This window comes from Papaver somniferum, chromosome 6 (assembly GCF_003573695.1).
Source record: "Papaver somniferum cultivar HN1 chromosome 6, ASM357369v1, whole genome shotgun sequence".
NCBI lineage: Eukaryota > Viridiplantae > Streptophyta > Magnoliopsida > Ranunculales > Papaveraceae > Papaver > Papaver somniferum.
In genome coordinates, this window is record NC_039363.1 from 125,393,167 (window position 1) to 125,465,255 (window position 72,089).

Here is a 72,089-nt window from a genome sequence, read left to right on the forward strand (position 1 = left end):
CAATTAGTGGATGCAACTGATGGAATTTTCAGACGACCACATCCGCGCATGTTGAACCCTCACATATTCCCCCCATCCTCATCTGATGGTTGGTTTATCTGTCCTTAGGCGGATGTGTCCCCGGTAACCGCCTTAGAGGAGGTATCTCGCCTAGCAGCTCACAGGGAAACTATGTTTTTCCGACAATCGCAATTTGCTCGTCTGCTGAATCTCTAACCGCTTGGGAATCTTGGGTGGATTACATATACTCCAACCCCGATCATGAGGGAAATGATCCGTTATTGGGGCATACATGACGCCATAGCATCCTCTCGGTATAGAGTTGTCCACTGAGATCATGACAATTTGGTGCGTTTATTTGCTCGTTGGATGATTGATCCTTACATGTTTTATTTGCTCGGGGGGGAGGCGACTTCAGTGCTGGAAGACGTGGTCGCGCTTAATGGTTTTCCCATTCATGGAAACACATGCTATTCTGAGTCTTGTATATTCAAAGCTATGAATAAGAGTGATAAGGATCTTCGAGATCATTTGGTTTTATCCAAGGATAAGTCGATAAACTTCCAACTTTTAGACAAAGTTAAAGTCGAGGCTCCGGAGGAATGGGAGGAGCTAAGAGCTTCTTCCTGATGACAAACCTCATCAGAAGGTTATTAGACTTTGCCTCCCTTTTCCGGATCAAAGAAGATGAGGCGTCTTTCCGCGCTGAAGCAGTTGGCATCCGCTATAAAAGTTGGTAAAATACGATGAATAGTTTATATCCATAATTCCGAGTCCCCAGGACTATCATTCAGATGAATGTTTGTCATGTTCCAATAATAATCCACTAAGGTTATTGTATGTCATTAATGGGTTTCTCATTTGGATCCTAGTAGGCGCAATGTATTATTAGCATAATATGTGATAAAGGTGCGGGAGATAAAGAAGGTATTGACATTTTATAATGCAGTCCCCGAGTGCCACAACAAACAGATTTTGAATCATATATGGCGGGTAAACTATGCTTTACGTACTTTAATATGTAGCTATTCCAAATGAGACGCAAGTATATGAGAGTCACGATGTATGAAAAGGCGGCTTACAGATAGTGGTTTTATTTACAACATCTAAGTAGTTACATATCGATCGGCTAGCTTAAGCGGATATATATTCTTACAGAGAATAGGTGCGCTTAAATGTAAGTGCTTCATTGTTTCATGAAAATGGTAAGTTGTTCGTTTAGTAGGCATGTTTGTGATTAGTTATCTCTCACATGACCAATAGACTTGTAGATCAGTGTATATATCGACTCTTACTCTTTAGGATATGCTAAGGCGGATGAATCCTCTCTTTGGGTAAGTGTTGAAGTTTCATTAATTTGTCGCTTTCACGCTCTTTCTCTCTTTTGAAAACTGTAGGGTGGATGAATGCTCAGTATGAGAGTTTTATTTAAGTGTTCAAATGGAATGGCGGATGAGTGCAGCCTGCGATCCTCCTATAATACATGTACACGTAAAGGGCGGATGAGTGCAATATATGCGCCTCCTAGAATAAGTGTACGAGTGAAGGGAGGATGAGTGCAACCTGCGCGCCTCCTATAATAAGTGTTCAAGTGAAGGGCGGATGAGTGCAACCTACGCGCCTCTTAAGCATATGATTCTGAAATTTTATTTAAGTATTCAAGTGGAAGGCGGATGAGTGCAGCATGCGCGCCTCCTAGAATAAGTGTGCAAGTGAAGGGCTTCTTGAAGCAATTATGTCCAGATGTATCCGCTTCATAGGAATTTGAGGATTCATTCTAAACAGGCCAAGTGTTGTATTTGCAGGGTATGAATCTGTGTGCGGATGTTTTAGGCGCTCAACATGCTCCCTTATCAAGCGAGAGAAATGACATTTGCGCGCAGATATTGAAATCATTTATCAACGATCTAGATAAGATGGACTATTATAAGCGTGAACTAGCATATGTGTATGTACATTTAAGTTCCGCCTTAGTTTCTGTTGGCGGCCGTCGTGGCCTTATCTAAACACATATGATGTATTTTGAAGTTGTCAAAGGCGCATTGAGGGCCTTGCGCTCAATGTACTTTGAAACGTATTAAATGAAAGTAGCATTACATAGTACATTCCGGACCACTCTTTTGTTTCCCACTCTTTTGTCTTTAGTGGATGTGTCGTGTATGTCTTGCTCGCTTTCCTTTTAGTGTTTTTCAATGAAATAAGGCGCATTGGTAGCTTAGTGCTAGCCATCCATCTCAAATCTTTTTTTTTCCCAGTCTAGCCATCCATCTCAAATCTTTTTTTTTTTTTCGGTCTAGCCATCCATGCTTTATTATCTAATGATCCTACTCCGTCTCGCATGTGATCATTTTGATAGTGAAAATTCGCTTTGACATTCCCGATTGATAGACGTCGATCGGCTTATGATGGAAGTTTACAGGAGCTGAGTGATACCTTCTCCTTTGTTTCTTAAGCGGCGTTATTATTATTGAGAGCAGCGACTACTTACATTTTTTACCATTCGAGCATATGTAGGCGGACTTGGTGTTCTACCTGTATGCACGAGTATGTATAGTCGATTGGTTGGATGGTATGGGGGATTACTATACGCGCCTAAGTTGGTGAAGTTGGCGGACGAGTGTATGGTATTTAACTTGCTCGCCTCCCGTGCAGGGATTCAAGGAGTAATGATAGATTTCTGGAAGTAAGTCCCCTCATACCCTTTTATTTTTTTATTTCTTTCATATTAATTTTCTCTTTAAATACGCTCGAGACGTGGTAGATAACTATGAGCATGAATTAGCGCTTGCGTCTTTGGAGTCGAGTATGACATGCCCTACTTTAGTTTCTTTCAGTCAGCGCCACTATGATTTTCGACTATTGTGGAGGCCTATGCAATTATCCTTTCGAGGTTTACGTTTGTCACATAGCATGGATTATCTCATAGCCCTTATTCATGACCGGATTGTGTCATCGCTCAGCGTCGGTACGAGTTAACTCATGGCACATTCGAGCTATCTATCTATTTTTAATATTCCATTTTTCATGGTACATTCCGGTCCACTCTTTTGTTTCTCGCGCCGCATTCAGGTCCGGCTTTTTTATTTCTCATCACTCAGCCGTTCTCGTGGCTATTTTCGGTTCATGGTGCATTCAAGGCCATCATTCAAGAGCCATCTTATATCATTGCTCGGCTATTCCTATACCGCTGCAGAATTTCTTTATTAGAGGCTGGAGTTCCATTCACGGATGGTTATGAGGTTGTGTGTTGTTCTTTGAGAGTTCAGATCGTACTCGTTGCGAATTGACAACATTTAGTATGTATTGCGTCAGAGAACTGGCTTTGCCATGATTCCCTTTGAGCTTTTACTGCTGCAGTTGGGGCTAGAGCTCGCCTATTTACATTAGTCCCTCGATCTTACAAATTCGAAGTTGCCTGGACTGTCTCAATAGGTTCAGACTTTGCGGATTCTTCACCAGTTGAATCTGTTCACATCATAATGCTCCATGCAAATGCACAATCCTATTCACCCAGATATGTCGTTTAAGCAGTAGGAGTTCCCTTTTAAGCGGTGGAGTTCATACTAGGTTCATTCAAGAGACCTTTGTTATATATTATGGAAACAGGGGGTAAGATTTTCTTAGTTAGTCATCACAATTCAAAGATTGAATACCATATTATCTTATTTTAGCCAAGACTTGAAGTAATTTTTAGTTGAGATTATCAGAATAATTAGTATAGGCACAAGTGCAAATCAAATGAAGGACCAAAAGTAAATCAAATGCAATATAATGAATCACAGGGTGATAAAGATTAATAATAAATCAGAAGTTTGATTTTAAATCAACCCTAAGAATTGAGATCTATCAAATTTCAGTTGTAAACCCAATATATTTCTGATGATTTCTCTCTGAAAATTCTATGAAGTTTTGCACTGAAACGAAAATAGGGGAAAGATAAACGCGAATCTGAATTAAATTAATAAGGAGGCTGTTTAGAAATCAAAATATTCAGTGTTTTAACTACAAAATCACCTAATATAATCAAATTAGAAGATTAAGAAAAGAGAATACTTATCTTCTTAGACGTTCTCCATTTACTAATTTCATCTTTGACGTGTTCTTGTCGCTTAGATGAAGTGACGTTGATATACTTTTGGATAAATGGAAAATTGGGATGGATCGGAGATGGTATAGTGAAGCGCTGACATTTGATTCCTCTCTGGATCGGATTGGTACTTAATTTACAATAGTATGCAAGCGATGAAGAGGAGGCAATGTAGCTCGATGCAATCGGAGGGGATGAAGTGAGCGGAGAGAACGAAGCTGCTCAGAAGATTAGAAGATCACCCGGGTTGATCTTGGTGTAGATTCTCCGGATTCAAGGCGGTAATGGTTGTGACTGCTCCTGTAGCTTTCTATTGATGATGGGTGACGACAATTTTTTGCTAAGATTTGGTCGTGTTGGCGGAGCTGTGAAGATTATTGGTGTAGATTCTCCGGATTCAAGGCGGTAATGGTTGTGACTGCTCCTGAAGCTTTCTATTGATGATGGGTGATGATGATTTGTTGCTAAGATTTGGTCGTGTTGGCAGAGCTGTGAAGATTATTGCAGATGGATGTGGATGAGAGAAGAACCAAGAAACTCCGGATGGTGCAGTCTCGAGATGTACTGGTACTACAGATGATACACATAGGTGCAATTGTCGGCTGGGAGGGATGAAGCGGATTGTGGAGAATAAAAAAGAAACATATCGTGAGAATTGAGCGGATGGGTCTTGCTGGGCGAGAAACTCAACTTCTCTCACTGTTGTCGCAATGTTGATAGGGTAAAAGTGGGAAAAAGAAGCAAGTCCAAGCCACAACAAGCCCATCCCCTTATAGGTGAAGAGAGATAATAGATCAACCAAGAATGTCTTTCTAAATATCCTTCTTTCCTTTTATAATAATCTCTCCTCCTCCTCTTATGAAGAAGCACTCATAAGATCAATATATTACAAAACTACCATTTTCTTTCCTTTAAGTTATTAGTAAACCCTAAGAGGCTTTCCTTCTTCCTTGGATTAAGGCCCAACTAAACCAACATGCTCTCTTATGGGCTAAAGCTATCCCAACCTTGTGGGTTAGGTCTAGTCCCCAGGTTTCTCTATCCTAAAAGGAATCTTTAATATGTTAAGGGGATTCCTTTTCTAAGTATAATTATTTTCGTGTATCAACACTATACGACTTAGTCTCATTAGAAGATAGAATAGACTTCTGAGTGATAGATAAGTTTTAGTCTCCACATACCTTTTGTTGATAAAGTTCCTCCAAGCTGATCAGTAGATCTTCTTCTTCAATTGGTGAACGTCGTGAAGTCTAAAGCTCAATTACACACTTATATCCTAATCCGAGACATAACTATAAGTAGACTAGAAATCAAGTATATAGTTTTGATCAAACTTGACAAACAAGCTTGAGATAGCAATGCTTGCGAGTTCGACCGAGCAGTGCTCTGACAATAATGAATTAAACAAAAGAGTGTTATAACTAGAAAACTGATGTGTTTATAATATAGTAATGAAAGAATTCGATTCTCAGACTGTGAAAGTTTATTTTATACTTAATTTTTTAAACTAAAAATAACGAAACTCAAACAAAGGTGATATCAAAATTTACAGAATATTGAGGCTAAGATTCCACTATTTCCCAATTCTCAAAATGATTTTAATTCAATAATTATAATTATGATATTCACACATTCAATTTGATTCTAAAATATTGCAAAAGTAGATTTTCAGGATAATAATTGTAAATCGAAAGAATGGGACACCAAACCCCTAGGCTAAGCATGCTCCGTCAATATAAATCACAATTTCTTAACAAAAATCATTAATATCAATCTAAGGAAATAATTATAAGAAAGAATTGCACAAATTAAATAAAAAAGAAATACCACTTTCATTGGAGAAATAGCTTCCTCAGTCGTCTCAGCAATAAGGTTTAGCTCCTCATGTTGGGAACACGCTCAAAATATGTAGTCATTAGGTGAAAATATAATAAAACAAAGATTCCCAACGCTTTATAGGCGTTACAAAATACACCATTACAATTAGTGTCTCAAAATGAAGATAAACGTTATAGTTTCAGTGTTACAGAACTTTTGAAATAAACGACTCCTCTGTGCAGCCTTTTGTTCTTCGTGCTCTTGGTTTAACAGCAGTAACAAGAATTTTTGTAACTCACTATTCTTCACTCTGTTTCCTCCCCTATCACTCTGTATCACTTCTCTACTTCCTTAACTTCCTGTATATACTCGACTTCCCCATAAAATCTCTGTAATGTCTCGCAATCAATTCATTATTCTTCACGGGAATAATTTCCTTTTTTATCTCCCTCTCGCGTCTACAACAACCCAATTCTCTTTATTTATCTCCTTCATGCTCCAAATAGTTTCCTAAGTCTTTTAAACACGTACATGTAGTGCACGTTTAAACACTCTGTAACTCACGCAATCCCGTGAAAATCTAAACATCACCCGAGTTTACCTCCTCTTCTCTGTTTTATCCAAATTCGACGTATCTTCCTATTTTTTTCGAATCTATTGCTTATACCAATCTTGTTTTATCCTAACAGACAATTCCAATTCCAAAAAGAAACCAAAGAAAATCTCGACCAAATCTTCTCTAGAAATTTACGCAATGATGATTCATTTTCCCGCAAAAAAAATAATACTTAAACCATGAAGAAAATGGGCTCCCCTATCCAGAGTAGGGGTGCCTTTAGTAGTGGGGTGCCCGTAGTAAATACCTTGGGTGCATTTATCACTTTTTTGAGTTCATTTATAACTTTTTTGGGGTGCCTCCAACACATTTCCTGGGTCCCTTTAACACTTTTCATGGGTGCTTTTAACACTTTTATGGGGTATTTTTAACATTTTTCTCCGAGGATGCAAATATCACCTTTCGGGCAACTTTTTCTACAAGAGTTTATTTATCCTAAAACATCTACAAAGACATAACAAACCATGATAAATACAAAATCGAGTACCAACAGTACATAGAATTGAGATCAAATCAGATATAAAAATGTGTCTAACAAGAACACATACCAGCTTTTAGTTAAGACGACTTCACCAAGAAACTCGGCATCTTCATCAAAGAGATATATATAGGTACAAGCATCTCCTACAATTTCTACACCCGCTCTCCCCACAAATATATGATGTTTAAGCATAAGTTCAAAACAACTCTTCCCCATTTGATGTCATTCCCGAAAGAACAACATGAACGACGTTTACTCTAATAGTCGTTAAAAGCACCTCTGAAAAGTGTGATTTTAATAGTAGACTCTTTAACACTTTAACATGTACTCTAATAGTCATTGGAATACATGTGATTTTATTTGCAACGTATCTTTTGAAACTACCAAATCTTTAATAGTCGAGCAAGTGGATTACATTCCACGGAACATTCAAATTTGGGGAGAAAATATCAAGTACGCAATAATGGTGCTCAGGTACTTCTAAACCCCAAATAAATACACTGGAATCGAGTTGGCACAACCAATTGAACAAAAGACACTATTCAACTATAGCCAATATCATATTCATGATAACACAATAACATTAAAACCAAAATTCTTAATGATCGATATGACAATCATAATTTAAGTTGATCGTTTATATGATGTGGATTTATCTTAAGAAAAAAAAAACCCAGCAAGTATTCAATGTAAAAACCCACATTAGTTAGATACCTCGGACTTTGGTTCCCGTTGTATATACGTAAACCAGAACAATCTTGGTCGCGCACACCCAAAACTGGGATGGAACAGGACGGATCGAACCGGGTTGGACCTGAACGGGATGGCTTTTCCTTCTCCTCTTTTCCCATATCGGAACACGATCCTTCTCCTCTTTTCCCAGATCGCGGACTGTTATGACATAAATAATTGCAACACAAACATACACATATATTATAAAATGCAATCGCTCAATTGATTATGGGATTTGCATAGATATAGCTTGTATAAGACAAGTTATGTGAACACGCATAGTACGGTCGAATCAATTTTTTACCACGGATTTGTACATACAGAGTCACGATTATATCGGATTTGCCGAAATCAAAAACGGGGAAAAGAAGAAAAAAAATAGAAAAAAGTAGATCCAACTTAGCTGATTTGATTCCAGTGATTTTAACATTAACCTGATGATAATTGCATAACTGCTTTTATATAAATTGTCCATGTAGAAAAAAATAAATACATCAAGCGGTCCAATCTAGCTCTGAGGTATAGCTTTGTGCATGATGACGCGATTAAGGAGAATCAGAGGTGAAGGAAGGACATGTACATACAAGAAGGAGAATCATCTTATATAGAGAGATTAGTAGTTGTAATACATAGGTTCCTTTATATACATATAAAAGGAAAACTCTAGGTAACTAGATGGGCCGCATATCCATGAGCCGTAGGCCCTGTAACAAATAATTAATTAAAATAGAAATATACCACTTTTATTGGAACACTGGCTTCCTTTGTCTCCTCAGCAATGGGGTTTAGCTCCTCATGTTGAAAATATACTCAAAATATGTATTCATAGCTCCAAAGTGTTTCTATAAATGATGAAAAATAAGAGAAAATAATTAAAACAGAGTTTTTCCAACACTTTATAGAAGTTACACAATCTCTATTACAAAGTATGCTTTGCAAATTCAAAATAACTGTTGAAAATGAATTATTACATGTATTGTTGAAGAACGACAATTTTCTGCGACTGTCTTCAATAGGTTTTGTTCTCCGTGTTCTTTCTATTGCAGCAACATAAAAATAACTCTACAACTCGATTTTCTTTACTCTGTGACTCTCTAAAATTCCTCAAACTCTCTATATCCCCTCTATGACTTCTCAACACCTCCTTTATACCCAACGACACCTCCAAATCTCGACAATAACTCCAGTTAATTCTTATTCATTTTCCAACCAGTCATGAAGATTTTATTCCTTTTTCATCTGTTCACGCATTAAGTCGTAGTTGTCATACTTCATACATGATGAAACACGTTTTCAGATGAAGTTAAACTCCCTACATCCACACGCCTCTTCCAAAAATAGAGCAAAATCCCGAGAATATCTTCTCCAATATGTTTTACTTTAACTCGATGATTCAACCCAAGTTAATCCAATCAAACACCTATACCTGGCCTGTTGAGGCCTAACAAGTCCAGCCCAATCGAAATCAGCGTTTGAATCTCACTACAATTCCTCCAAATCCAATACAGGATACTCGGAGGTGAAAGAAGCCAGTTTCCCGCAAAATTAAATTTAAACGAGGAAGGAGACAGAATGCCCCTATACAAACCGGGGTCCCTTTAGCAGTTTCCCTGGGGTGCCTTCAGTAATTTTGGGTTGCTTTTATAACTTTCTTGGGTGCCTTTAACACTTTTCTCGGGTGCCTTTAATAATTTTCTCCGGGGGGTGCCAATATCACTTTTCGATCCAATTTTTCCACAAGAGTTTATTTCTCCAAAAACACCTACCCACATATAAAACACCTAAATAAGTACAAAATCGAGTACCAACAAACAATGGAGAAAATTGAAAACAATTCAGACAAAAAAAATGTGTGTATCAACAGATTCCTAGAGAACATCTTACAGATTCATGTAGTAGCATATTCACAAACTATAATTGTTGAGAGATCAATACTGCAATTCTCAAAATAGTTTACTCTTCTTATAACAAGAGTTAAGAGCTTAACCTATGAGAACATAAGTGATATCTGTTTTAATCACCAGAAATATGATAGTAAAGAACAAATTTCAAAAAATAAGCAATACATATATAAAATCCATGAAGATTAGGTATTTCCAGTCATCTTCCAAAATAAAATTTGATTAAATAAAATTTTACCATGCAAGATGATAATATTTGGAATAGCTAATGTAACACATAAAAACTACTCCAAAACCTATTGTTCCTGCTTAAACAATAAGAATACAATTCGTACTAGGATTTAACTAGTAAAAATACCCTTGAAGAATTCTCCATCATTCCCGAACTCGTTGTCAACAAACTGTCATCGGAACATAAGGTTTATGAATAACATTATAACTCCTTCAAACCGATTTGGTTGTTGTTTGACAAGTACTTCTTGAATCTCAAGAGATTTTTGTAGAATGTCCTTGAAGCCCTGCACTTCCATCTTGGTCTTCTTAAGTTCTTAAAGAATATTTGCAAAGGTTTGTTGATTTAAGAAATTTGCTCTAGGTTTCTTCATGTTCTTCCTTTTTCTCTTAAAGAGTGAATTTTTTTCCTTAGGATAAGATTTCTCTATTTCTGTAGTTGTGAGATTATCAACAACCATGATGTGTTCGTTGTTGTCCGTATGTTTTTGGATTCTCCGGGTCTTCAGAGTAATACTTGAATGTCTCAACATTTCTAGACTTTCTTTCCAAACCCAAGGAAGTTGACTCCAGTACTCTAATTAAGCGACCTTGAGTTTTGAAACTAAAATATGATAACCAACCTTGACATACGTGGCACGTTCAACCGATCAATGCTCTTCTACAACATTTCAGGTTTGTCGATCCTGGTTCAGGATCATTACACTGCTTTCAGGGTGTAGATGGGGAAAAACGGTTTGCTGGTTTTCTAGGAAAGTGGAGAGTCAAGCGTGCTGTCGAGACTCCTCAACCGAGCGAACTGCTGAAATTCACACAGACGCACCGCTGCAAAGGGGGTGCTTAGATTCGGGAAATCAATCTGCATAACTCCAGCCTAAACCAAGACAATGGCCGTTCCAGAGTCAATTCGATCGCAAAGAGGGACATGGGTTGATCTGTAGGAGGGAAGCTGAGAGTTGTGTGGGATCAGTGCTGATCAAGGATTGTGGGTGTGTTAAAGGTTTCTGCAATATTGCTAAACTGCTGAAGTTGAGTTCTGTGAATAAGTTTATATCGAGTTGTTGACGGGTAATGATGATAATCGATGATTGATGATATTTTGATGTCCTTGATTTAGACTTATTTATATTGCAAGAATGATGTACCACTGATCCATGTAAGTGTGACGGTTTCTTGAGTGAAAGAGTGAGAAAGTGGAGATCGTGGTAAAGTCAGTTCCATATCGTGCGGAGACTTGATTGATCGTGCACCCACTACTTTGCTAACTCCTTCAACCGTTTACACGACTTATGCACATTTGTCGTTGTGGATGAATCCACGTGCCGTAGATCGCGAAACCAAAACCCTAAGTGATATCCCCCATTTGTGACGTGATTGATATTTCATGAATCATGGAGTCTGCAAGGTAGACGTGTATTAGTTAGTCAGTTGTTGACTGATTTAGACTGTGAGTCTAATTTTGTTGAATCGAGCATAATTGGTGAATGCTCAGTGATTCATGGATTGAACATGTAGATCTCTGAGATGTCAATGAATTACTGACTAGAGCGACTGAGCAAGTATTTCTCAGCTCGACGAATTGCTGAATATTGATAGTTTGTCGAGCAATTGAGCAAGTATTGCTCAATTCGACGAATTTGATAATTTTGGTGTGCAACTGAGAAAGTGTTGCTTTATTCAAAAAAATACTGAATTTTGATAATTTGACGTGCAATTGAGCAAGTGTTTCTCAATTCGACAAACTACTGATGAATTACTGAACATTGATTGTTGGATTAATATTCGAGCAACTGAGCAAGTAATGCTCAATTCGACGAATTATTTACTGTTGTCGTGACCCAATAAAATATTAATCAAAAAATATTGGTGAATTACCGAATATTATTAATTTGGATGTTGATTGCTGAATCAACATTATTTTGTGTTTGAACTTGCTCAGAATGGTGATTCGTGGAGCATTTGTTCGAAACCCTAATTTTATCAATCCTTCATCAATTGGTGAATTGCTGAAAATTGGTCATGAGTGAGGAGGGGCCGACCACATGGAATGATGAGCGTCCATGGGTGCCCAGTACTCGAGTGAGCACGCACCAGGGTTCTCAGTTTGAGAGTTCGTGAAAAACGATGATTAAATGCAGGATTTATTATTTATTGAAATATTGCTGGATTCAACATTAGGTGATAAAACCTAGGTATGAGAGATGAGGACCGATCGAGAGAGCATGGGACCGGCTCTTGGTGGTCACGGGACCAGTTGTTGGTCATTTGGAGAATCCCCCAGTTGGTAGGAGAGAGTTCGGGCCCAGTATGAGCAATTGAGCAAATTAGGTCAGAATTATGAAAATGTGTGGGACCGGCCTTGTGCAAGCCCTAGGAATGACCCTGGTCGGTCATGAAGGCGTGCACGTGTTGCCGTGGTGTCCGTGTTTCCATATTGAGGGTTTCAGTATTTTCTGATGCGCGTTCGAGCAATATCGTGAATTTTCAGAAGAGTTTCATCTTGACTGAGAATTCTCGATATTTTTTGGAATGAGCATGTATGCTCAATTCATCAATATTATGAATATATTAAAATAAAAGTGTTTTAATATTTAAAATTGCCGTGAGAGGCTAGCCAGTCGTGTGACTATGTTGGCTTTTTGTTTTTCGTGATTTGAGCAATATTTGAGAAAATATGGAGAAATCATGAATTTTGCTCAAACCCAGGAGTTTCATGAATTGAGGAAAATAATAATTATGCAAGATTAGGGATTGCAAGGTGCAGGACCGACCATGGCTAGGGAATGACCGGTCGGCTAGGTTGTCCGGTCCCACACACCTTTCCCTATTTTATTATTTTTCATGAATCCTTGAAGTTATGGAGAATCCATGAGTTTTTGTTGAAACGGAGGAGTTTCGTGAGAATAGGGAATAATAATTATGAAAGCTAAGGATTGTGAGGTGTGGGACCTACCACGGCTCGGGCATGGCCGGCCGGCTGGGTTGCCCGGTCCAGCACACCTCTCCTTATTTTATAATATTATTTCGTGAATCCAAGAAGTTATGGAGAATTCACGGGTTTTGCAAAAATAAGGAAAGTTGCTAAAACCAAGGAGTTTTCGTGAGTTCCCGAAACAACAAAAAATAAGAAAAATAATGGGAGAGGCATGGACCGACCATGGCTAGGGCATGGCCGGCCGGCTGGTGGGCCCGGCCTTTGGCGCCTCTTATTATTTTATTAATATTTATTGTTTTCTCCTGTTTTGCGAAGGATTCCTCATTATTACATATTTTTGGACACTCGTTCGTGCATCCGGGTGCTCAGTCGTGCATCATTGTCGAGTACACTCGCACCATTTTTTTGGGGCTTACTCAGTGATGGTCCAGATGCCCGGTTGTTGAGTATTTATTACCAATCTATGAATTCAATGGAGAATAATTCATGAAACTGATTAATAAAAATGAATATTTGTTCATTATTAATCACAGGATCAGCCGTGGATTCGACTACGAATTCAGAATAATAAAAAAAGCATTACCATCCTATGGGATCGTGGATTCGACCATAGAATCGGAGTAATTAAGATTATCTATTACCATTTCATGAGATCAGTGGATTCGATCATGAAATCGGAGTAATGAGATAACACAGTTGTTTTATTGCCATTCTATGAGATCTAGCCGTGGATTCGATCATAAAATCGGAGCAATTGTTATTGCCATTCCATGGGATCAGGCCGTGGATTCGTCCATGGAATAGGGGCAATAATAGATTATTCTGGGAATTCAGTAGTTAATGTCACGGCAGGATTAATCTATTGCAAAAAAGATATTATCCAGTTAAAGCGTCACATCTATTCTGAATGGTGCATAGTCAGGGAGTCACGGTGTAGTTTACGACCTGAAGGAATTACTGCTCTCAATCTATGGAGAACCGCCGGAATCTATGCACAGTCTCTCCACATAATCAGGGAACGGTGAGTGTCACCGACGTCCTGAAGGCGTCCGCCGCCCAACTATTCTTCTATATGGAGGTGGGTCTCTCTCATGAAGTCAGGGAACAGTGAGTGTCACCGACGTCCTGAAGGCGTTAAGCTCCCAATCTACGAAGAACCGCCCAATTACATTATTTTTCACAGAGGTCACGACGAAATGCCAGGGATTGAAGGCTCAACTGGTGGAGGCTTTTCGAAAACATATTCATCATGGCTTTGTAAAATATGAATCTTTGCATGCCTGAAAGCCGTGTCAAAAACATGCCTCGTGATTTTACGGTTTTTGCCCTTTGGTGAAAATCCACCATCTACATTAAGTCCCCTGCTTAGTGAGGAACAATCATGTTCCCCAGTAAGCATTAAATGGTGATTTCCAGTCGACGAGATCAGTGGTTGAACTCGGTCTACAAAGGTATCGGCAGAATCCTCGATTTGCTCCAATGGTGTCATGTACGAGCAAATGTTTGGGTGAGGACCCTGATGGTATGATAGAGTGTGATACCGTGAGCATGGAGATGAAGCATCGCTGATTTGGTCTGTTGAAAGTCCACTTTTGGTCAGTTTAGCGTTTATGGGCTCGCCCAAAAAAAGGAAATCCTTGTTTTAGGAATAGACGTTCGTTCATTAGTTTAAGAAACAAACAAAATAGACCTGAGTCTAATGAAATAAAATTTTGTCTATGAGCTTTCATGAAAATTTTTATTTTTGAAAATATGCTCTTGTTTCAAAGACGGATGCTCGCACAAGGGAGCAAAATATATATTTTCAAATTTACGTGAGTTTCACGTTAAAAATATTTTCTGTAAAATCAATGTTTTGATTTTGAACAACTTTTGAAAGTAGAGAATCATACATGGTGAAATAATGTCTGAGTTTTCACAATTATAGAATGGACGTTTGTCCAATTTTGGAAAATCAGTGGATGTTCACACAGTAAAATTTACGTGGGTTGTTCACGGTTTTATGAAAATAAATTTATGATTTTTGAGCAATTGCTTAAAGCAAACAATTGTGTATGTGATGAAATAATGTATGTATGAGTTTGGTGATTTTATAGTGTATGCACACATGTAGAAAATCAACGAATGTTCACATGAAAGGTTATGTGAACTATTCATAGTTTTGTGAAAAATCAGTGTTGACTCTAGAATGATAAGTTTTTCTCGTCTTCGCAGGTTTGAAGGAGTGAGCAAGTTTTCGAAGTTTCGTGTCATCACTAAAGTCTAGTGAAATCGTAAAATAGGTAAGAGTTGGGGATTACCATTTTTGCAGACGCTGATGTGAGCATCTCTATTCCATGATTTATTGTTTTGTTGAATCCCGCGCTTTGTATGAATGATGCGCTGAATGTTATGCATTTGTCACAACCACTTTGCAAGAATGACTGACTCCCATGATGACACTTTCAAAGACGACGTTTCCAGGGATGACATCTCTACTGACGAAACTTTAAGAAATGGTACTCCTGGGACCTCTGAGTGATGGTGAGTGATTAAATATTTAATGTGGGTTGTAGTGGTAGTGGTAAGGGGTATCGTTCAAACTCTCGGACTTGTGAAGGTGAAGGATTTTTAGATTTAAAAATAAAAATTATATGCACAATATTAACAAAATATGGGAGAGAATTTTTACTGGGGATCAGGATTCCACCATCCACCAAAATTTATGTGATTAAATAACAATTCTTATCATGCAATTCTAGACAATATAACTCCAATCAAAGGAAATTGTGATTCTAACCATTGCCTAAATTAGATTTTGAAAACATCCATTGTTAATCGCGAGCATGAAGTATCAAAAGCAATTTACTAAGCATACTCCATCAAGAGAAAACACATTGATTAATAAAAATCATTTACTCCATATTTATTCGGTGCAATTAATCATAAAAGAGTTGCATAAATAAATTTAAATAAATTTTACCACATAACTTTTGGAAGAACGGCTTCCTCCGTCACCCCTGGGATTGGATTTAGCTACTCATGATGAAAAACCTCTCAAAATGATTCATTGATGCTCAAAAGTTGTTTACAATCAAGAGAAAATGTAAATATAATCGGGTTTGGAACGCATATAAACGTTACACACTGCCGTTACAAGAGCGACAGAAATGAAAAGCTGTTCCCTGGTTTAATGCGACCCACAACTGAGTGTCGCAGACGCTTGCGAGGACCGACTGCTGTTGCAAGTCTGTTCTTCCCGTTCTTCCTCTCTTGCACCAGCAGAAACTCTCTCTGTATGTTTTTTTTCTTTGATTCTCTCGACTCCAAACTCTCCCCAAGACTCTCCTCTCCTCCCAACTCTCGACACCCTTTCTCCTTGACCTCAGTGAGCTATTTATACCCAACAGCATCGATATCTTCCATCATAACTCCATATAATCTTCTCTTCAATTCTTTGCAGTAACTCCCAAAAATCTTCCATTACTCGGACAGTTCATAATATATTTTTTTTCCTTTTTATTTCGATTACGTATCTGCAGCTGTTAATTTCATGGAAACTCACCTTAATTGTCTTCTACACGGTCCAAAAGTGTGTTAGAGTCCTCCATGCATCATCAGAACACGTTCGAATTCCTCCAAAAATTCTCTCAAACCCGTGACAGACATGAACTGTTTTGTTCCCAACTCGTGAATTTCCTAGACGATTCTAGCCAAATTCGATCGGACCCGACACCCAAAATATCTTCCTTAGGCTTAATCACATCTTCCTGCCAAGTCTCAGCCATTTAATCTCCCTATTACACGTTAAAAAATTCGATCAAACTTCTGCCAGTTCTCATGCACGTTTTCCCGCCAAAATTCAGTTTTTGAAATGAAAAAGATGGTGTCCCCCTATCCAAACAGGGGGTGCGAATAGCAATTGGGGTGGAAATAGTAATTTTGGGGTGGAAATAGTAATTTTTCTGGTTAGTACTCTATCCTCGGGTGTAAAACACCACTTTTTGAGCCAATATCGCCGCAAGAGCTTATTTCTCTAAGAATTCCTACAAAGACATAAAAGAACACAATAAATACAAAATTGAGCACTAACAATACATACAATAGAGACATATTAGACACATAAATGCGTCTATCAGTGAGAGATCCTTCATACCGAGTTGTACTTCTGGTTATTTTATTAGCTTTACCGCAGGATGATCGTATAGTGAAATCCCGGATCAATGTAGACTCCACAAAAATGGAAGAAAGTCTACGGGAGGGGGAGAACCCAGAAGTAAGGACTACAAGAGGTTAGCAAATGACGTGCAGTCCTCAGCCATTTCTTTGGTGAGTTGTTAGTGCTCCTTGTGTCATGAATTTGACCGTGCAATTAGGATCACGAGACCAAGGTTTGTTATTTCTTTTCAGACTTTTGCTCCATCGATTGACGATCTTCAACTTGTTCCCGGGAAAAATTCAGGAATCCAGCACTGATGAAGAAGTCGATGTAAGTATCTTTTTTGTGCGCATCTCCTTGAATGAAATAATAATAATTGTTGTTGATGAATCCAGGAAGAAATCATTGTAGATAAGCAGCATGTTGATGAAGCGTGCTCTTGTTTGGGACATGGAATATGGAGAATTCCCGAAATCTCGAACCGAATGGAGATAACGGCGTTGCCAATGGAGATCCCGGTATTGCCGAGCCTTCAAATGATTTAGAGACTCCCTTAGTAAGTATATATCCTGTAATTTATTCATAAAAGTATGTAATTGTTGATTTGTGAATGAATGAATGGGAATCCATGTAAATTTATGGATAACTTTGCCGAAATACGTCACCAGAAAATTTCAGACTTCAGATTTTACTAGAAACGTTGTAGAATCCTCGTCCGAAGTTGTATTTTCACGGTCTGCATATGTATGTTCAAGCCCAGGAAATTTCCAAGCTCTTTATAAGAATCTTTTTGAATTTTGAGCATTTTTAGGGCCTGAAAAAGGCGAAATAGTGAACTTCCAGGAGACCTTCAGAACTTTTCCAGGTTGCATGTTGTCCGATGTTTTGGCCACATCTGTTAGCTCGTTCATCCGATTGCTATGAAATTTTGATATGTTGTAGAAAACATCCATATAAAGAGAATTGTATATGAAAAAATTCCTTACCAATTTCTCCCAGTTCGTCGTTTAATGTAGGGAAGTGTAGAATCTCTTCAGATGAGCTTGTCTGAAAAACGTGTTTCATGGATTCTACGCTATTTGCTCATGTTTTAGATGCATAGTAAATAAATTAGATGATGTTAGTTCACTTAAATGCTGGATTTTATGGTTGTGTTGGGTTTCCACGCTTGAATCATTCTAATCCCATGTAATCTTCACATTAGGTGCCAAATGCTGAAGTTAGGAATAGTGGATCCAACAATGATGACTTGAGCAACCATGGAGCCTTTGATAATGAGACCTCCATACCTGTACCTCAAGGTCATGTAAAACTTGTTGTTGATTCCGTGGAGGTGACTGAAACTCCAATTGTGCGTGAGATGGTGGAACCCGAATCGAGAATGGAAGAAGCTGCTCCAACCGAAATTGTTCCTATGATTGCTGATGTTGTTCCAGCGACCGAGAGCCGGATAATAGTGCATGAGTATCCCAACGTAGGGACTGATTTTACTCCTCCATAAGGTGAGATACTCCCATATCACAGGTTTCTTGGTGGATTTAGCGTTCCCATTGGATATGCTGCTATGTACAAGAAATCGTAGAAGATGTATGGGCACATCGTCGTTACCAAGGATCCGGAGCATAGCTATTTCTTGACGAGGCAAGTAGAAGTCATCTTGCGTGTTATAAATGATATACGTATCACAGCTAGAAATACTGTCACCCGAGATGTACTCTTTGATTGGGAGTACAACTTGAAGAAAGCTGAAGAACTTGGCCTCAATCTGAAGTGGCTTCGTCAAAAGATTGATGCTATCAGGAAAGCAGTGGAAGGTGACACTCTTTTCACCACCAGTGATGCCGTGTTGAAGAAGATGGATGAAGCTGTTGAGCTGACCAAGAAGTTGGAGGCGGAGAAAGATGCTTTGCAAGTCTTGGAGGATACAGAAAAGCAGAAATATTATTTTGCTGACTTTCTTTAGTTTTCTTTCCATGATATCTTGAACCTTGGACTTCTGAGAAATGTGAGGTTTTATTTTGGTTTTGATTTCTTGATTGGTTTTGGACTGTGAAATCGATCGTCTTGACCAGTGGACCGTCAGTCCCCAGTATTTTGTTAAGTCTCTCCCTTTCGTTTTCCCTTCTTCTGGTGAGACCTAGATAGAGGACCCAGGTAGAAAAATTGATGTAAGGACCTAGGTGGTCGAAGTTGGAGGTACCTTGATGAAGGATTTAGCGGAAGGACATGGTGGACATTGATTGACTGTGGAGGTTATGAATCCCGTCTAAGAACTGCTGCTTGCATGTTGTATGCTCTGGAAGCTGTAGGAACCTCATACGAAGTCGGAATTCGATGCTTGACCCCAAATTTTGAGCTAAGAGACTGAGTTATCACATGAGCAAATAATCACTCAATTTTGAGTTGCAGAGGTCAGCCAACTAAGCGTGCACATTTGTAATTTTTAATCCCATACAAATTTTTCAGATGTCGTAGACCTGACGGTAAAGGCCATATCTTTCAGATCGTATGCCCGATTGATGCTCCCTTTTGGTATGTTGTATAATAAACATATACGAACATATTTTGTTGAGGAAGTATTATCCCATTCCTCACCAATTGGTACGTTTTTGTAAACCCATGGTCTGGAGCATGTCGTAACTCACTTGTAGAGGCGATGAGAACATCTTGTAGAAGATTTTTGTTTTGTGCCCGTATGCCGGGAAAGCTTTGGGAAGACGTTCATGTTAGCATGTTTTCATGTTTACACATATTGATATGAATCATTAGGGCTTGAAGAAGTATGATCCATAGAGAATGAATAGTTGATGAAGCCGGATGTTGTGCCCGAGAGTGATGTTGAGATTACAACTGGAAGTTATCCATAAATCCTTGTTGATGCTGAGACCATGAACAGAGTTCCTCCACATGCTCATGCCGATACTATGATTGGAGTCGATACAGAGACCGAAGATGATAGTCTTTGCTCTTCCGTACAGTGAGCATGCACGAACTAATTGGTGAGTTGAGCATTCCTAAGATGAAGGTATATTAGGATTTCAACCCAAATCCTCATGTTATGACTTTACTGTGAAGTAGCTTCGTCATGGAATCGATGTTGTTGCGCGGTAGATAGCAGCAGCAATCTTCATTCTGGATATGATTGGTGAAGAGAGGAAGTTCCCCAGTCGTGCAGGGGCTTTTGATGTAGAGAGGTTCCGTTTGACGACGTTTCATGGAATCACATTAGGTTGCAATGACTTGTTATGTGGATAACATTTTTTGAAATATATTGAATTGATATTTCCAAAAAATCAAGTCCCCAGTGCATCCCTCATTCACTTAGCAGAGTTGAAGGAGTTTGTAGCATCCATTGATGAACGGTGTTGCATCTACTTCAGAAGTCTTATCATGGGATAGTGAAGGCTTATCGATTGTAATTCAGCTATACTTTGATCGTGTCGGTGTTGAACCGGTGTGTCACGTCGAGATATTGTGCTGAAGCTAGAGGCGTTATTATTGAAGGTGTACTCTTTGATTGGGAGTACAATTCGAAGGCTTCTTATGTGCTTGAGCGCTGAAGCGTCGAATGTCTTATGCTTGATCGTCTCGGCTCCGTGTATCTTCTGTCGATTCAGCATTCCGCTGCGAGGGATTCAACACTTGTGCAGACATCAGAGATTTCTGATTTTGTGGCACTCGTGGACATTCCTGCAAGTCTATGGAGAAATTCCCAAAGTGTTCTTTCCATGCTTCCGTCATCTCTCAGTGGTGAATGTCACGGTGAGATGCTCGATTCGAAGCGGTGTCAGGTTCAACCACTTGGTAAAATATTGCTGGAGTGAGATTACCCACTCATAGCGTCTTGTAATAGCAGAGATGCTAGCTGAATTGAGTCCCCATGCTAGAATAACATGTGAGGGAATGAAAGACATAGACATGGAAGGAATGAGACTTGCCTGAATGCGAAACCTCTTGATGAATTTCTATGTATCTTTTGCAGGTTATTGTTTCAACCTCGTCAGAGTTCGAATTTCCTCCAAGTGCTCTGATGATGGAACGTCCGCCAAATCTTCTGGATCAGAACTTTCTTTGTTGGAGAGATGTGCAACAAAAGACGCTTTGTTTGTAGTCATGTTTTCAGCATGGGTCCATGCTATCGCGTCATATCTTGGATTTTCCTGATTATGTGAAACTTTTATATGTTCAGGTTGAACGTATTTTCACCTTGAGCGTGATGTAGACATAAGTATCTCTGAGCATTCCTTCATGGTCTCTGATTGAGATGGGTGCATGAGTAGCTTATTGTCGACTGATGCCTGTGACTCTGAGGGATTTCAGTGGAATGATGTTGGTGGCGGTGTCAGCATCGCTCAACATTCTTCTAAATTCATTTCCTCTAAGATGGACTGTGGTAAGAAGTCCCCAGTCATGCATCTTCTTGTCTGTGGCGGGAGGTTCTGGAGGCACTTCTATAATATGGTTCAAAGACATGAACATGTCTCCCTTTTGAGACTTTGACAGATAAAGCAATTCGCATACATGCCTGACTGAACTGCTTCTTCGACTGGTTGTTCGGAGATTGTGAAAGTTCTGACTGGAAGAGGGTCTCTGTATACTTTTTCAGTCCCCAAGTTAAGTTCCCCAGATACGACTTTTTCCTTGAATATGCGCTTCAAGATCCTGCAGTCGCTAGTGGGATGATTGACGAACCTATGGAAACGGCAGTAGCGAGGGTTCTCCATTTCTTCTTCAGTTGGTTCTTTTCTGACAAATGGCAGCTTGATTGCACCATCCTGGATCCAGACATCCAGTAGTTCGATCACTTCTTATATGGATAAAGGGAAATCAGTTTCTGCTAGATCTGCATTTTGAGTTGGAGCTTGTGCATCCCGGATTTGACTACCCCTTTTTTGGTGATTGCGGAGGAGATAGAGAAGCGTGCTTGTGCTGTGATTCGACTTTCTGTTTGCTCCTTTCTGAAACAACATTTGTGGAAGGCTGGAGATTGTACTGATTGTTGACTAGGCGTCGGATGCTTCGAGATTCCTCGACCTTGCAGACTTTGCTCTTTCTAGTAAAGCATTGCTGATCGCTTGGCTGCTCCATGGATTTCTGAGAAAGTCGGGAATCGCAGATTATCCAGCAAGGCTCTGTAGATTGGGATCATTCCGCTGTGTTCATGCTCTCTTGGTGCCTCCATGAATCACGTGTTCTCGAGCGTTCCCTGTTCCGTTGTATAGTGTGGATGTTGGGGAAGTGTAGCTCTTTGGGAGAGGAATTATTTGAGTAGCAGCAGGATATGGAGGTCGATGACGGTGGACAGATGGTGTCTTGTCTTTTCCTCAATCCTCCATGAATAATTTCATGTCCTCACGAGTGATGAAGCCTGCAGGTTTCTTTGTTTGCGGGTTATCTGCAGCCTTGTGGACTTCATCATCATCTACTACATGAATCAGAATGACTTCAGGACCAGCGGCCTGAGATGTTTCTTTGGATTTTCCTTTCTCCTGAGATTTCCCTGACATCTTGTCAGTGGGAGTTTTGAGATAATTGCACAACTCTTTCTGAGTGGTGGCCATGTCAATCTGATTTTTGGCGAGAGTCCCTTGCACCTTCATGAGATCATCTACGGTAGGTGGATTCTCCCTGACTTCCTCAGGACGTCGGCCAAAGAGAGGTTGATTTTCGTTGTTGGTGTGAGGAGGAGTATTATCACCACTATTGCTGTAAGCAGGAATGGTTTCTGGAATACCACCGTTGTTGCTAGTGCTAGCGATGTTCGCGTTAGGATTTGTAACTGAACCTGACCTAAGATCAACCATTTTGCGAAAATGTGAGATTGCAACCGAGAGATTAATATCCCACTGTGGTCGCTAATCTGTAGATTGGAAAAAATGGTTTGCTGGTTTTCTAGGAAAGTGGAGAGTCAAGCGTGCTGTCGAGACTCCTCAACCGAGCGAACTGCTGAACCTCACATAGATGCACCGTTGTAAAGGGGGTGCTTAGATTCGGGAAATCAATATGCATGAATCCAGCCTAAACCAAGACAATGGCCGTTCCAGAGTCAATTCGATCGCAAAGAGGGACATGGGTTGATATATAGGAAGGAAGCTGAGAGTAGTGTGGGATCAGTGATGATCAAGGATTGTGGGTGTGTTAAAGGTTTCTGCAATATTGCTGAACTGCTGAAGTTGAGTTCTGTGAATAAGTTTATATCGAGTTGTTGACGGGTAATGATGATAATCGATGATTGATGATATTCTGATGTCCTTGATTTAGACTTATTTATATTGCAAGAATGATGTACCACTGATCCATGTAAGTGTGACGGTTTCTGAGTGAAAGAGTGGGAAAGTGGAGATCGTGGTAAAGTCAGTTCCATATCGTGCGGAGACTTGATTGATCGTGCACCCACTACTTTGCTAACTCCTTCAACCGTTTACACGACTTATGCACATTTGTCGTTGTGGATGAATCCACGTGCCGTAGACCGCCAAACCAAAACCCTAAGTGATATCCCCCATTTGTGACGTGATTGATATTTCACGAATCGTGGAGTCTTCAAGGCAGACGTGTATTAGTTAGTCAGTTGTTGACTGATTTAGACTGCGAGTCTAATTTTTTTGAATCGAGCATAAGTGGTGAATGCTCAGTGATTCATGGATTGAACATGTAATTCTCTGAGATGTCAATGAATTACAGACTAGAGCGACTGAGCAAGTATTTCTCAACTCGACGAATTGCTGAATATTGAGAGTTTGTCGAGCAATTGAGCAAGTATTGCTCAATTCGTCGCATTTGATAATTTTGGCGTGCAACTAAGCAAGTGTTGCTCAATTCAACAAAATACTTAATATTGATAATTTGACGTGCAATTAAGTAAGTGTTGCTCAATTCGACAAACTACTGATGAATTACTGAACATTGATGGTTGGATCAATATTCGAGCAACTGAGCAAGTATTGCTCAATTCGACGAATTATTTACTGCTGTCGTGACCCAATAAAATATTAATCAAAAATATTGGTGAATTACCGAATATTATTAATTTGGATGTTGATTGCTGAACCAACATTATTTTGTGTTTGAACTTGCTCAGAATGGTGATTCGTGGAGCGTTTGTTCGAAATCCTAATTTTATCAATCCCTCATCAATTGGTGAATTGTTGAAATTGGTCATGAGTGAGGAGGGACCGACCACATGGAATGATGAGCGTCCATGGGTGCCCAGTACTCGAGTGAGCACGCACCAGGGTTCTCAGTTTGAGAGTTGGTGAAAAAACGATGATTAAATGCAGGATTCATTATTTATTGAAATATTATTGGATTCAACATTAGGTGATAAAACCTAGGTATGAGATATGAGGACCGACCGAGAGAGCATGGGACCGGCTCTTGGTGGTCACGGGACCAGTTGTTGGTCATTTGGAGAATCCCCCAGTTGGTTGGAGAGAGTTTGGGCCCAGTATGAGATATTGAGCAAATTAGGTCAGAATTATGAAAACGTGTGGGACCGCCTTTTGCAAGCCCTAGGAATGACCCTGGTTGGTCATGAAGGTGTGCACTTGTTTCCGTGGTGTTCGTGTTTCCATACTGAGGGTTTCAGTATTTTCTGATGCGCGTTCGAGCAATATCGTGAATTTTCAGAAGAGTTTCATCTTGACTGAGAATTCTCGATTTTTTTTTGGAATGAGTATGTATGCTCAATTCATCAATATTTTTAAAATATTAAAATAAAAGTGTTTTAATATTTAAAATTGCCGTGAGAGGCTAGCCAATCGTGTGACTATGTTGGCTTTTGGTTTTTCGTGATTTGAGCAATATTTGAGAAAATACGGAGAAATCATGAATTTTTCTCAAACCCAGGAGTTTCATGAATTGAGGAAAATAATAATTATGCAAGATTAGGGATTGCAAGGTGTGGGACCGACCATGGCTAGGGCATGGCCGACCGGCTAGGTTGTCCGGTCCCACACACCTTTCCCTATTTTATTATTTTTCATGAATCCTTGAAGTTATGGAGAATCCATGAGTTTTTGTTGAAACGGAGGAGTTTCGTGAGATTAGGGAATAATAATTATGAAAGCTAAGGATTGTGAGGTGTGGGACCGACCACGGCTCGGACATGTCCGGTCGGCTGGGTTACCCGGTCCCGCACACCTCTCCTTATTTTATAATATTATTTTGTGAATCCACGAAGTTATGGAGAATTCACGGGTTTTGCAAAAACAAGGAAAGTTGTTAAAACCAAGAAGTTTTCGTGAGTTCACGGAATAACAAAAAATAAGGAAAATAATGGGAGAGGCACGGACCGACCATGGCTAGGGAATGGCGGGCCGGCTGGTGGACCCGGCCTTGGGCGCCTCTTATTATTTTATTAATATTTATTGTTTTCTCCTGTTTTGCGAAGGATTCCTCATTATTTCATATTTTTGGACACTCGTTCGTGCATCCCGGGTGCTCAGTCGTGCATCATTGTCGAGTACACTCGCACCATTTTTGTGGGGCTTACTCAATGATGGTCCAGATGCCCGGTTGTTGAGTATTTATTACCAATCTATGAATTCAATGGAGAATAATTCATGAAACTGAGTAATAAAAATGAATAGTTGTTCATTATTAATTCGCAGGATCAGCTGTGGATTCGACTACGAATTCAGAATAATAAAATAAGTATTACCATCATATGGGATCGTGGATTCGACCATAGAATCGGAGTAATTAAGATTATATATTACCATTTCATGAGATCAGTGGAATCGATCATGAAATCGGAGTAATGAGATAACACATTTGTTTTATTGCCATTCTATGAGATCAAGTCGTGGATTCGATCATAAAATCGGAGCAATCGTTATTGCCATTCCATGGGATCAGGCCGTGGATTCGTCCATGGAATAGGAGCAATAATAGATTATTCTGGGAATTCAGTAGTGAATGTCACGGCAGGATTAATCTATTGAAGAAAAGATATTAGCCAGTTAAAGCGTCACATCTATTCTGAATGGTGCATAGTCAGGGAGTCATGGTGTTGTTTACGACCTGAAGGCGTTAGTGCTCTCAATCTACGGAGAACCGCTTGAATCTATGCACAGTCTCTCCACATAATCAGGGAACGATGAGTGTCACCGACGTCCTGAAGGCGTCCGCCGCCCAACTATTCTTCTATGTGGAGGTGGGTCTCTCTCATGCAGTCAGGGAACAGTGAGTGTCACCGACGTCCTGAAGGCGTTAAGCTCCCACTCTACAGAGAACCGCCCAATTACGTTATTCTGCACAGAGGTCACGACGAAATGCCAGGGATCGAACGCTCAGCTGGTGGAGGATTTTCAAAAACATATTCATCATGGCTTCGTAAAATATGAATCGTCGCATGCCTGAAAGCCGTGTCAAAAACATGCCTCATGATTTTACGGTTTCTGCCCTTTGTTGAAAATCCACCATCTACACAGGGTCATCGAACCTGATTGAGGATCATTACATCGCTTTCAGGATCGTCGAATCGTTTACCCTCCCCACTAAGGAGACGAGGTTCATGGGTGAGATAACCGTTAACTAGCACTTAACTGGATGTCAACATTTTTTTTCTTCTATTAATCAGGCCCAAAAAACGGGCTTATATTTAAAAACGCAAAAAGAGAAGAAACCCTATATTTATAAATGAACCACAAATGAATAATTGAAAGATCTGAAGAGAGATGTTTTCAAAATATAAATTCCCCTTTTTTTAGAGCATTTATGTTGATATCTATAAGTTTTATCATAAAATGTAAATAAATGCTCAGTTTCTCCAAATATAGAAGCAACTAGATGGGCTCAAGGTTGCAGAAATGGAAGACTAGTTTTCCTTAGTGATAATCATAATGTTGTTAATGGTATGATTTTTTTTATTACTATAGTTACCTAAAATTTGAGAGAGGTTAGGACAAGAATTCTAGGGTTTCTGAAAGTGAGTTACGGGAGGTTGAGCACGAAAAGTCTTCGCCTAAACTACGCATATTGGCCGTTCAAAGGCTGCTTCAGTCACATATAAGAGATTTACGGCTGGTCTTAGGGAGGGAATCAGATGAAGAGAGAGATCAGAGAATTCGAGGGTTTGAAGAATAATTACTCTGAGAGGTTATGAGAAAGATGATCGTAGCTTGGAAAAATAGAGGACCTATTTATAGCTGAATTCTCTAATCTCAGGTCGGTGAAGATAAGGATTGTTGTTCGTGCCGTGCAGAGCAATTCTCCCGTCTCTTAAGGAATATGGATAAACTAGGTTGAGTTTATCTCATTATTCGACCGCCTTTACTCTCTTATGTGGTGAGAAATAAGCCGTGTATTCCTCACACGTGCCGTAGACCGCCAGACCAAAATCCTAATTGATATCCCCCCATTTGTGTGAAGTCGAGTTATCCTTTGTGATGATCTTGTTGAGACAGAAATATTCTCTTTTGCCGAGTTGGCCAAGATAGAGAGATATTCTCTGATTTGTGAGAATGACTAGGATGAGTCACGTGAAAAGGAATGGGATTCCTCAAGAATCGTATACAAAGTGTGAGAGGAGCTGAAGCTAATCTCCATCTTTCCATGGCCGGTCACATATGTCATATGAAAACCGTATTATTGTTTGTGGGTCCTTTTGTTGAGCATGCGGAGCTCAAGAGAGCTTATCCACGTTTTTGGATAAACATGTATAGTTCAGGCTCAATTTACTAGTCGTGAGTGTGTTTGAGAGGCTGAGAAATAGGCTTGAGCACTCGGTAAGGCCTGCGCCTATCATGTGAATCTCTCCGAGATTTTAAGGAGAGATTTGAATCTCTCTGAGATTTTGCAGAGATACTCTCCGAGATTTTGCAGACAGATCAAAATCTCTCTGTCATTCTGCAGAAAGATTAAAATCTCTCCGAGATTTTGTAGCGAGATTTGAATCTCTCTGAGATTTTGTAGACGGATCAAAATCTCTCCGAAGATTTTCTTAACGGATCCGAATCTCTCTATGGTCAGCTGAGACTCGTCCTGAGAGAGAAAAAGGCTTTGTACGCCCAATTAATGCCTCTGAGAGACTTTGGCTCACTTGTCTTTGACCAGTGTATCTTGCAGAGATGGGCTAGGAATCAACTGTGTGTCCATATGATGGGCCAACAAGATCAGTGTATCCTGAAAGGATGTTCGATGAGTCTGTCAAAAGGGCCCGGAGGCCGAATAACCAGCGTATCTCGCGGGGATGTCCTAGGAGTTATTCGGAAACCTCAGTAAGTCGAGTCAGAGCCTAGAGCAGACATGACCAGTGTATCTCGCGATGATGTACTAGGAATCAGTCCTTGATCTCAAATAGGGTGAGTCATGCTTACATGAGATATGCAAATCTCTGCTCTGGGTCATAAGTCCGTTGGGGGACGTATTTACGCATCTACAGAGCCTGCATGACCAAAAGCATCTCGTTGAGGATGTATACCAGGAATCATGACATCACAATCAGTTGCGTCTCGCGAAGACATACTAGAATTGTGGCTGTTCTGGTTCATAAATCTGTCGGGGACGTTTCACGCTCTACAGAACCTACATGACCAGCAGTATCTCCATGAGGATGTGCGTTAGGAATCACGACATCAAGACCAGCAGTGTCTCGCGGGGACGTATACTAGAAATCATAGCTAAGGATGCCTTGAGGGTCAAGGGCTTAATATCTCCCGTGAGAGTCGAATTCTGTCTATAGGATTGAAATGACACTTTTGCCCCTTATCCAAATTTCACCATCTACAGGTACAAACCAGAAATGCAAGCTATTTTGCTAGAAGCTCTAAAGTATAACAACTATCTTGCCAGTTCTTCCTTTGCTTATATTCAGATGTCTTGTAACAATATAACAGACAAATTAGCTAAATATCTAAATAAGTTTAATGATATATATGTTGACTCTAGAAACTAGGATATGTAAAGAAAAACTTTATGGTCAGACAAGTTATGTAACTCAAACAATCTAATGTTCCTTCCACAAAATTTCCTTTTTATAAAAAAATGGGCAGCTGCTCAGTGATCATCCCCGTTCCTCAAAGGTTTGATGTGTTCCGGGAGGTTCCAGGTTCGAATCTCTGATGGCGTAATACTTCAGAATTTGACATGAAAAATATAGTTAGCTTGCCCCCCTTCCGACATAATCAGTCCGTCCCCCTAACCGCTTCGACTCCCTTGGCTGGTTCCTCACGAGGCCCGCTGGTAGGCTAGCACCGCAACCTGTTCAACAAATGTAGTATATTGTTGTAACTCTGCCTACTAGGCTTCCAACTTGTTTTTTTTTTTTTTTTGTAATAGTATTCTTTATCAAAAGAAAAAAAAAAGTGGGCTTTGCACCTTTGGGGGATGGTTAGCGCTTGGCGCTTGGCAGAGACCGGCCTAGCTAGTAGCTAGTCGATTTTGACGGATATGGGCCATATGGTAACTGACAAGGCCTTATTTTGCTTTTCCCCAGGTGTCCCATGTAGCCAGTTGGTTTTGACGGATATGGGTCGACCCGTTTTAATACCGTGACCACTTTTTCTTCTAAACCCTGAATCCCTTCCCCTAAAATCCTACCATTTCGTTTTACCTCTCTTTGACTGCCATTAACGCAGCTACTGCTACAGCTCTCCTGATATCGCCCTGCAATCCCTTCCTTTCGACCTTAAGCAGGTAACAACCTCTCCTTAATCTTAATTCTCTGTTATGATTAAATTGAGTATTTAGTTCAATTAATTTAGTTTTGTATCGAAACTTTTTAGGGCAGAGTTTTACATGTGAAGTGATGAATGTCTCAGTAATCTTAGTTCCAAGAATTATGTTATTGGTTCTACACTGCACAATCACCTCTACGTCTTTGTTTTTTCAATATTTATTTGGATGTATTCTATTCATGTGAAATTAAATTATTGATTGATAATATTATTTGAGCAACAAACTGTTTTACTGGATATAATTATTTCTTGATTTCTTAAGTCGAATTTGATTGTGTTTTAATGCAACAATGTCAGCAGTTGGATTGTCTCGTGTCCTCCTTGTTAGATCGCGTTGAGCTAAAATGGGGAGGAAAGATAAGGCTAAGATGAAAAAGAAACAAAGAGACAATGAGAAGGAAGAAGTTAAAGTTAGTGCACGGGATAGCATCGCCGCTACTGGCTCACGAAACAAGAAGGAAGTGAAAGTCATAAATGATGATCGTTTTGTTTCAATGCATTCTGATCCAAGATTCCAGGCAGTTCCAAATCAACAGTCGAAGGTTACTATTGATAAGCGATTTAAGGATGTGCTGTCGAAGGGATTCTCATCCTCTTCTGCTCGTGTTGACAAGAGAGGTAAGACGAAAAACATGAACTCCGAAAACCCTCTACGCCATTACTATCGCCAGGACGAAGAAGAGAATAAGAAGGAAGACCAGGAAAGTGATGACGATGATGAAAATGAGAAGAGTGGAAAGAATGAGAAAGCCAAAGTGCAAAAACATGATCTTAAGATATTGAAGTCTGACTCTGATAGTGAATCCGAGGAGTCGGAATCAGGAGAGGAGTTAAGCGATGATACATCGTCTTCGACTGGTTCTGATACTGATGAGGATGATGCAGGTTATTTGGAAGATGTACCTGAGGAGCCGGTGAGTTTAGGTTTCATTTTTGAGTTTTGTGTACGGACAATTATGACCAAACTACTCACTGTTGAAAGCTTAATTACACCTAGTTATGCATGCTTTTCTCTTCATGTAATCCCTTTTCTTCGAAGCAGGAAGAAAACATACCTGTGATTGAGCAAGAGACTCGTAGACTGGCGATTGTTAACATGGACTGGAGTCAAGTTCGGGTGCGTAATTCTGTCGCTGTACCTCTCTCCCTCTCTCATGTATATAAAACACACGTCTTAGTAGTGTTATTTCCCTGCATATTTTAAGCAATTCTATCCAAATCTACAAATTGTCCTTAAATAGTATCTACGCCTCTGCGGCTCTGCCAATATGGGAACAACCAAAAAAAGTTATGACTTAAATAATCCCATCCAAGACTTTGTAGCAGATACACACGCATGCACTTGATTTCTAGGAACTTGTAGTATCAGTTCCCTAAAATTTTGATAATGTAGTTTGGATGATCTTACCGCGGGAAATTTTGGAGATCTCTGAGGTTATTTATATTTACTTAGTGTAAATAAAGTGAGTTTCAAATTCTTGTTGGATGATGAGAAAGTGTCTGGAATGTATAGTTTTAACTTTGGAGTATTAAAAGATGCTCAATATATTGTTCATGTAGATTATAAACTGATCCATACAATTCTTTATTAATGCTATTTCTTGTGCAAGAGAGTTATTTGTTAGCTTTCATTATTGAGATATATGTTGTGTTTCTTGTTGCATGATTTTTAATACATTAGTTTAGTTCCTATCTGAATGCTGTGATGTTGTATAGGCTGCTGATCTATTTGTAGTGATGAGTTCCTTTCTTCCTAAAAGTGGGAAAATTGTGTCTATTGCTGTGTATCCATCTGAGTTTGGGCTTAAGCGTATGGAAGAGGAAGCAGTGAAGGGTCCAGTTGGTTTATTTGACAACGGCAAAGAGAAGAGTGACGACGACGACGACGACGATGATGGTGATGATGAAATTGACGAAGAAAAGTTGCGTGCTTATGAGAAAAGTCGCCTAAGGTAATCACATAACTGCAGAACTATTTCCATGTTCTTACTTTCAGTTTTTTTTTTTTTTTTGTTGTATATATCCTGGAGTTAATATTATAATCATAGCTGTTTCTTAATTTGGAAAAGCCAATGACTATGATGATGGTAAAGTTAGTTTCTGTTCTGCATTCTTGGTGTTGATACTACTTCTACTAGTAGGCACATCATTATGCTTCCAGCTTCTTAACGAGCTTTCTTTGGCCTTACTACATTGTATTTCTGGATATCTTTATATGCTATCTACAATAATTTGAACAAGTTCGATATATCATTGGTTAAGTTATTGTGTATGTTTAATTTCAGGTATTATTATGCGGTTGTGGAGTGTGATTCGAGCGATACAGCAGATTACCTGTACAAAAATTGTGATGGTATTGAATTCGAAAGAACATCAAATGTGTTGGATCTGCGGTTTATACCCGATTCTATGGAATTTAAGCATCCCCCGAGGGACATCGCTACAGAGGTACTATTCTTTGACATGTTTTTTTTTGAACTAACTTATGAAGCGGAACAGTGTTACATATATACATGCTTCTGAAATATTCTGCTATTACGGTGCTTCACTTCTAAGACTAGATAACTTTTCAGTTGATGTGTTAGTCGTTTCACTGGTAGAATATGAATGCTCAGTTGTTGTTTTTTCACTTCAGGCACCTACGAATTATGAAGGTATAGATTTTCAAACTCGTGCACTGCAGCATAGCAACCTTGAACTTACGTGGGACGAAGATGAGCCACAACGTATTAAGGCCCTGAAACGAACTTTCAATGCTGACCAGGTTGGTGATTATTGTTATGATCCTATTACTGGAGTGATCTGGTTTGGTTTAGTAACTTTGAATGTTACAAGACATTCGAGGTATTAAACAAGTTTGTGTAATTTAATGATTAAGGTCGCCTTGTGGGTTTCCAGTCCAGTATAATATGTAGGGACAAGTCATTTCATGATAATCTGAATATTTAAATTCTGCACGGGACGAGAATGAGATGCTTAATTAAAGTCCCATTTTAAATTTTCCCTAGCATTAGCTATATATTTATTCCTAATGCTACGCTGACAAGTGATATTCACTTCTATAGCTTGCTGAATCGGAGATGAATGCTTATTTAGCTTCTGATGTAAGTGATGATGATGATGATGAAGATGAGATCGACGCTCAGGATGACCAATCCAAAGAAAAGCTTTCTAAAGCAGAGAAGTATCGGGTTCTCTTTGAGAAGGGTGATGAGGGTTCAGATGGAGGAGATGATGATGAGGATGGGAACAAGGATATGGAGGTTACTTTCAATACTGGATTAGAAGACTTAAGTAAGCGCATTCTTGAGAAGAAAAAGGACAAGGAGTCTGAAACAGTGTGGAATCAGTATCTTAGAAAGAAGAGTGAGAAAAAGAAGGCAAGAAAGAACGCTTCTAAGCACTCGTCAGAGGATGAGAGTAGTGGCAGTGGTCGAGATGAAGCTGAACAGGATGACTTTTTCATTGACGAATCTGCAGTTAAATTCAGGAAGGGGGGTAAAAATAATCGCAAGGAAAAGCAGCTTGAAGATACAGATAAGGAACATGAAGCCAGCAAAGCAGAACTGGAATTACTTCTCGCTGATGACCAGGAGGCAAACAACGGTTTAAAGGGATATAATATTAAACGTAACAAAGCTAAGGGGAAAAAGGAAGATCCGTCCGAAGATAAAATACCCGCGGCTGATTACACCGATCCTCGATTTCAAAATCTTTATAAATCTCCTCTTTTTGCGTTGGATCCTACAGATCCACAGTACAAAAGGTACGCTGCTTGCTTTACACACCCACTAATAAGTTCTCCAGTACCAGATATATCCAATATATTTACACATTTGAATGCTGAATCAAATCCTGTTCAATATATTCCTAACTAGACGAATTAAGCTGTTCCTTTTGATGACAAGTCATTCTTGAGCATTGGAAAGGCTGTAACCCTTACTGGGTTGTGATCATCAGATAGAGTAGAACTCTGCATAAGTATATGCCCCAGAGGTGCATAGCATGCACTTATCCCACTTCTCTATGTGTGTCGTTTACCATATAGAACATTGGACCATGTCGTGTACCCAAGCTAGTCTTCTTCTCATTGAACTGTATTTGTATCAGTTTGGTTTTCTGAAATATTTCTAATGGACAAGAATTTGGATGGATATTGCAGAAGTGCAGCTTATGCTCGTCAAGTGGGAGCACAGAAGCAAAATGGTGTCCATGGAGATTTAGGCAATGGGGAAGAATTGACACCACAAGTTCAATTGTCCTCCGACAACTCTGTGCCCGGCAAAAAGGTGGAGGATGACTTGAAATCTGAGGAAATGCCAAGTTCTTCAAAGAAAGAGAAGCTCGAGCTTTCATCCTTGGTCCGATCTCTTAAGAGGAAGTCTCAACAAGCTCAAATTCCGTCTTCCTCCGATAAACGTTCAAGAAAAAACTCAGAATCCAAAGCCCATGGTAAATCGAGTAACAATAATGAGGATAACGGACTTTCATCTATGGTTCATTCTATCAAGAGAAAGATCAAGAAGTGAGAAGATTAACATGGAGTAGCCATTCCATTCCATCTCCATGTAGCTGTTCTCGGACATCCGATAATCTCTTAGGAATCCTCAAATTTTCGTGTCCTTTGATTTTCTCTGTCATGTATGACCCTCCTCATGGATAGAAAACTCTAGGTCTGAAGGCAGTTGTTGCCAGAATTTCTGTTCTCCTTCTTCATGAATTCTGCAAAGCAGAAAGTTGCAATTTTATTTATTTACTTGATGAATGATACAAGATGCGATGAGTATTTTCTTTTTTTTATGAAATTCAAGTATTATGGAGTTTAGGTGGTCGACCACAAAAACTGCTGAGAAATAATTATGTACACAAAAAGGGTCAAAGCGGAGTTACCTAGAAAGGAAGAAAGTAATCCGGATTCCTGACCGGCCGAAGGTCGTATTTTCGTTAGCGTGCCACGTGGGCCACTACATCCCTTGTTTTTTAAGCATCGATAGAAACCCCGGGTTTATTAAAACCCGATCCGTTTTATCACATTCCCTTTCCTTTTTTCCTGTAGAAGTTTTGATAGAGGAGTTCCTCTTTTATTTCCACACGGCTAATAATAACAAAGAGATCTCGGCCTGGCTTACAGCAGAAAGAAGCAAGCAAGAAGAAGGTAGATCGATAATCTGAGAAATCTGAACATCGTCTAGTAGTATAACCAAACAGCCAACACGAGCTTCTAAATCTTCTCTTCAAACTAACCCAAAGAAAAAATCCAACAGAAAATACAAACTCTCATGTCTTAAATAATCTATTAATTATTCTAAAACCACATTTCATTTTGGTTTTAGGGTAGAAGAGTAAAGCAGAATTTTTTTTTTTTTTTTCCTTTTTTTTCATCTTCACTTTTTCTTGCTTGGTGGTGTTGGTGGTTGCTGCACAAGATTCAATGGTATTCTGAGGTTAGTTATACTCTGTCTCAGTATTTTATCCATTTTGGTTGTCTTGTGCGAGTTTTTTTCTAAGCTCAAGTTCGTCTTTTTTTTTTTTTTTTGTTTTTGTTTTGGGGTTAGAAACTTAGAACCTGGAAATTTAGTACATTTTTTGTTTTTAGATTTAATTGCATAGACCGATGTGGTGAAGTTAGGGTTTTGATCTGTGCGACAATGTGGTTAAGTTATGCATAAGTGGAGATTAATCAATCTTTATCGCACTTCAAATGTGTGGAATATGGTAATACTTCCACTGGATTTCTGGAGAATTCTTAACTCGTGTTTTGATAGTTTTACGGTAAGGCGGTGGAGCTGTTCGCATTGTTCCATTGTCTTATAAGTAGTTGGTTGTTTTATTGTGATGGCTGTAATTTCTCTCGAAATGGTGGAGAGTGGATCTGCGACTTTTTGAGATGGTTGATTCTTGTTTTTGTTTTTAGCATCTTGTTATAGTCTCTTTGGAATGTGGAACTTGGAAATTTTCAATGGTTGAACTTACACCTCGTAGAATTCATGACTTGATCACCTGCACTTGTAATGTTATTGTCATATCACCTCTTATCATACTTTGTTTCTAGTTTCTGTCGTGGTATTGTGTAAACTCTGAAATTTAAGAGGTTTTTATACGCCTAAGAATCTGCACACCCTCAGCTACCATATTTTTTTTGGTTTATTGCTGATTGTTCTATGGATTGCACCTAAACAATTGTGTCCTAAGCTTATGTAAATTTGAACTTTGGTGTGAGAACTGTCAGCACTATCTGGTGGATATTCAAATTTTGAAAGTCTGAAAAATGACCGAGTAGTCAAGTTTATGGAGATTAAATTTTTAATTTTATTTGAAGTTTAGATATGTTTATGGAGGCACATGGGTTGTGAAAGTATTGTGAAATTTCACAACTTTTGCCTCTTTTTTTTTAAAAGCTCTATTCAAACTTCAATCAGAACCTAACGTTCATCCCGTCAGAGTTTATGTTTGGCTCATGATACAATTTAGAAACCTCAACCGTAGTAAGTGAACTCCAAAACCTTTTGTTTTAGAATGTGCAACTGTATGTACCTCCTTAGTCATTTTCTTGGTGTCGAATGCCCACTTCTTGTTTTGGTATTGATAAGTCGTTAATGTTTGTTACGGCTCTCTCTTGTGAACTACTTACCATCTATTACTAACCCTCTTTGTCATGTCTCTCGCAGGAATGTCAAGATACATCTGAACACCTTCAAACCAGGACTGTTTCCTCTCTTAAAAAGGTGACCATGTTTTTTGATCTGCTATTGCTGATAATCAGGACGGAGCTCTATATTGCTCACTGACTTGAAGTTTTTAATTGTATTACAGATCTAAGTGTAAGCTGTTTGGATATCCAGATATATTTTAGGCTGAGTTATGGATGTTACTTCCCCAATTCAGGAAGATTGTCTCATAGCAAAGTGTCCGGGCTCTAAGCAAGAAGCTGGGGATCAAACACATGAATTCAGCTTTGGGAATGGACAAACGAAAGCTGTGGACACTTCTTCTTCGACAAAGGAAAATAGTCTCAGAATGGAAAACTCAAGCTCACTCAATAGTTTAGAACAGAAACATGATTGTGGCCCTGAAGATGTACACCACGACACAAATTCTTCTCAGACAAAAGAAAATGACATCAAAATTACAAGCACAATTCTTGAGCAGAGCATTCTGAATAAAAAAATTGAATCTAGAGCGGGAGAGGAACAAACTGCAGCTATTGAGTTCACTTTTACTAAGCAGAGTTCAAGCCTTGAACAGATTGTTCTGGATAAGAAAGAAAAATCTACCATTGAAGATTCACAGGTTACTGTCATTGATGTCACTATTCCTCCAATTAAGAGTTCAAGCCCTCAGCAGAACATTCTGGAACAAAAGCAGGAATCTGATTTTCAAGTTGCGCAAAGTGAAGTGATAGATGTAGCTTGTCCGACTCAGGAAAATAGTCCTACAATTAACACCAAAGAAAATGTCACTGGAGATGTACAATGTGATACAAATTCTTCTCAGACCAAAGAAAATGGTTTTGTAACAACAAACTCAAGTCTTGAGCAGAGCATTCTGGATCAAAAAGATGAAACTGGTGTGGGAAATGAACAAACTGCAGCTATTGATTTAACTTTGCCAGCGCGGGAAAATGGTACTCTGCAATGTTTAAGTATTAAACTGAGCATTTTGGATCAAAAGCTTGAATCTACCGCTGAAGATGTAAAGATTATGAGTGATGTCACTTTACCAACTCAAGAAAATAGTTCTCCTGTAAAGAGTTCAGGCCATGAACAGAACATTCTGGAACAAAAACAGGAATCTGGTTTTGAAGCGGTGCAACATGAAGCGATCGACATAGCTTCTCCAATTCTGGAAGATAGTCTTAGAATTAAGAATCCAAGTCCTAAACAGAACTTGGTGGAACAAAAACTAGAACCCGACAATGGAGATGGACAAAGTGAAACTCCGGCCTCCAAATTTGCAGGACATGGTATTGGTGACAATGAACTCTTGGAGACTCCTAATTTGAGCAAGAATGTTGAAGTGTCTGAGCCTAAGAAACACAGGGGTTCCCCAAACTCGAAAAAGAAAAAACATGCAGTAAGATCTGCTCTTAGGAGTCCTAGAGTTCTTCGGTCTAGGTTACGTGACACATCTAAGGCACCTGATCCAGTTGGTGTCTCTGAAAATATCAATACTGAAGTAGCTAAAACAAGAAAAAAGAGGAAAAGAACAAATAAAACGTTGGATAACGTATTTGAGAAAACTAAGAAGCGTGTAAGATACTTGCTGAATAAAACAAACTATGAGCATAGCCTGATCGAAGCTTATTCTGGTGATGGCTGGAAAGGATTAAGGTTCGTATTTAGTACGCTTATATTGGTGCATTATTTTGTACTCTAGAGTCATCTAGAGTTTCTTTCCACTTATCTTATGAGTTTTCTCACTGCAGGTTTTATCTGTTTTTGACTTGGTTATTATGTATTGCAGTTCTCCTTTTTAATTTCTAACTATGATGTCAACTCAATAGTAGTTTCTTTTCAGATTGAAAATTCACTAACAGTTTTGGTGACAGCTGTATTGCAAATTTTGCAACTGTTTCTTTGAAGTCCCAAATTTCTGAAAACTACCGGGTGTTACATGTGTTGCACGTGGTGTTAGACATAGAATCATTTCTTCTCGTTAAGGTTAACATAAAAGAAATTGGAAAATCTTGTGGATGACCATAACATAGAGGTGAGTAAGTGTGCTGTTTTCGGACCTCATTAGAGATTTAGAAAATTCAGAAGATGTGGAAGTTTCCGCAGAATTAGTGCTGTGGCGCATTAGACACCATTTATGTTTCAAGAAGTGACAAATTAACGTGAAAAGCATTTGTTGCCCTTTGTTACACAACTAATTATAATTTTCTGATTCATACGTACTCGACTAATATTCTGTAACTGTTGATCCACATATAACAATTGAACGTTGGTTCCATATGTTGACGTGAGTGGAAACATGTTGCATTTTGTTCCATTGATTTTTTGTTTGACTTCTTGACAGGTCTTTTCGTCCTGCCTTATGGTTTATAGTTTCGATATCCCTTTTATAAGTTTTACATAAGATAACGTAATATTGGTAGGTCATGATCCTAGAGTATGTGTGACTCATTTGTGTGTGTCATTCATCTCCTGGAATAAAGAGGTTTATTTAGCTATATAATGACTATCTATTCAATAAATTATCATAGTTATTCTTGGTATGTGTACCCCTGACTGGTTTGTTTTATAGTTTGCTCGATACTGATGAAGGAAGATTGTTTCGTATTGTTTCTCCGTTGCTTTTTGTTAGTAAGGAGGGAGCTTGATCTATAGTAATTTTTATCCGAGCTTTTCTAGATGTCTCACTACTCTTTACACTATGCATTACCATTGGGAACTTACTTATGATTGAAGAGAAGGTTATTTATATTTTGCGAACCTAACTCGTTTCATATATTTGCAGCGCTGAAAAAGTAAGACCAGAGAAAGAGCTTCAACGTGCCACTGCTGAAATTCTACGATGTAAACTGAAAATCCGTGATATGTTTCAACATATTGAATCTTTATGTGATGAAGGAAAATTTCAAGAATCGCTGTTTGACTCTGATGGAGAGATTGACAGTGAGGATGTATGCAAACTGTCTTTATCTCAATAGCTTTATTCACTCTATTCTATAACTGACGTCTTACTTGTTCCAATTTGGCAGATCTTTTGTGCTAAATGCGGGTCAAAGGAGTTGTCTACTGATAATGACATTATACTCTGTGATGGATTTTGCACCCGTGGTTTTCATCAGAAGTGTTTGGATTCCCCCTTGTTGAATGAAGAAAGTAAAACTCAAACCACGTTTGTGATACAAGTGCTATGTTCAGTTTGATATTTTTGTACGAGTGCGGATCTATACCATCTCTTTAATTTTGTCTTGCAGTTCCTCCTGGAGATGAGGGTTGGCTCTGCCCAGCATGTGATTGTAAAGCGGATTGTATCGATTTGCTTAATGACAACCTAGGAACCGATCTATCGATTGAGGATAACTGGGAGGTAAGCTACGAAGCATTTAGTGTTTTATCTGTTTGTATTCTCTGACCAACTGCCCTATTGATGAAGCCCATCCCTGTATTACTCTTTTTCCGTATGCAGAAGGTTTTTCCTGAAGCAGGTACGACAACAGCTGGAAACAAATTGGAGGACTACCTCGGCTTACCATCAGATGACTCTGAGGATGATGATTATGACCCTGATAGGCTAGACTTAGATGAGCAAAAAGACGAGGAAGGCTCAAGTTCTGATGAATCTGATTGTTCTTCTGCATCTGATGACGCGGAGGATTTACCCCAGAAAGATCCATACTTAGGGCTTCCCTCTGATGATTCGGATGATGATGATTATAATCCTGATGCTATGGATGTTGATGAACAAGTTAATAAAGATGAAAGTTCTTCCTCAGGTTTTTCGTCCGACTCTGGAGACTCTGCTCCATTAAGTGATGATGGTAAAGGGTCTTTAGGCGGAGATGAAGTTCGGACGCCCTCTTCAGTAGACGGTCCCAATCCTCTCCATGGCTCTGATCACCAAGGTCCTAAAAAGACTAAAGGAAAGAAAGAGACAATAAATCCCGAGTTGAGATCCATACTTGAGCAAGGAGATGCTTCTCCTATATCAGGAAAACGGACCCGCAAACAGTTTGACTATAAAAAGTTGCACGATGTAAGATTCTTCTCAGTCTTGCATATGTTTGATGCTTTTGCAATGTTTATCATATTCAGCAGTTTATGTATCGCTATGATTAGGAAAAGGCCGTTTACCCTATGCAGCTATTCATACATTTGATCGTATTATTCTTATAACAATTATGGTGAACTCCTACTGGTTAACACACCGAACAAGTTAAATTAACTGCTCAAGAGATGAGAAGATAAGATAATTAAAATGGCGGATGACATTCTATTAGCTATTTGAAAGCATGGCTGACCATTGGTTATGTGGTTTAAAATTTATACTGCTAATGTTTTCCCTCTCGTCCCTTTAACTCCTTGTGGTCAACACACTGGCAAACCCAAGCATGATTACATGATGTATATTTTATGCTACTTAACAGTTTTTACCCTTGGAAACCTCTTGCTGATTTTTTTTTTCTTTTTCTTTTCATGCAGGAGACCTATGGAAATGTTTCTTCTGATTCAAGTGATGATGAAGACTGGGTGGATGCAGATGGAGTGGGTGAAGGAAAGAATAGTGGTGGTGGAAATGAATCTGTTTTATCTCCTATAGAAAACTCGAGAACTACGAGAAGTGGGTCAAATTCCAAGACCACAAAAAATAGTTCAAAGAAGAAAGAAAATGAACAGGAAAGATCCCGGCAGAAACTGGATTTTGAAAATGCAAAGAATATAGTATCTGTTTCACAAAAAGAGGGGAAGGAGCCTGATCTTAGCAAGAAAAGAGCGTCAGCGTCTAACAGACGTGGAAAAGCTGTGGCTCAGGTAATTTTGCAACTTATATCAAGCGAGGCCTGAAAGCACACCGGCAGCAAGTGCATATAGCAACTTCTAATGTTAACCTTCTCGCAGTTGTCCAATCTATGTAAGTCATGGTTTTCTTCCTTAGGCATCATTTACTTATCTTTTTTCATCATGCCATTATTATACAGGAGACCCATGTATCGTCTGATTCACGTGAACATGAAGACTTGGTGGATGTAGATGGGGTGGGGACTAAAAAGGATGGCCAAGGAAAAGAATCAGTCTTATCTTCAAATGAAAATTATAAAACTCCAGGAAGGGGAGAGAATGCCAAAAACACAAGTACTTTAAAAAGAAAGTCAGATAATAAGGAGAAAATATCTGCAAAGAAGCTGAAATTTGGAGGTGCAAATAATACAGCATCTGGTTCAGGGAATCAAGGTTTAGAACCTGATAGTATTGAGAAAAGGGCATCAGCTGCTACGAAACTTGGAAAAGATGTTGCTCAGGTAATATCTGATACATATAGCTGTAGAATTATCACCTGCTTTTACCTTTACATCTGCTTTTTACCCGATCAAATTATTTCAACATTTAGGTTCTACATTGTCACTGCATCCTTGTTTTGGAGCATTTTGAAGTCTTTCTTAACTTCGATGTATTTTCTCTGAATTCGGTTAGTTAATCAACTTTTAGGATTCCTATATCCAGTTCTGATGGATGCATACTCTTTGATTCCTTGGTATATTCATCATTGTTTTGCAAAAAGAAAAACAACAAACATTAAAGTAAACGTGAAAACTTGGAGTTAGTGGACATTATTTTCCGTTAATATATAAATCTGAAGTCCAGGTAATTAGTTATCAAAATTTACCTGTACAGTAAGGATCTGTTTGTTGGCTGTATGCTTGTCAGATTCTGGTAAGCCTAACCCACGGGCAATGTGTCCTATGATTCCTTATAGTGGCGAACCAAACATGACTGACCATGTTACAGCGACAAGTTGTCATCCTTCACTCACTTAGGGAAAATAGTATCATACCTGTTAATAATCATAAGTGTCATACTTACGCTTATAATGGTAAGTGCATTAGTAACATTTTGGAGTTCTACCAATTTCTTAGCACTCCCCTTTAAATGTTTCCTGAAATATGATATGCAGAGGCTCTTTGAAGCATTGAAGGAAAATGAGTATCCAACGCCGGAAACAAAGGAAAAATTGGCAGAAGAATTAGGACTCACTGTCCAACAGGTCTCTTCTAATGTTCCCTTTCAATTAGAGATACTATATTTGTATGGAACTTTCATATTTTCCCCGGGGATTTTACGAATCTATAAATAAGAATTTTAGGGAACTTGAATTCCTTGGGCGTGTTTGTTGTCTACATGCAAGCAATTTCTTCGTTTGAGTTTTCCAATGCAACCAATTTATAAAAATGAAGTTATGAACTACATGAAATCTTGTAATCCATGTCTAAAACCCTGCATTACACCATCACATTGTTCATGCTGATTCTTTTTATTCTATGGATACAGGTCAATAAATGGTTTAATAACACTCGTTGGAGCCTGCGCCATTCAAGTGGTAAAAAAAATAAAGCTTCTCCAAGCAAAATCAAGCACGTCCAAACAAATGGAAAAAACTCCGACACTGAACAAAGCAGCCTTCCTAATAGTGATGCTATTGTGAATGTTATGCCAGAACAAGAACCAGGTTCAGCAGTTGCGGATAAGGCTGGTAAAAGAGATAAAGCTTCCCCAAGCAAGAACGCGCTTGCCCAAACAAGTGGAAAAACTGGCAAGGCTAAACAAAAGAACGTTCTCGATAGTAAAGCTGTGTCAAATGTCAAGCAGGAAAGAGAACTGAGTTCTGCAGTTAATGGCAAGGCTGCTAAAAGAGATAATAAAGCTTCTCCAAGCAAGAGCAAGCTTGCTCAAACAAATGGAAAAGGAGCCAAGGCTAAAGAAAAGAAAACTCCTGGCAGAGTTGCTGTTTCGAAAGCTAAGCAGGAACAAAACCCAGGTTCCCCAATTAATAACAAGGCCGTTGCAGCTGAAAGCAGTCCACAGAAATCACTCAGCTCAAACCTGAGAAACAAAAGAAGAAAAACTGACGTGGAAGATAAAACATCGACAGAGGTGCAAACAACAGTAAAATCTAGTAATCCTGCAGGTTCCAGCAAATCACAAACACCTCCAAGAAGAAGTAGCCAAAGAAACACAAAGCAGGAGGCGACTCAGACGCAGGAGGTTCAAACACCAGTAAAACCTAGTAATCCTGCAGGTTCCAGCACATCAGAAACACCTCTAAGAAGAAGTAGCCAAAGAAACACAAAGCAGGAGGCGACTCAGAAGCAGGAGGTTCAAACACCAGTAAAACCTAGTAGACCAGAAGGTTCCAGCAAATCACCAGCACCTCCAAGAAGAAGTAGCCAAAGAAACACAAAGCAGGAGGCGACTCAGACGCAGGAGGTTCAAACACCAGCAAAACCTAACAAGCCAACAGGTTTCAGTAAATCACAAACACCTACGAGAAGAAGCAGTCGAAACACAAAGCAGGAGGTGACTCAAACGCAGGTTAGGACTAGAAGTAGAAGATCAATTGGGTGAAATAGGTGTAGGAAAGATATCAAATGTTGAATTCCATGTAATTTTTGGTTGGCAGTTTTTGGCCTCTTGCACTGGTAGTTATAGAGTAGATTCATCCATTCCATCTTATTTCTCATGGGATCCTGCTATTTGTTAGCAGCCTAGAATTCCATGGAGACATTTTTACAGGTTTTGAATGCGCACAAGTCAATATTGATATGCATTTAAAAATTTTAATCTCTTGTACTGTCAGTAAACTCCCATGTCTTAGTCCCCCTCATAGTACGGCTGAGTGAATGTTTCAACTCTGTTTACTGTAGTAGTCATTCTGATCATCTTTTATTCTCATGCACGTTCACACTTCACATATAAACAGTTCCTGTAAAGCCGGGCTGCTAGCTTTAAATTGTTAAGGGTCCATGTTTGCTTGTAAAAGTATCATAGAATCCAACATCTATGATCGGATTTGCTGGCTAGCAAACAAATGAAATGGAAACACTGAACACAGATTTGACTCATCTGAGTGACAACCATAATCACTTTTCTTTCTACATAAAACTATATTATTATAGAAGAAAACAAAATAGAAAACAGTATTAGGTTGTTGATGTTGGTCTGTTTAATCCTAGTCCACGAGCTCTTGATCTGATCAACAGTTGAGAAGATATTCACATACTCTGTTCGTTTTTAAAAAATAAACTTGTTTGATTTTCACAAAAATTAAAAAAAACTAATCATTGGAGTCACTTTTATATATTTTTTCCTAATCTATCATTTGGTCTCCACTCATCTCTTATTAGAGAAAGAGGAGAAAAAAATGGTCTCTTTTTTATATTATGAAAAAAAATGGAGAGAGAAAAATGGTCCCTCTATGAATATATTAGTAAAATCATACATTTGACTTTCCATATATGAAAACAAACCTATTTTTTTGACATATCAAAAAAAAAAACCTGGTTATTTTTTGAAAACGGAGGAAGTAATTTTCTATCATTCTTAACAACTACTCATTTGAATCGAAAACCCTGAATCCGGAAAGTTTCACCAACAGTAGGCATTTAAGAACTGAACAAAGAACAATAGCCCATGGCCTGCACCACAGATAAAAACCTCAGCCCCTCATTTAAATACTTAATATATTAAGATGCATAAAAAAAGTATTACATGAACCTAATTCGACATTTAAGTTCTGTACGTACTTGTAAGCATTGAAATATATAGATATAGACATTGACACAATTTAATATTTAAATTCAATCAACACAACACATAGGTTTGACGCTTGGAAACTATCAAGGGCCAACCATCATTTAACTGAAACAAGCGACTTTTTGACGATGTGGCACACGACAGCGTGCAAGTTATCAAAGACAGAGATTCAAATTAAGTGGATTATCATCGGTTGATGATGACGATGATTGACCATTTGAGAACACTACTTGGTGTGGATGATGATTATCAACATGAAAACTTCCAGGCCATATCATATCAGTATGTGTTGTTGTTGTCGAGTGTTGCTTTGCCGGCTGTGTAATCGCACTACACGAGGCTTCCCCATCAATAAAATGGCCAACAGTGTTTCCATCTGATATGTTTGGATTTTGCACGACCATCGAGTGAGTACTAACACCAAGTGTTCTTGGAGTAGTATGAATGTAAGGTAAACTCATCATCATTAGCTTATGGGAATGATACCTTCTAGCAACTCCTCTTTCTCTCTTGTGAGCATTTTGATGACCACCTAATGCTTGTGAGCTATAGAACTTCCTCATGCAGAAGTTGCATGTAAAGATCTTGTGGAATGTGGGTTTTGTTTGATGATACTCTTTAGATTCCCTGCTGCTAGATGTTCTACCAAGCATTAATTCTAAACATTCTCTCTTGTTGCTGTTGTTGTTGGTTCTGATCGGACCATTGTTGTCTTGATTGCTCACTTGAATTTCTCTTGTTGGATAACTTTCAGCATGTTGTTGTGTAACATGTTGTTGTGTAACTGCTTCTCTCTGGGAGATCATTTGGACCCTTTGTATATTCTCCATAAATTCAGATGTGATATAATGAGAATTAAGCTGAGGAAGAAACTAAAGAGAAGGAGATATCGATTGATTGGGTTCCCTATGCTTTTAAAAATGAGTAGATCGAAGGGAATAAATAACAAGAGAGAGTGGTAGGGTTGAATAAGTAACAACTGAAGTTGAACTACTAAATAAAGGGAAGAGTTAGTGGTGGTGGGACCACCTAGTTTGTGACGCTTATATGAGGTTGAAGTTCCAGGGGATCCACGAGTATTCGAAGTAACCCAAAATTTGTAGCATGAACCAAAAAGAAATCGTAAAGGAGAAGATCCGTTGACACATATATTCTCACATATTTCACAAATTTCAATATCGGTGGACATTTATTTATAAAATCCAAATGATGATAAATTTGAAGTTAATTTTTTGGTACTATATTCTTGTTATACAGCTCTATATTCTTATTAAAGCTAGTGTCTCCAGATATTAAACCTCACGATCTACCATTTTAAAAATTAACATTGAAATTAACATTTTGATACTTTACTCAAATTCAATTAATCTACTAACTAAAAACCTACATCATATTCTAAAGTTTGATCCATAACCTAAAATATGAACCAGAACATATTATATCCGAAATGACCACAAGTTTACCAATGTTAACTAATGCTTGTCACAAAATTAGCAGCCTAACCCAGCATCTATCATGTGAGTTTAGATCTACCTTCGTAGTGCACTTGTTAACCGAAACGAAAACTTGTCTCTTTACCTAAAATTTGCCACATGACCTCAAATAAGACAAAATTTGCAAGGAATCCCAAATCATTGCATGGCTAACTCATATTTTCCCCCGCATCCCAGACTCATCTTTAGCATAATAAAATAATGCTCAATCAGTGAGATCAGAACCTATGACCTAATAAATTTGCTACGAGAATAAAATTGTTCTGGCGATCTATATTGTATAGTGACTTGGTACTTGCCACTGTCCGAAATCCAAAAGCTTGACACAAATTTTTTCATGTGATCCGAATTCGATTAATGGCCCAAAATCTGTCTCGTTGGGAAGAAAAATTACCTCCTGACTCAAAATCCATACTTCAACCTGAAAGATGACCATGATTTAAAATCCACAATGTTAGCTTGTATCTTCAATTGTATCCCAAAACTTGTCTCAACCTCCTTGACGAATATGATGCACCATCGTCTTAAATGCACCCAAACAACCAAAAATATACCATATGGTTGGAGGAGACAACATGTTACCTATTGGGCTAATGTAGGCGGGTTTGGCGGGTCTAAATGTGTTAATTCATTTATTAATTAAACCTATCAATCGTTCACTGTATTCTAATCTAAGCGGCTTAATCCTAGCGATGATAATTTACCCCCGTAAATATTATTATGAACCATAATCTAAAAAAAGAAAGGTTAGGGTTCCGTGGAGTTAAAAGGTTCGGGTTAACGCTACTAATTATACATATGACTCAAAATATGTTATTATAACAACAAAAAATTTCCCAAGGCCTAGAAATTGGCGTATGATCTTAGTTGTGTCTTGCGACCCAACTATTCAAACTTGTTAATGTGACTGGGAATCTACTATGTGAGTGACAAAAATTCACTAGTTGAATTGAATCATGACTTAGAATCTCTTCTGATCCAAAATTCATTAAGCGACATGTTGTATACACCTGTAATCCAAAATCTTATGAATGACTTCTCTGTATGCGTTTTAATAACTCGGGGTATGCTTTTAATAATATTAATATAGTTAGAAGTGTGATAGATAAGCAAACAAAACAAAAAAACATTGTTATAAGTTTCTTGATGTAAGGGAAAATCTTACGAGATATCTGCCAATTTTCCACAACTATGAGATGGACAACTACTCAACATAGGATTAGGATGTATCTCGTGGCAGTTTCATTGCCGCGCGATATATATCCTATATATATCCACTCTCACCCACATTTCAACTCACACCTTCTTTACATCTCACATCTCAAATAAGTCTCTACTATTCTCTCTTGTTTTAACAATCTTATCCTGTAGCTCGATCATCTAGACCAAAAGTTCACCCCATAAAGTATAGTGGAGAAGAAGACGCTTTTATTCATAAAATTGTGCATCATTAAATGCATTGCAGTGTGTCCATTGAATTTTTGGCTGAACATTGATAAAAAAAATTGTGCAGATAACGGAAACACCAACAGTATTGCGTCTTGGAGTTTGAATAATTGTTATACCCAAATAAGCTTAGAACTGACCTTTAATGTTGCTTTAATCTCTGAAGGTTATTGATGCATAAAGTGTTATACCATGCTCGGTTGAACTCGCAAGTGTTAGTATATCAAGCTTCTTTTCAATGTTAGATGACCAAAACTATTTCTTGATTTAATGTCTACTAAAATCAGTTTCGAACTAGGATTAAATAATTGAGTATCAGAAATCACCAAATACCATTGAAGACGGAAGAACACGAAGACATCGATGAGAACTTTATCAACAAAGGTATGTGAATACTGACTATCTTATTTACCTATTATATATACCATTATATCTTCCGAGACAATTTCTTATGACTTTAGTATATGATGAGTTATTAAAGAAGAAGTTTGGAGTTGAAGCTTCTACTTGATTAATATCTAAACACGAACTTAAGCATTGGAGGATCATATGGTTTATCACATTTGAGGTTTAGAACAGTTCTATTATCCAATAAAATTATATTTGTGAAGAAGATCCTAAAACATTAAGTTGCATTAGAGTTCACGAACTGAAAATGGTAGTTCACGAACTGTGCAAAACTTAATGTTGTTGAACAACAAAGTGTGTAATGACCCATCCCTCCACTGATACTTCCCCACTTTAACTGTAGAGTTTTTTGCCAACTCTGCTGAAAAGGACTCGGTGTTAGGAAAGGACAAATCATTACTTATATTCCAAGAAGATCCTAAAACATTAAGTTGCATTAGAGTTCCCGAACTCAAAATGGTAATTCACGAACTGTGCAAAACTTAATGTTGTTGAGCAACAAAGTGTGTAATGAACCGTCCCTCCACTGATACTTCTCCACTTTAACTGTAGAATTTTCTGCCAAATCTGCCGAAAAGGCCTCGGTGTTAGGAAAGGAAAAATCATTACTTATATTCCATTCGGCCAACCACTGCCGAATATTGTGGTAATAAAATATCACCACCTTAAATTGGAGCCATCCTCGGCTCCATAATATATATACAAGCTCAAATATCCGACGTTCCATGTCCCTCATGAGAAGCACCTGGACTAACCCCGTCAAGCGTATCTTCCCACCCTCGGTAGGTTACCCGTCATCGACTCTGATACCATTTGTAATGACCCGTCCCTCCACTTATATTATCCCCATTTAGCCACTGCGGTTATCCGGCAGTGTGGGGTTTTCAACGGGCATCGTTGCAGTCATCCAACAGCAACTTCCCGGGAGATCGCCCATCCCATGATTGTTCCCGTCCGAGCACGCTTAGCTGCAGAGTTTTCTGCCAACTCTAGAACCAATTGTGCTGAAAAGGCCCCAATGTTAGAGGAAAAATCATTACTTATATTCCATTCGGCCAACCACTGCCGAATATCGGGGTATTACAAATTACACAAAGTTCGCGATTTTTGTAATTCGCCAACTGTGGACTTTTTTGTATGTTCATGTATAAACTCAACATCTAGGGTTCGCGACCTTAGTTTTTCGGCTCATGAGCTACACTGATTTTGAGTGTTCTGAAGTCCCATGTTTGCTTTATGGTACCCGAACCATATGGCTAATACGGGATGTTAGAGCAATACTCGGTTGAACCTACAAGTTTTTCAGTCTCATGCATGATGTCAATGTTAGTTGAACAAAACTATATCTTTATTTCTAGTATGCTAAGTCATGTCTTGGACTAGGTTATAATTTGGTAGTTGAGTATGAGACATCACCCTCGAAGACTTAAGATCAATAAAAACAGTTGGAGATTTCATCAACAAGTATGTGAAGACTGAACCATTCTACTTTACTCTTACCATTCTATATTATGAGACTATATCATATGTCGTATAGTAGATTTAATGCAAAGAAGAAATTTCGAGTCAAGCTTGTCTTGTCAAACATTAGAAATATGACCCAAGCATTGGATGTTTAAAGATATTTAACAATATTAGTTCGAAACAATTTTCTTATTCAAAAATTAATTTGTGGATCAATTCGAAAATAACTAAATCAATGATTTATCATTTGGGAAAGTTTCAAACGTCAAAAGAGAGAGATTCAGAACTTCTGATATTTCAACTCAAGGTAGGTTGGCGAACCAGTTCAAAACCATAGATATCCGAGTTTCTGAAATACATGACAGTTGGCAAACTTGTTCGCAAACCTTCAATTTAGAAGGGGACTGTTCACGAACCGTGGTGATCTGAACTTTTAATGTTGGTGTAAAAGGCTATGAAGTTCACGAACCGTGTCCATATGAGTTCACGAGCCGAGTTGGCGAACTGGTTCACGAACCGTTGCACCCTGACTCGTGAACTGCATATACGGTTCACGAGCCGTTTCACCAACGGTCCATTAAAGTTTAGCAGATACTTAAAGACTTATTGTTTAAATATGTTTAGCATTACTATGACTCTCATAAATACCTCTAAGACATCATTGATCACTAAAACACTTGTGTATGTGCATCATCATTAAATTCTTAAGTGTTTAAGTGAACATCAAATTTTCCTTGATAGTTCGTGTATCCTGATCTTGCTTTTCTGTTATCGAGGTTCTCGTAATCTCTTTCAGGCAAGATAGATGTAATAGCAAAGTTCTCTTCGTCTCAGACTTTGTGGTTCCCCAAGATAAATATTTGAAAACTATTCTTAATTGATAAGTTGAAGATTGTTCTTGAGAGATTATAAAGAATCCAGGCTTCTCATCTAAATGAGTGTAAGTGTTCCGGTTTTGTAAGGATTGCTAGCTTTGTCTATTGCAAACCGATTTCAAGCCTTGATCTTTGATCTAAAGGGAATCAAATAGGCTTATCGGTTATAGGCAGATTGGTATTAGAAGTCTTCAATTAGGTTGAAGCAACTCTTAGGATGTAAAGGACACCAACTAAGGGAATCGATTGTGTAAAGCCTTGCGAGGTTCAAGAGACGTAAGGAACGCGTTTGTAACTGAATCACTTGGAGGGTGGGTTCATCCTCAATTATATTTTAGTCCGAAGTATGATAGTAGGATAGTGTATGTAGTGGATTAATATTGTTTGGTGTTCAAATCTGGACGAGGTCCCGAGGTTTTTCTGCCGTTGCGGTTTCCTCGTTAACAAAACTTCGGGTGTCCTGTGTTTTTCCTTTTCCATATTATGTTGTTTATTTTTATAATTGGATTTACAGAAGTAGTACGTATTCAATCTTGGCATAATTCCGATTGAATTATTTGGATAAGACTAGATTGATCTTGGATATTGATTTTTGAGATCGTCCAAGTACTCTTTTTAACAATCAGGTTCACGAACACCATATTCTATACTTTCTGATTGAGAAGAGATAGAAATAGAAATATAAACTCTATATACATAATGTGAAGGATCATTAAGTTGGTCTACTTGCAATTTTATTAGGTTTTATCCATATAGTGTCGAATGAAAAAGTTGACGGTGTACTTGATGCCCTCTCCTTTTCACGTGATTGACCTTGTAATATATTCTTATTGATAAATGTTATGTGCAAATTATTCTTTGTATAACAAGGCAAACTTCTCACGTGCTACGGGCTTTCCATTCGTGTAATTATTCTATTAACAAAGATTGCTTAAGATCAAATAAATTCATAAACATAGAAACTAATTCACGAATTTGATTTGAAACCAAGTAATGGTTATTTGAACTTTAAGAGACCTAGACTTATTCATCATTTTTGGCAGAGGAACCTCTGTAACTAAGATTCTCGATCCCGGCACGTTGTGCATTTTGTTGCGGTAAGAGTCGTCCTCCATAGACCACTTTGAAGACTTCACTTGGGATGCGTAAAGCTCAGTCATACTATATTTTACTTGATATTTCTTTGTTACCCGAAATCTTATCTTAATTATCGTTGTTCTTGTTTATTCTAAAGATCGGTCTCTTCAGTTATACAACCATATAACAACTATTGATCGAGGAATAAGATTGATATAAACTACATGGAGTTCTTTGTCTCCCCGACCTTGTAGTTCCACAAGATTACGATCAAAAATTATTTTAGATATAACTTGTGAAGTAGTTACAATTAGGCATCTATATAATTTTTACAGAGATTAATCCTTATCTGTTTGAGATATGCTTGATATCTTTTTTTACCTGAAGCACTCAAAGAAAATAAATTTCCATTACCTTGATTAAAGCATATCTAAAGTAAATCAAATATGTATCATGTTAGAGGCATGATAGCACTAGTCTTCACGAAGAACTTTGGAGCATGATATCACTAGTTTTAACCCTGATATGTTAAATGGTCCATCTTCACCACGTCCACACCCTGAACTCGAAATTTTAGTAGTTTTAGTTAACTGTAATTGATTCAACATTTTGATTTCAAAGCTCAATGGTTTTCACTATTTACAAATAGAATTACATTTTTACTAACACAATATTAATTAAAAATAAAGATTAAACATGTTCAATCAGAATTGAAGTTACAGTTGCTTTACTATTGATGATTAGGATCTCAAATGACAAGATTCTCATAATTTGTTGTGCCTAAAATATTGTAGATATCTTGAAGATGTTTATAACCTTGATAAGTGAAAACAAAATATTGATCATCTCCATAATAACTTTGATGAGCAGAAGAAAAAGTTGAGGCAATTGCACAACACAGACATTGGAAGTCCATCTCGAATGCGTATTGTTTGTTGTGACACTGCTTGAAATCTAGATTGCAACTCCAATTTCTACCATGGAGATTGTGTATCTTGAAAAGATTCATCGTTCATAAATTTACATGGCTGCTAATGGGGTCACCATATTGCTTGGGGTGTACTAATCCCTTACCAAAAATATTTTGTCTTGTTTGCAATTTGGTACACCCCCAAGCAATATGATAGCCCAGTTAGCATCATTGTAAATTTAGGGCTTACATTTGTATTACATGATGACCTATATTTGCACCGACCTTTTTGGACTATCTCTAGGTGACCGCAAACTGACTTCAAAAAGTTAGACATTATACGATTAGTTATTCAACATGATATTGATTTAATGTACCATTCCATTCCATGAATGCCAATGGGTTTAATTTCCTAGCTATAACCTATTGAATTGGTGGTTAGTTAAAAAGTAGTGGTTTATGACACCGACATGCAAATCAGGATTCGAATCTAGTAAATCTTTTAGGCAGTTCTTTAATTATTTTTAAAGTTAGTAGGGTTTTTATGGTACAAACTGCCATCTGATCAAGAAGTGACGGATTACTGGCTCTCTCTCTCAGTCTTACGAGTTGTGAAGTATGGAAAGACCGGAGAGGCAAGAAGCAACAGGCAGCAATGACTCCAACGGTCCAACTTGTCTGTACATATTTGTCCTTATCCCCCTCTCTAGTTACTTCATCTTTTACCTCAGACAGAATTGTGCAAGGAATCATTAAGCTTAACATAAATAGTAAAAAAAGAAACAAGAGATTGTTACTAGATTTGGAAATAATGATACAGACACTTGAAAGTTTCCAACGACGACAAGAGTGAGTGATCACTTGAAGGGTTTCTTCTTTTTCTTGATTAGATGTGTTTCTCAATTATACCACGTTTGTTTTTTTTGGAGGGACCTATGCATATAACTCCAAAACCAAACAAAAGAAGTGGGCTTCTTGAATCCTAATTAATAATATTATTGCATTATTGCAGGAGATATTTTTTGTGTTCGTCCTCTTTTAAACAGGACATGAACTATTTGATCCACGTATAGTGAACCTTGGTTTTGACCTTGAACTACCCTAGTCTCTAGATATTGTAGTTCCAGACCATCATCCTAGACTTAGATACCCAACTTTTCGTTTCTTCGGATGTCAAACTACCTGCGACATTTGACCAGTACATGTTTCTTTCCCAGTAATTAGGTCATAGTGCCATCTTGCTTCTTCACACAAGACACGTCCTAGGCCTCTGGAGGGACAAGAGGAGAGCATATACCAATCACCAACATCAGTGGCGGAAGTAGAAAAATCGTATGGGAAGGGCTTGGCCAGTTTTTCGCACCAGGTTAAAGATGTTTTCCAGCCCAACTTCGACTCAGTAGTGGAAAAAAAGAGTTTTTGGCTTTTTGGTCTGGCTAGAGCCAGGGAAGCTAGGCTGTAATTCCACCTGTGACCAAAATATGAGTTTCTCAGCGTTCAAATATCCCATGTTTGTAACTTTGCCGTGTTAAACAAACCGTCTAAGTCTCCAAGGTTGTAACTATTGGAACCATGTTTGCCGACTAGGTTTGAGTAGAAAATTGGTGAAAGTGAATTAAACCCTTAAACAAATTTGGTGAAACAGTTCAGACAATACTGTAAAACAAAGTTATGACATAACAAGACATACCAACTAGACAGATAACCATATTTTAGTTTGAGAAAGAAAATAACAGAAGCAAACCACTTAATCATACAACGGCCCTAGCAAGTGTATGGTTTTACCAAGAAGAACACAAGAACAATGATGAGCAAAGTTATTTATTTATTCTTTCTTATTTTGAATGATACAAGAAACTTTAAGTGAATCTTAAGACTCGCGTCATTATCTACTAAGTCGACATTATACTTCTTGAAAACTAATCCAAGACTACAACTAGATGTACAAAACAAGTTCTTAAATGATCTCAACAGTACTAGTGCTAATGATGGTAACTTTGGATAAGAGCAACGGCTATGGCTTTTTTAAATGGAGTAGAGGAGAGGTGAAGGAGTATATTAGCCACTGTGGAAAAAATGGTGCAAGTATAGATTGAGTGTTCGGAAAAAACGGTACAAGTAGATTGCTTAAAAAAATTCAGTATACGGCACTTTACGCGCCTTCCATGTTTGGAGTGTGGGAGTTCGCATTTCACATAAACTTCTCTTGAGCCAACAGTTTCTGGTGGTCCACCAAGATCTCGTCGGACCATAATCTTATTCTCTAACCCATCACTAGAAGACACTTTCTGCTAACCCAGCTTGCGCAGTTACACTCGCAAGTGAAGTTAAACTTCATGAGAATGATTCAATAATTCAACCGATAACCAATTATATCACAGATCTTGATATCATTATCACTCCTAATTTCAAACCAACTTTGTTGGCTGTAAAGAGATCATTTTCAGGTAGGGTCTAATCTCCACAATGTACATTAGTTCTTCGAGGAGTCATATTGGAGGATATCAAATATAGATTCTACCCCGAAAATCCCATATGTTCCCTCACTCACTAATCCTTTCACATGCTAAATTTTGTCCGCCCTTCCGTCACATCAGAGGGAGATTAGAGAAATACAAAACCATCCTTCTCATCAATAATTTGGTAGCCAACACAAGTACAGAATGACACCTGCTAATCTTTTTTATTTTTTCTTTTCTTTTGTTTCTTTCTTGTTTTGTTGAGGAGTGAGTGGTCAAGAACAGTGGAGTTATTTAGTGGAGAGGATCGCAGGCATGTAATTTATTTAGCTCACAGGGAAACGAAATTACAGCAGACTGAAGTGGGCATGCAGTTGTGCTAAGATATGATGCCTGTATCTGTCTGACTGAATAACCTAACTTTTGGAAAGTTTTCACGTTTTTAGCTTAATGCCAAAGATCAGGTCAAGAAAAGAACCACATCCTAATGGCCGAAATTACTAAAAGACTACGACTGCAGACATGTCGACGGAAACTTCTAGCTCAGCTGTTTGAATATTACAAATGCCTCTTTAAAAACTAGCAGGTTATGTAGTTTTTTTTTTTAATCTTTGCCAACATGAAGAGACAAAACTCTTATTTGCTTATATCATGGCTCGCAAGGGAAAAGAGTTTCCACAAGATAAACCTGACTGCCATAGATCCACTGTATAACATTCCTGGTGTACCACAATAGTGTCAAGTATATCTGAAAAATAAATCACAAGATACATAATACGCATGTAAGTTTCAAAAAGTGATGATGCTACACTGAAAGACGAGCAGTTGATTCAGATCAAGATTTAACACTAAGCAACCTTAGCAAAACTATGAAACGTCTCTAAAAATAGTTTGGTTTGTAAACTAATTAAAATTAAAAATGACACTTCAACTATAACTCGTGCATGTGAGCAATTAGCAAGGCAAATGGAAATCAGCAGTGATGTGAATGATTTGTACTCTAGACTCGTAGATACTAATGAAATATACAGTTATGGAAGATGGATATGGATAAAGAAACTCCTATAAAGGTGAAATATCGATACATTATAAATGTGCTGTAATGATGTCTTATATGTGGCCATTAGCTATCAAGCCTCTTCACTTCATTACTCAGTTTCAAACAGTCTTACTCCTCGCAGCCCTACATGCCTTAAAATAGCCTACTGCGATTTTAAGGACTTCATATGTGTTCAAGGGAAAGAAAATCTCTATTGGAAGTTTGGAACCTAAAAAGAAATTCTAAAACCTACTAGTCTATTACGCATAATATGATTACAATGCAGTTCAAAACATAAGTACCGATCGAAAGACAACAACGAGTGCCATGACCTATCGTGTCCGAGACTCGGTGAATATCAGAATCAACAAAAAAAAGGCAAGCGCAAGATATAATGAAGCAACAATTGCTGTCAGTTTTTATTAGGAAAACTTCATCAACTTTCAGTCAATCATCAAAGTGTATCACAAAACACCATTTTTCTCAAATTAATTTGATTGATAAAAGATCTGCCAAACAGTAATAATTTTAGAGATCATCAACGGATGAGGTCTGAGTACAAGATTATGTGAAATCTGGTCAAGAACCGAGAGAGTTCGTTGGGAGATGAGAATAAAAAAACTTCGGACTTCCCTTACGAACAACTGGCAAAGGAAGGCTCTCATCTTCTCCTAGATCATTTCGGCAACATCCATCATGATGCAGAAAACAGTACGTAGAACCTGAGGTCTATAAGACGGCCCTAAAAGAGGGTCAAGTACCTATAGAGAGATACATCATTCTCCAAAATGCACGCCTATTGGTCAATATGGCCAAGAACTATATATTCTTCCGGTGATGGCCAAGATAGGACGTAGGAAGAGTCGAAGAGATGTACCCTTGTATATGCATCACCATGAGCCATGTAGTTATGAGGGCCTCGAAATATTTTAGAACCTGATCTAAATGTCTTTAGCAGTTTGAATTTCTAGCTGTGATGCTGCTAAATGCTAATCAAAGATAATGCGTAAGTTGTCGTAGGCCCAATGGTGCCCACCTAATACCCTAAGGACACAGAGATTGCAACCTGTAACTAATTAGAGGAAAACAATTTGAAACAGGTGACTTTTTGGCGATGTTGCACATGTGCAGGTTATCAAAGAGTAAGATTCAAATTAAGTGGATGAACGTTGGTTGATGATGATGATTGACCATTTGAGAATGCTACTTGGTTGGAATGATGATGACCAGCATGAAAACTTCCAGGCCATATCATATCAGTATGTGCGGTTGTCGAGTGCTGCTTTGCCGACTGAGTAATTGCACTACACAAGGCTTCCACATCGACAAAATGTCCAACAGTATTTCCTTCTAATATGTTAGGGTTTTGCACGACCAATGAGTGAGTACTAACACCAAGTATTCTTGGAGTAGTATGAATGTAGGGTAAACCCATGATCATAGAATTCATTAAATTATGTGAATGATACCTTCTAGCTACTCCTCTTTCTCTCTTGTGAGCATTTTGATGACCGCCTAATGCTTGTGAGCTGTAGAACTTTCTCATGCAGAAGTTGCATGTAAAAATCTTGTGGAATGTGAGTTTTGGCTTATGGTACTCTTTAGATTTCCTGCTGCTAGATGTTCTGCCAAGGCTTAATTCCAACCATTCTCTCTTGTTGTTGCTGCTGCTGGTTTTGATCAAACCATTATTATTTTGGTTTTTCACTTGAATTTCTCTTGTTGGGTACCTTTCTTGTTGTTCTGTAACTACTCCCTGGAAGATCATTCTGAGCTTTTGTATATTCTCTATAAGTTTAGATGAAATGAGACTTAAGGTGAGGAAGAAACTAAAGTGAAGGGATATTGAATCAGTGATGCATTTGGTTCCCTTTGCTTTTATAAATGAGTTAGATCGAAGGTGGTGGTGGGCCCACAGCATGGTTTGAGGTGGAGGTCGGAGGATGATCGCATGACATTTCAATGTTCAACCAAAATTTATTGGACAAGTAACCAACTATACGGCCACCATGAATGCTATATATGCCTATCAAATTAATGCAAATGGGGTTTAATTTCCCAGCAATAACCTATTAAGTTGAGCTTAGAGGATACCGACATGTAAATCAGAAATCGAATCTAGTAAATCTTTTAGGTGAATTTTTTAATTATTTTTAAAGTAAGTAGGGTTTTTATGGTACAAACTGCCATCTGATGAAGAAGTGACGGATTACTGGCTCTCTCTCAGTCTGCTCAAGAAGTGACCTTTACGGTCTCTCATCAGTCTTGCGAGTTATGGAAGTATGGAAAGACCAGAGAGGCATGCAAGAAGGAACAGGCACCAACGACTTCAGCTGTATTGTCCTTTTTATTTAAACACAAAATTGGTTAAAAAGACCAAAATCAACAATTTCTGGGTGAAATGGACAGTTAGATTTTGATATTGTTTAAATGGACAAAAATGTAAAAATAGGCAGGATGTAACCAGTTTCACTATGCCCATTTATTTTTTCTTATTTTTAATTTACATAGGATGTATCCAGTTTCATCCTTGCTATTTTTTAAATTTAAGCTGGTTTCATCCTAGTTTCATCCTTACTATTTTTTTTTTGGCCATTTCACCCAAACTATTTTTTACTCGTCCATTTGAACTGTGATTTAAAAATATTTATACAAATGACCCATTTTGCGTTACTTAAAGTAGATAAAAGAAAAACTTCTTATTTTGACTCAAACAAAATTGTGCAAGGAATCACTAGGACTTAACATAAGCAGTAAAAATGAAAGAAAAAGATTGTTACTAGATATGGAAATGATAAAGACACTTGAAAGTTTCCAACAACGACAAGAGTGAGTGATCACCTGATAATGAGCTTTCAAGTACTGTAGGGTTTCTCCTCTTTTTTCTTGATTAGATTTGTTTCTCAATTATATACCAGGTTTGGTTTTTGGAATTTTTGGAGGGACCTATATACATAAAACTCCAAAACAACATAAACGAAGTGGGATTTCATAAATCCGTGCATTATTGCAGGAGGAGATATTTCGTGTTTGTTTTCCTTGGAACAGGACATGTACTAACTAATAAATTTTGTTAACCTCGTTTTTGACCTTGAGTTACTCTAGTCGCTAGACAGTGTAGTTCCGGATCATCATCCTAGCCTAGACTATATAAAAGTTAAAAAGGAGGAGATTATCACATCAATCACAGTTTTAAGAGCATTTCTTCCCACTATGAACTCAACAAACTATAAAAACAGATGATCAAACCAATAAAATTGTTAGTTTGTTGAGTGAGGCCCGTCATTAACCGCCCGCTTAATCTAGAGCCGCGCGGACAGAGGAAATCTGCTAGTGGGTTCAGCAAAATCGTTCGGATTTGCATGATCCGCCCCGCTTGATCTAAAACCGCCAGCAGATAATCTAAAACCGCTAACGACTGCAAATATGTTCATCCAAGGACTAGAATTCTGAGTTCTATAAATACTCCTTTTTTCAACTCCAAATTCACACATTCTAAACAATCTAAATCTCTTAACTCACAAATTATCTACAAAAATGCCTCCCAGAGTGTCTGCCAGAGTTCGCGGTGTTAGATACCGTCAAGATGAGGATTTGTTATTTGTAGAGCCTTTGTTTTTCACACACAATATGATGTCGATAGAAATGTAGCCGAATCGTCGTTGTGTTTCTGGGAAAAAGTTTATAGAATGTTCTCCGCTGAAACGAGGAACATTTATGGGTGTGATGCTGACGGATAGTCGTATGTTTTAGTGTAATTAGTCGCACGGTATCGGAATTCCTAGTTCTACTATTGCAATCACAAAAATAAACTGAATGGTGAAGCTGAAAATGAAATGGAACCTAGAACACTAGTGACGTGGGAAGTATCTCACGACGGACCTTTCGCCTTCCAAGCTTGTTTCAACATTCTTAGGGTGCTCAACATATTCAATCCCTACATCGTCCTAAATATTCCACCACTCGACCATTAAATGAGGACGAGAGTTTACGCCTATATAGTAGTTGTTTTAATCTAATGTATTTTCTTTATTCTCATGTACGATGTAGTTGTTTAATCCACCGTAGTATGTTTTTATTTATAAGAAAAATGTTTAAATTAGCTATAATATTGATGGTGCAAATGTGAAGATATTAACATATTTGATTAAATAGTAACACAACATAATACCATAGTGAATCGATAAGTTCCTACACTTTAATCAGCCCACTCCACTAAAAAGAAAAAAAACCTAGGACATTCCCAGAAATGCGTTCCATATGTGTCTTCTTCTGTAGAAGTGCGTAAATGCATAAAAGTCCGGCAACCTGCCTTTGAGCATCCACTAATTCTTTTTGGATAATGTATGTATTTGTGATCTTCATCCCCACAGTGCTTGCAGTGTAACAACTCATTCTTCAATTTGGCTTTAAGTTTGAAGTTACTACAGAGTGTTGCAAAATTTTCTTCTTCTTCTTTAACCTTGATAGCATCATCTAGCATATGTGGTTCCTTTGGATAATTGGGATCTTGACGTTGCAATACCTGAGATTTTCCGATTGTGATTTAATCACCATTATGATGCGTGAAAAACCTTCTCGCGGACACTTTGAATACATCCAAGGGCATTGCATCAGACTGTGGTTGTCCATGAAACATAATGGACAAACCTCTTTTGCTTCGACACATAATATTTACTTCGCTTTGCCTTTTGAAAACATGGTGGATGTTGTTGGATAAGAAAGAAATCTGTTGGTTTGTTTGAGAAGCAAACCTATTTATAACACAAAAAGTAACCGTTGGTAATTCAAATGTGCGGTACAAGTAAAGTCGCGGGTGGTTTTACTTTGTCCGCCAACGACTATATTTCCAATGACTCTATTTTTCTTACCCTATAAATTCAACTCTTCACATCTTTTTATTTTTTTCCAAAACCCATCATCTCTCAATCTGCAGAAAAATGTCTGCTAGAATTCATGGTCCTAAGTTTACTGAAGAAAAGGATTTAGCTATATGCAAAGGCTATTTTATTCATAGGGTAGTTGTTGGTATGAGAGATCAAGACAGGTCTTTTTAGGAGAACATTTTTACAATGTTCGTCTCAATAACGGGGAGCCCGGGAAACCGAGATGCTCGTCTATTGTATTCTCGTTTTCAATCAATTAAGCTAGCAGTCACGCTATTTCATTATATGGTAAGGGAAATTGATCGAGAAAAATTCATCGGTGTAACTGAAGCTGAAGTGATCCAAACATCTTTGGATAATTGAGAGGAAACTCGCGGCAAACCTTTTCTATAGACGCTTGTTTCAACATTCTTAAAGATGGTCCATCTCAAGCACATCTGTACTGCACCCAAGTACCTCTCTTTGTCTTTTCTATGGAAGAAGATGTTACTCTTGTTCGATGATGGATACATCGTATGACGAGAATTATAAACATGGACTATTTATGTGAAAGAGTATTGCAAAGTTTTGTAGCATCCGAAACGAATATATAAGAAACAGTAAGAGCCTAGAACTAAGATTTTCATTCATCACTAATGATGTCAAATATTATACAAAAGTTTTGTGGATGGTTCACCATAGTAATTCAAGATTATCCAACGAAGAACTGGTGAATATCTTAATATATTTGTCCTCACTGATCAACTGCATCATAATATCTTAACTAACTTGTTGTTTATCTATTTTTCAGAAAACCATTGCTCAAACCAAGTTTACTGAAGAAAACGAAAGAGAGTTTAAGCATTTTGAATGCTATGAACTGTATAGAGATAATGTGGCTGGATTTGATGTAGTTTAATGTTATTGTTGTCATCTATTATGTATGCAAGTTTAAGTGTAATAAACATCGCTTAAAATGAAATGAAAATCTATTTTAAAATCTAAATATTTTCATTCATTGATATTACTGCCACTTCTTTTACAACATATAAACTTTGACAATAATAAAAAGTACTAAACAGCTTCAATAAAAATCCAGTACAATCTTTGACATTTTGTTTATCTTCATTTGACTATCTTCCATTCAACGCGCTCTTTGATAGTTTCGCCTTTGTTTTTGAATTTTCTGTTGTTAACTTTCAAAACTAGAGCTCGTCTCTGCCTTTTAGCTAGTAGAGCATTTTCCTGAAGCCACTTCTAAAAATTGCACTTCCCTCTTACAATTTTCAATCTTTTTTAAAACTTCCACATATCTTAGAAATAGCAGCTTCAAGTTTTACATCGCAAAAAAAGTATTATCGTCTTTTCAGACATTTCACTAACAATAAAATTAAAAATTTGAAATAGATTTAGAAAAGAAAATTCAAGAGAAGTGAATTTTGGTGCGAGTTGTTGTCTGAAGATGGTAGTAATTTATAGAGGTAAAAAAAATGACAATTTTTTACTTTTGAAAAACTAGCCGTTGGCGGTTTCACAACATCCACTGGCGGATTTACATCGTTTGCGAGGTTTTGGTTAAACCGCGAGCGGATTCAGCTGACCCGTGCGGTTGATGGTCAACCGCCCACTACTTTTACCATAATGCAAAATGAAAAAAATGCACTTTGACCATCCACATGGCTCAACAATTTTTTTGATTTGTTGATTTCCATAAGAATTGCCCTAACTAACTATGACGTATTAAGAAAACCGTCTAAGATGTGTTACTTGCGCTATTGATAACATGTTTTCCGGTTTGAGGATAAAAATTGGTGAAAGAGTTGAGATAAATATTAGAACATGTCTTGTCATGCATAAACATAACAAGGCATACCAACTAGGCTAGCATAAATAAATTAATCAATAGACAATAAACATATTTTAATTTGAAAAACAAAACAATACATTAGCCAGCCATATTTTAGTTCGTGCATTAAAACGATGTATATGCTTAAAAATACAATGACTTTTGATATTATAAATTTAATATTGTTTTTTGTACTCGTTGTGTAAATCTACTTAAAAGCTTTTCTGCAAGATAAAATTCGTAAAATTTCGATGTAGGGTTTGTTAGATATTGTTTGTTTTATTTTTGTTAGAGCATAGCTCGGTTGAACCCACCAAGCGTATGCAAAGTTTGGTTTTCATATTTTAGTATCAAAACTCATCTAGAGTCGCTTGATTAAATACTAGAGTCAACTTCGTTTAGGTGAGACTAAAAAGTCTAGGAATGTTGAGACATACAAGTATTACTCCGAAGACCTGAAGAATGGGAAGAATTAACGACTACAACGACGACATCATCCTTTAACTTGAGGTTAGTAATATTGACTTGACCTTGTTTCCATTCCTAACGTATCTTTCAAGTCGTCCTATATTGAAAACATAACATGGGAAGCTGTATATATTGTATATAATACTCTAGTGGTGAGACCTGATCATAACAGTATGATCAAAGTGTCAAGAAAAACATATTACGAAGTGGAAACACTTATCTTTTGGAACTTCGTTATTACGACATCGACATAATCTATTGTATATATTTATTTGATTATGTGTGCATTATATAGGTGTGAAATCATCCTAGAAAACTACGTATCTTTACATTAGTTTAAGGAAGTGGACGTATGAACTTGTTTTCATAATCGAAAGGGAAATCATGATTGGTCGTGTTATTCATTGAATATATTTAGGATTACCAATGGAAGATGACTTTGGTAGAACCTATCTTAACTTTGTTGAGACTTGAGGTATAACCGGACATAGCCTATATAATATAGCTAGTTGTAATCGGTCATGATCTACATTGAAAATCAAGGTATAACGATCAAGAGCTATATTGGAATGCAAGTTGTAACAAGTCATAAGTTACTTTGAGAACCAAGATATAACCGGTCACATGATGAATTGAGAAGTTAGTTGTAATCGATGACAAGCTACCTTTGGGAAGCAAGTTGTACCCGATCACAATTTGTAACTAGTCACAAGCTACTTTGTGAGCAAAGTAACCGATTACGTCCTATATTGGGAATCATGTTATAACCGGTCACAACATATTTTGGAGTGATGGTTTAATCGGTTTCATGTATAAAACCAATAACCATGGATCACATATTTCTTAATGGTGTGTGTGTGATTAGGGTTCTGGGTTTGTCAAGTTGAGAAGCTTCCAGATGTCGACATATTTAAACATGTACACAAATCTTATCATTTATTGTTCAAAGATATTCCTTGATACTCAAGGTGATCCCTGGTCCGAAATATTGAAAAGAATTTAATTATGATTTTCATCATATATGTTTTAATTACCATCAATTGAAGCATATCCTCTGGAAAGTATTATTAGTTAATGTGCTAGACTAATAATAAAAGTATTTCTATGAGAGTTTTCGGAAATGATGGTTAACATTAATTGAAAATAGGAAAAGTGACTTTAGGTACTTTAATGCATATCTTATTTTCGGTTTTGGAATTTCCTTGTTGTCCAAACAACCTTGGTCTATAAATACTTGAGTTTGCATTTCTTGCAAACTATCCTAAGAGCTAGGCAAACTTCATTTCTTGTAGTTTCTGGTGGAACCTTGTATTCGGAGAGGAAAGTATCCTAATTAGGTGAAATCTCTTATGACCGCTCGTTTAAATACTTATGTAGGATCAAGAAGCTCTACGAGTATCGTTGGTGGTAAACTACATAATTGCAGTGTTATTAGTTTTAGATTATTGATTTGATTGACTAACGGTTGTTGTAACTTTGATTGCAACTAGTTTGTTTATTCTTGAGAACCTTCTCTTCTGATATGCGGCTCACTCAAACTAGATCAAAGTATTGATGGGATCTTTAGAACCATCTTCGTATCTAAAGACATCTTGTGATAATCCATTGTTTACAGACTACGTTCTGTGCATGATTGATCACAAGAGGATTCAAGTGTTGTTGTGCAGGTATTTGAAGGCAATAGAAGATTTGAAGACGAATAAGAATTCTTATTAGTTTTCGTATCTTGTGGATTCAGTGCACAAACATTGATCGGCTGGGATACAACTAGAATCAATTTATCTTTGATAGGATTGATTGCTTAGTTGCGTGAGATCGACATCGCTTTATAGTTTCTCTTTGAGATTTATATTGATTGATTGAGAATCTAGAACTTTATTATTTCGGTAATCCATATTTGGATTGATCTAACCAGATAAAGGAGTTTTTTAGATTAAACATAAGAGACTTTGTAAAGAACTCATCAAATATCTTCTAGCAAGATTGATTAGAGTGGTTACCAAACAGATTCTTCCTTTGCTGCTTGGAATACGATCCAAAGGACTTACTATTCATATGCGTGACTCTAGAAGTCGAAGGCACGGGGATACTGAAGGAACTAAGTAGATAGGGTTAGTCTGCTTGGTCTCAATTATACGAAATTGGTATTAGATTTTGTATGGTGGCTTAATTCTCAGAGTATTCAAAACTGGACTGGGTCCCAAGGGTTTTCTACATTTGCGGTTTCCTCGTTAGCAAAATCTTGTTGCGCTATTTACTTTACTATTCCCCAATTATATTTGATTTATATAATTTAAAGTAAATTTCACTTGTACGTTAATTCTGTAACACTTGATATTGATCCTCTAGAGTTTTGGTTATTACCGAACCTATTATCAAGTGCACACTTTGCTGTTGTATCGTCTCGATATTGTATCCATAGTCAACCACACAAGTGACCTTGTTGTTGTATTTTCTCGATCTCATATCCATAGATGATCGTGTGAACTGAATTTGTTGTATTTTATCGATTCAGTCCATAGACGATCACATCTAGTAGAGGACTTATAGGTTGATAAATAAAAGATTCTGGTGTATTTGAGTACCCTCGTCTTTTCAAGTTTGTCAAACCATTATACCCCGACTGATATAATTTAAATATCTTAAGAAAGAAAAAGAAAAATATAACTCCAAAATAATAAACCCCTTGACAAAATTTCTACAAAAATAAAAAGGGTTTCTCACTGAGTTTTTTAGTAGGTGGGTTTTGGAGTGAAATGAACTCAAAAAATGAGCTTGAGAATAGTTTCCACATCGCCAGTATGATTTTCTAACCCCTCGTTTATATTGTTCTTGTGTTACGTAGTAAAATTACATCTTAACCATATAACCAAGATGGAAAGATAAAAATTGATGGTATATAATTTGTTAATTAAAAAATTGATGGTTATTGGTATATGCATCCTTTGTGGTGGCTGCATAATTCGTTACACATCTTCCTATTTTGGGGAATGTTATTTTTTATACACTCCATCGTTTTAATGGATGCATAGCTAAATTAGTGGATGTTTATACCAAAATATGGTTGCATAAATTGTTATGCATCCTCATTGATGGAAGTACAATTCATTATGCATCCACACCCTTTTCTGGAATGTTATTTTTTAGGCACGCACATCGTTTAGTGAATGCATGAACGATAAATAATAAATTGAAAAAGCGGGGGTCTAACAACCTCACCCAATATTTCCCTTAGCAATATGTATGGACTAACTCCAATATACTTTCAAGAGAATCAACTAGACAGTCAGAATTAATCTAAAGAAAAAGTATATCGATTAGTTATATCTCAGTTCAATCCGCAATCAAAGAAATAGGAATTTGCGAGCCTGATTGAATATAAGAGAAATAACTTGAACGGTACCAAAGACTAATGTTCAAGGATCAATCAATTTCAATCAACAACCAAAGGTTGGATTTACCGATTGATCGATTCAACGCACAACCTGTGGTATTTCATTCATATAACAAAATATAATGCGGAAAAGAAATAACGCAGACACCAGAAGTTTTGTTAACGACGAAACCGCAAATACAGAAAAACCCCGCGACCTAGTCCATATTTGAACACTACACTGTATTAAGCCGCTACAGACACTAATCTACTCTAATTTAACTTCAGACTAGAATGTAGTTGATCCCTAATCAATCTCACACTGATCAAGGTACAGTTGCTTTCCTTACGCCTCAAGAACCAAGCCGGATTATGTGCACTTGATTCCCTTAGTTGATCTCACCCACAACTAAGAGTTGCTACGACCCAAAGTCGAAGAATAGATAAACAAATATATATCACACACAAAAGTCAATTGAATAGATAAATCTGTCTCGCACAGAAATACCTACGAGTTTTGTTCCGTCTTTTGATAAAAAAAGGTGAACAGAAACCAATTGATAAACCAGACTTATATTCCCGAAGAATAGCCTAGTATTATCAATTACCTCACAATAATCTTAATTGATTAACGAAACAAAATATTGTGGAATCACAAACGATGAGATGAAGGTGTTTGTGACTACTTTTCAATCTTGCCCATCGGAGTAAAATCTCGAGCAAATCTTAAAGAAGATAATACGCAATCACAATAGAAAACAGCAAGATCAAAACATGAAACTACAGAGAAAATAGTTGGGGTCTGGCTTTAAAATCCCAGTGAAGTCTTTAAGTCGTTAACCTACAGGGTTTCGTGAAAAACCTAATATTAAAGGAGAATCGACTCTAGTTACAACTAGTATCACACATAAAGTGTGAGGATTAGGTTTCCCAGTTGTTAGAGTTCTCTTTTATATATATTTCAAATCAGGGTTTGAAATATAAGTTACCTTGGTAACAAAGAATTCAATATTCACTGTTAGATGAAAACTTGATTAGATTCAAGATAATACCTTTCAATCGTTAGATCGATCTTAGCTTGTTATACACAAATGAAATGTACCTTCATTTATGTTTGATTAACCGTACCTAAACGTGTACACTTAGTTGGTTCAACAATAGTTAACCAATGGTTAGCCATATGAGTACTTTCATATCAACCTTATTCATCTTTACCATAAATAGTTCAAATGACTCAAATGAAACGAGTTAGAGAGTTGTTCAATTGCTTAGATATCATAGAAGTATACACGACACAATTAAAGAAAAACCGATTTTGATTCACTCGAATCAATTCATGAACATCATATACACGGTTTGTAAAAGATTGCATTCCTTATTATATGCATGCTTTAGTTCATGAACAAACTGATTTTAGAAAGTAACCTACTTAAGTATGCAAACAGGTACGCATACCTAAGTAGCCGGACCGAGTTTGTCTAGTTGATTCTCTTGGAAATATATTGGAGTTAGTTCATACAGATTGCAAAATGAAATATTGGGTGTAGTTGTTTGACCCCCTCTTTTTCAATTGGTATCAGAGCAGGAAAACACGTTTATGACCTCATAAGTCTATGTTTGTAGCAATCTGACTCTATGGACAGTAAAGTCTCTATAAACGCTTCATCAGAATTATATCTACTCAACTCCGAGTGTGTTCCAGAAACCATCGATGAGGTTGAGTGCCTTGATCTAGAAACAATCATCAAAAATCTTTGTCGAGAAAAACAACGATTGATAAGGAAAATTGATGGTCTTTATTGCGAAATTTATATCAAAAACTTTTATCTTCGAGTAACGTTCTGAATAGCTAGTTAATCTCCAAAAATAGGTGGATGAACAAATCCGGATCAATTCTGATCTTGTCGCAGATATTGTAAATTATAAGGATTTGAAGTTTGTCAATGTTCCTTAAATGGATATGAAAAACTCCTTTAATTCTTCCTTGAAGAATTGTCGAAATTCAGGAGATAAGCGAGCTTTAGGCTTTGTAAAACCTGATTCGACTCAGAAATTCTCAAATGAGTTTAAAGATGTTGGTTTATGTATGTTTTGTGGTTCTCATAATCATTTTCAACATACATGTACTTCTTTCAAGAAAAGTTTAAAGGTTGCTAGTAATCTTCACAAGAAAGTTGAACAACTGTTTTCTTTTCTCAATAAGTGTTCAAATCTAACAAGAAAATCCAATCGGCTTAGTAGCGTTATTATGGGAGATTTTGCTCTGAAATCAACATCACCCTTTCAGTGGTTCCTTGATAGTGGATGTAGCCGACACATGACTGGAGATCTTTCGTGGTTTGTGAATTCAAACGATTTTGAAGGAGGACCAGTATTATTCGGAGATGTGAGTTGTTGCTACATAAGAAAGAAGGGGACGATCAAACCACCCTCCGTTCCGGAAATCCATGATGTAGTATACGTTAAAGGTATGACTGCTAATCTTATGTCTGTTAGTCAAATTTGTGACAAAGGCCATAAAGTTGTCTTCAATGCAAATGGATGTGACATTGTAGACAAAACTGGTAAAGTAATTTTTCAGGGAACTCGTGGTAAAAATAATTGTTATCTTTTAGATACTTAGTTTAGCAATTGTTGCAATTTGACTAAGGTGGACTGTAGTCATCTTTGGCATGGACGTTTTGGTCACATCAATTATCGCCTTCTAACTAAGATCATCAATAAAGAACTTGTTAGAGGTGTTCCCAAAATCAATGCTAAGATTGAGGGTGTTTGTGGTGCCTGTCAAAAGGGTAAACAAACAAAAGTTCCACATAAATCATCTCGACATATTCTCACTAAATCTCCACTTGATTTAATTCATATGGATCTCTTCGTCCATATTCAACAACCTACTATTCCTGGGAAGAAGTATGCTTTAGTTATGGTAGATGATTACACTAGATTCACTTAGGTGGCATTTTTAGCTCATAAGAATGAAACCCTTGGTGAATTCAAGATTATTATTAAGAGAATCCAGAATGAACAAGAGTGCAAGCTTAAGAAAATTAGAAGCGACTGTGGAACTGAATTCAAAGACACTATGGTGTTTGAATCTTGTCACAAACTGGGGATTATTAAACTATAATCACCACCCATTACTCCTCAAGCAAATGGAGTTGCATAAAGGAAGAATAGGAACATTCATGAAATGTCTAGGGTAATGCTCCATAATAAAAACTTACCGTTAAAGTTTTCGGGAGAAGCTGTTTTTACGGCATGCTATTTGATCAACCGTGTCTCCTTACGGTCAAAAACCCTAAATACTTCTTATGAGTTGTGGTACGATAAGAATCCCAACCTACACTATCTCAGAGTGTTTGGAACTAAGTGCTACATTCTGAAAGATCGAGAACAGAAAGGGAAATTTGATTCTAAAAGCGATGAAGGTATCTTTCTTGGCTATGCATCTGATAATCGTGGTTTTCGAGTATTTAATCTTAGAACCCAAGTTATGATGGAATCTGCAAATGTCATCATTGATAATCTGAGCAATTTTCGTCATGATATCCCTCCTGCTCGGTCGAACTCGCAAGCGTTGCTATCTCAAGATTGTTTGTCAAGTTTAGTTGCCAAAACTATAAGTCTTGATTTCTAGTATACTTATAGCTATGTCTCGGATTAGGATATAATGTGTAGTTGAGCTTTAGACTTCACGACGTTCATCGATTGAAGATGAAGAACTATTAATGGGAGCTTGTGGAACTTCATCAACAAAAGATATGTGGATACTTGAACTCATCTATCACTCAGAAGTCTATTTCTATTCTATCTCCTATTGATACAAAAGTCGTATAGCTATATAGACTTTACTTTATACACATTTGATATTTCGAGTTGAGTTTAACTCGCTTACATATTTCTCGAAATATGTGTCGGTAATATTTCGCTTTAACAAAGTTCATCTTTACTCTTGACGAAAGTCAAAAGATGATCATGTGAAAATCGCTTGGTAACATCTTACATGATTTGTGTGAGACAGACATTTGATGTAGACTCGGAATGTTTCATATTAATCATTTGATCATTTGAAAATTGCTTTGAAGCTAATAGTTTGTGTGAGACAACTATTCTCGTCTTCTAAGAATGTTTCAATGATTGAAATCGGAGTTTATAACAATTAACCTTTGACTGGATATAGCACAGTATGTGTACTTATATGTTAACTGTTGCATGTGTATTCCAAGTCCGGGAATTGAGTATGGATACTCATATGCGTACTAATTCAACAGTTGAAGTCCGGGAACCATAGTATGCATACCCGTATGCGTACTGGTTTCAACTGAGTCTGGTCGTGAAAGACAGTATGTGTACCCGTTTGCATACTAGCGAACAGACCAGGTCCGGGAACTCTAGGTATGCGTACCCGTTTGCATACTTGAGTGGGTTAAATTCTAAAATCGGTTTATTCGTGAATAAATATATTTATATAATAAGGAATGCAATCTTTGCAAACCATGGCTATAATGTTCATGAATCGATTCGAGTGAATCAAAACCGATTTTGCTTCAATTGTGTCATGTATACATCTATGAGAATATAAATAATTGAACAACTCTATAACTAGTTTCATTTGAGTCATTTGAACTAGTTGGATTAAGATGAACAAGGTTGATATGAAAGTGTTCATATGGATAACTTCGGTTAATCATTGTTAAGCCAACTAAGTGTACACGTTTAGGTATGATTATCTATATCTAAATAAAGGTACATTTCATTTGTGTGTAACAAGCCGAGACCGTCTAACGGTTGAAATATATTAGCTTGAATCTAATTAGCTTTTCATCGAATGGTGAATATTGAGTGCTTTGTTACCAAGGTAACATTGATTGCAAACCCTGATTTGAAGACTATATAAGGGAGAATCTAGCAACTGGAAAACCTAATCCCCACACCTCCTGTGTGATACTAGTTGCGACTAGAGTCGATTCTCCTTTAACCTAGTTTTTTCTAAAACCATTATAGGTTAACGACTTAAAGACTTCATTGGGATTCTGAAGCCAGATCAAACTATTTTCTCTGTAATTGCGTGTTCTGATCTTACTTTGTTCCATCATATCGAGTATTATCTTCTCTAAGATCTGCTCGAGATTCAATCTATGATAGGTAAGATAAAAAGTAATCACAAAGCTCTTCGTCTCATTCTTTGTGATTTCACAATATCTGTTCGGATTCCATACGGTTAAGGCTATTGTGAGGTGACTGATATTACTAGGCTGTTCTTCGGGAATAAAAGTCTGGTGTATCAATTGGTTCCTGTTCACCTTGATTTATCAAAAGACGGAACAAAAACTCGTAGGTATTTCTATGGAAGACAAATTCATTTATTTCAGTAAACTTTTCTGTGTGAGACAAATTTGTTTATAAAGTCTTCGAATTTGGGTCGTAGCAACTCTTAGTTGTGGGTGATATCAGCTAAGGGAATCAAGTACGTAGAGTCCTTTTGGGATT

The 72,089-nt window shown here is 37.6% G+C and overlaps 4 protein-coding genes across 5 annotated transcripts; 2 read left to right on the forward strand and 2 right to left on the reverse strand.

The window, feature by feature from the left end:
* Positions 1–29,470: 29,470 nt before the first annotated feature.
* LOC113289186 (pre-rRNA-processing protein esf1-like) lies at positions 29,471–34,424 on the forward strand. 2 transcript variants are annotated; one of them, XM_026538380.1, is made up of 8 exons: positions 29,471–29,578; positions 29,920–30,533; positions 30,662–30,736; positions 31,336–31,571; positions 31,905–32,067; positions 32,255–32,383; positions 32,685–33,385; positions 33,782–34,424. In XM_026538380.1, the coding sequence occupies exons 2-8, from the start codon at positions 29,964–29,966 to the stop codon at positions 34,146–34,148; spliced, it is 2,241 nt and encodes a 746-aa protein (XP_026394165.1). In that variant the 5' UTR covers positions 29,471–29,578; positions 29,920–29,963; the 3' UTR covers positions 34,149–34,424. The 2 variants fall into 2 exon arrangements, with proteins under 2 accessions (XP_026394165.1, XP_026394166.1); XM_026538381.1 differs by having other exon boundaries at positions 29,490–29,578; positions 29,917–30,533.
* A 250-nt stretch (positions 34,425–34,674) lies between these two features.
* LOC113289187 (dentin sialophosphoprotein-like) lies at positions 34,675–43,906 on the forward strand. The gene is made up of 11 exons (XM_026538382.1): positions 34,675–35,063; positions 36,288–36,344; positions 36,433–37,949; positions 39,079–39,244; positions 39,323–39,446; positions 39,545–39,657; positions 39,757–40,323; positions 40,770–41,099; positions 41,267–41,587; positions 42,241–42,330; positions 42,615–43,906. The coding sequence occupies exons 3-11, from the start codon at positions 36,481–36,483 to the stop codon at positions 43,686–43,688; spliced, it is 4,254 nt and encodes a 1,417-aa protein (XP_026394167.1). The 5' UTR covers positions 34,675–35,063; positions 36,288–36,344; positions 36,433–36,480; the 3' UTR covers positions 43,689–43,906.
* A 1,036-nt stretch (positions 43,907–44,942) lies between these two features.
* Positions 44,943–45,769, reverse strand: LOC113286146 (zinc finger protein KNUCKLES-like). Its single transcript, XM_026534845.1, has one exon. The coding sequence runs from the start codon at positions 45,704–45,706 to the stop codon at positions 45,032–45,034; it is 675 nt and encodes a 224-aa protein (XP_026390630.1). The 5' UTR covers positions 45,707–45,769; the 3' UTR covers positions 44,943–45,031.
* Positions 45,770–57,182: 11,413 nt separating this feature from the next.
* Positions 57,183–57,815, reverse strand: LOC113291451 (zinc finger protein 4-like). The gene has a single exon (XM_026540984.1). It carries the CDS (start codon positions 57,813–57,815, stop codon positions 57,183–57,185), a length of 633 nt encoding a protein of 210 aa, XP_026396769.1.
* Between the last annotated feature and the right edge of the window lie 14,274 nt (positions 57,816–72,089).

Bases quoted from the DNA above. Each gene is read 5' to 3' on its own strand.
- LOC113286146 (XM_026534845.1), bottom strand. From the start codon at position 45,706: ATGGAGAATATACAAAGGGTCCAAATGATCTCCCAGAGAGAAGCAGTT.
- LOC113291451 (XM_026540984.1), bottom strand. From the start codon at position 57,815: ATGATCTTCCAGGGAGTAGTTACAGAACAACAAGAAAGGTACCCAACA.
- LOC113289186 (XM_026538380.1), top strand. From the start codon at position 29,964: ATGGGGAGGAAAGATAAGGCTAAGATGAAAAAGAAACAAAGAGACAAT. The intron at 30,737-31,335 runs GTGCGTAATTCT...GATGTTGTATAG, and splicing joins TGGACTGGAGTCAAGTTCGG to GCTGCTGATCTATTTGTAGT. The intron at 32,068-32,254 runs GTACTATTCTTT...TTTTCACTTCAG, and splicing joins CGAGGGACATCGCTACAGAG to GCACCTACGAATTATGAAGG.
- LOC113289187 (XM_026538382.1), top strand. From the start codon at position 36,481: ATGGATGTTACTTCCCCAATTCAGGAAGATTGTCTCATAGCAAAGTGT. The intron at 37,950-39,078 runs GTTCGTATTTAG...ATATATTTGCAG, and splicing joins GATGGCTGGAAAGGATTAAG to CGCTGAAAAAGTAAGACCAG. The intron at 42,331-42,614 runs GTCTCTTCTAAT...CTATGGATACAG, and splicing joins TAGGACTCACTGTCCAACAG to GTCAATAAATGGTTTAATAA.